The sequence below is a fragment of the Dermacentor albipictus genome, chromosome 3 (genome assembly GCF_038994185.2).
Source record: "Dermacentor albipictus isolate Rhodes 1998 colony chromosome 3, USDA_Dalb.pri_finalv2, whole genome shotgun sequence".
NCBI lineage: Eukaryota > Metazoa > Arthropoda > Arachnida > Ixodida > Ixodidae > Dermacentor > Dermacentor albipictus.
In genome coordinates, this window is record NC_091823.1 from 122,982,842 (window position 1) to 123,054,930 (window position 72,089).

The 72,089-nt window shown below is 45.9% G+C and overlaps 2 protein-coding genes and 1 non-coding gene across 3 annotated transcripts in view; all 3 read right to left on the minus strand.

Moving 5' to 3' along the window:
* Window positions 1-16,489: 16,489 nt before the first annotated feature.
* Window positions 16,490-40,848, minus strand: LOC135909455 (uncharacterized). Its single transcript, XM_065441437.2, has 8 exons — window positions 40,590-40,848; window positions 38,330-38,539; window positions 35,357-35,431; window positions 31,861-31,899; window positions 30,308-30,391; window positions 28,695-28,794; window positions 22,930-23,035; window positions 16,490-17,264 (listed from the first exon to the last, which is right to left on the minus strand). The coding sequence occupies exons 1-8, from the start codon at window positions 40,671-40,673 to the stop codon at window positions 17,051-17,053; spliced, it is 912 nt and encodes a 303-aa protein (XP_065297509.1). The 5' UTR covers window positions 40,674-40,848; the 3' UTR covers window positions 16,490-17,050.
* A 6,077-nt stretch (window positions 40,849-46,925) lies between these two features.
* Window positions 46,926-72,089, minus strand: part of LOC135909473 (uncharacterized) — a 27,552-nt gene continuing 2,388 nt past the window's right edge. The window contains exons 2-8 of the mRNA XM_065441467.2: window positions 70,737-70,949; window positions 64,688-64,762; window positions 62,008-62,046; window positions 61,409-61,492; window positions 53,356-53,455; window positions 49,295-49,394; window positions 46,926-47,954 (exon numbers count right to left, since the gene is read on the minus strand). Of these exons, the coding sequence (XP_065297539.1) occupies window positions 47,687-47,954; window positions 49,295-49,394; window positions 53,356-53,455; window positions 61,409-61,492; window positions 62,008-62,046; window positions 64,688-64,762; window positions 70,737-70,949 (879 nt within the window). The 3' untranslated portion in view covers window positions 46,926-47,686. The remainder of the gene's footprint in view (window positions 47,955-49,294; window positions 49,395-53,355; window positions 53,456-61,408; window positions 61,493-62,007; window positions 62,047-64,687; window positions 64,763-70,736; window positions 70,950-72,089) is intronic.
* On the minus strand, window positions 68,768-68,840 carry TRNAS-CGA (transfer RNA serine (anticodon CGA)). Its single transcript has one exon. It is a non-coding gene; the product is annotated as a tRNA-Ser (tRNA).

The following is a 72,089-nucleotide window of genomic DNA, read 5'->3' on the forward strand; positions in this document are numbered from 1 at the left end:
CACACGCGTTGCAAGCCGCTGTAGTCAAACGTCACGCGATGACCAGAAACTCGCAAATAATTGGGGACCGGGGTTGTGGTACTCATTTCCATACGAACGAAGCGTATGCCCGTGAGCACGCCACGTTGTCCGCTCATAAGACCAGCGTTGACAGATAGAACACTGCCGTATGGTGATAGTACCTGGACGAGGACTTCGATCGGAATGTAGGACGGCAAAAAGAGGCAGGTTACGTTGTTGACTTGCGGGGCGACGGGAACGACAGTACAACGCTCGCCACCTATGACAAGGCAGCCAGCATCGACGATTAGAGTCATGGAAGCCATGCTCTTGACGATGACTTGGAAGTTGAGGCCTCCCATGTGCTGAACGCAGTACACCTAGAGGGGCGAACTACTGAGGCCGTCGCGTCGACGATGGTCTCGGGACCATTCCCCGCAGGGACAACATCGAAGACGTGAGCCTTCGAGGAAGTCCACAACGCTGTAGGCGCCATAGCGTGAGGAGTGGATGTCCCCAACGTGGAATTCGCAGGGACGTCAGCACAAACTCTTGTTCCGGTCTTCTTCCATGTATATATGATATGGCAACGTTTCCGGCAGAGTGAGTGTCTTTGGAGCCAAGAGATACGCGCACGAGCCTGCGCGTTATCGCTCATAACCACTGCAGTCACTCTGGCAGTCTTTGTAGTTTTCTGACAAATACTTTTTTACTGCTTCATTACCGAGGAAATGAGAGCAGTCTTCGCTTTCAGCTTCGGTAGCAGCGAAAACCTTTTAGCTCAATGTCTCCTATGCAACGCCCTTAAAGAGCACAAACGCGATGTTGAAGGTCATATTAGGCAAGAATGCGCCTTTTGATAGCAAAAAAAAGAAAGGGAAAACGACAACGTCGACATCGACCCTCATTTGAAAAAAGAGTCGCAGTTCCACTCGAATGGTGAAGCACCGATTGCGATAGCAAATTAATATATAATTGTACGAAGTAAGTAGTTTTATCGGCCGTATAAACTTGTAAACATTCGCTTGCTAACTAAATTGACAATTGTAGAATGTGTAAGCGTGACTGAACAGGGCGTAGAAAGAAACAGACAAAGAGACAGCGCTGTCTTTATGTGTCTGCGTTTTCTACATCCTTGTTCAGTCGCGCTTACACATTCTATCACGGATTCAAACAAACTAGCCCGCCAACGTGTTTTAACTAAATTAACAAGCACGGTGTCACGCGCGCACAGGTAAACGTGAACACATCTCGTTCGATGAGCGCGGAAACTCGCTGTCAAAATGCTGCAGGGACGAATCGCGCCAGCAGCAAGCGAATTGACCTTCGTGCATCGGTCGCTTCAATGCGAACGAAACGCCAAAAGCGCAGCGCATACGAAGCTACGCGCACTCTGCAAACGTCGCAGATCGCTTTGAAGATGAGGCGCATGCGGGCGCCCACTTTGGCCATGTCGCAGATCGCTTTCAAGACACGCAAGCCCAGGCAACGCATCCCTAACGGCGTCCGCCATTCGCGTGTTCAACGCCGTGGTAGACGCCGCGGTTGTCTCCACTTTATACAGAGCGGCGGGCGAGCAGTACATCGAGGCACCCTAGCAGCAGCCGGAAAAGAAGGCTCCCCCCCCTCCCTCGCCTGACTCCACGGGCCTCGCGCGCGACAGGAGAGGGCACGCTTCCGGCCCGCGTTCCACGCTCGCACACGCGAGATGAAGCGGGTTCCGCGACTCACCCTCGCGCGCTTTCACTCGTACACACAGTATACGGCGCGCGGCGACGGTTTTATCGCCCTTGGACTTTATACAGAACCTCACGGCGACGGCAGAAATGCTCCTAGAGTGTCCATATTTATTTATTTAGACAGTACCTACATCGCCATAAATGCATTACTTAGGGGAGAACGAAACATAACCAGTAAACCGGGAATAGCTTTTGCACAGTTGTACTCACAAACAGAAGCGCTACAATAGCATTTAGAGAAAGACATACAGCTCAGGTGAAACAAACAGGTTTAAAGGACATATAACACTTACAGTTGTTTTACAAGAGCGCCGTCACAGCACAGAATAGAATAGTTCGTTATTTGACACATTTACTATATCATTTGATGAACTGTTCCGTTGTCTAATTGATTTGGGTAATAAAGAGTAGTAAAAATTGTTTGCTCTGCAGTTATAGGCCGATATATTTTTGTTATCACAGCGAGTCGATATGTTATCTGGTTCCAGAAGGTAGTTATAGCGATGGATACCTGTCTGACTTATACATTCGGTGCAATAGTTTGAGACACACTCTAGAGCCACCCTGGAGCGTATCCTATGGGAATGTACGGCTGTAATACAGAATAACGGTGATGCAGCCTCAGCGACAACCTCCGCACGAGCTGGGAATCTGCGTTGCTCAGCTCGGACCTGCAGCACTAACTCTGGGCCGTCTAGCGAGCCGCGGAAGCCGCCAAGGGCCAACAACCCTTGGACAAAACCTAGGCGGGGTCCAGGCCCATCCCACCGAATGTAAGGGCACTGAATAAAGTTATTTGAATGAATGAAGGAAGAGTTTGAGCCTTGGCTTCTGCCTACGTATATGTAGCAGATCCCACCCTAAAGTGGCTTTCATTTCTGAAACGTTAGAATATGGACTGTAATTTTTACAAACAAACCTTACTGCTTGGTTCTGTAGTTTTTCCAGCCTATTAAGGAGGTAATCTGTATAAGAATCCCATATTACACAGGCCTAATCAGTATTGTTCTGACACATAAGAAGTATAAAGTTTCTTTAACTCTGCGTGTTGCCTGTTTGAAATTTATGTGAATAAAACGCAGCATCCTACTAGCTTTCGCTATGACAATACCAATATGTTTATGCCAAGGGAGCTATTCGGTGAAATAGACTCCTAGATACTTGTATTACGGCTGTATGTCGATAAGCGTGCCATTGATGTTATATCGGTGCTGAGATTTAATTTTCTGGAAAAACGCTACTGAACTTTTGAATATTTAAATTCATGTTCCATTTTTTACACCTGTTCGCTAGCTAATCTACATAATTTTGCAAAGTATCTATATTATATTCAGTAGTAATTTCTCTGTAAATCCCACGGTCATCGGCAAATAGTTTTATGGGTGACGTAATTAGTTTGACAATGTCGTTTACGTATAGAATAAAAATAACAAGGACCCCAGTACACTTCCCTGAGGAACGCCCGAAGAAACAGTTATTGGTGAAGATGCGGCCTTGTTTAGGACGACAGATTGTGTTCTTCCGTTTAGGTAGTTTCGTATCCAATTTTGAACGTTTTCGTTTACATTGAATGCAGCAAGCTTTACATCTAAGTGCTTATGGGACACAGTATCGAAAGCTTTTTGAAAACCAATAGAAAGCGCGTCTACCTGACTATTGTTATCAATGGCTTTGGATAAAAAATGCTGAAATTCTATTAATTGTGTGTTGCAGGCAGGCACGTACCCAGGATTTTTTTTCGTGGGGGGCCCGCCACCTCAATCATCATCATCATCATCATCGTCGTCGTCGTCTTCATAAGCATCATCATCATCAGCCTGTTTTATGTCCACTGCAGGACGAAGGCCTCTCCCTGCTATCTCCAACTACCCCTGTCCTGCCGCCAACCGATTCCAACTAGCACCCGCGAATTTCCTAATTTCATCGCTCAATATACAGTTTTCTGCCGTCTTCTACTGCGCTTCCCTTCTCTTGGTACCCATTCTGTAACCCTAATAGTCCAACGGTTATCTAACCGGCGCATTACATGACCTGCCCAGCTACATTTTTTCCTCTTGATGTCAATTAGAATATCGTCTATACCCGTTCGCTCTCTGATCCAAACCGCTCTCTTTCTCTCTCTCTTAACGTTATGCCTAGCAGTCTTCTTTCGATCGCTCTTTGCGCGGTTCTTAACTTGATCTCATGTCTCTGCCCCATATGTCAGCACTGGCAAAATGCACTGAGTGCACACCTTACTTTTCAATAATAATGGTAAGCTTCCAGTCAGGAGCTGGCAATGTCTGCCGTATGCGATCCAACCTATTTTTATTCTTCTGTGAATTTCCTTCTCATGATCAGGTTTCCCTGTGATTAATTAACCTAGGTGAACGAACTCCTTCACAGTCTCTTGTGGCCGACTGGCTATCCTGATGTCTCGCTCCTTTGCCCGACTATTTATCATTATCTTCACCTTCTGCATATTAATATTCAACCCCACTCTTACGCTCTCTCAGTTATGGTCTACAATCATTTGTTGTAAGTCGTCTGCATTGTTGTTGAATAGAACAATGTCATCGGCAAACCGAAGGTTGCTGAGATATTTGCCGTCGATCTTTACTCCTAAGCCTTCCCAGTTTAATAGCTTGAATTCTTCTAAGCACGCAGTGAACAGCTTTGGAGAAACTGTGTCTCCCTGTCTAACCCCTTTCTCTATAGGTATCTCCCTGCATTTCATGTGTAGAATTAAGGTAGCTGTAGAACCTCTGTGTATATTCTTACGCGAAGGACGAGTCAGTAAGACGAGAAACTATTTACAGATTATATTTACAACAACGGTTGCAGCGCTGACCGGTTAGATTCACAGTGCGAGCCCAGTTCGTTGTTCCTCCTCTTTTCTGGAGTGATCGCGCCCACGCGCCTCGTTCAAACAAACAAGTACCACACGCATGTAGCAATATTTTCCAAGCTTTTTACATAAGCCTTCCGTACTCCTTGATTACGTAGTGCCTCTATGACTGCTGGTATCTCTACTGAATCAAATGCCTTTTCGTAATCTATATAAGCCACGTAGAGAGGCTTATTGTACTCTGCGGATTTCGCGATAACATGAGTGATGACATGGATGTGATCCATTGTAAAGTATCTCTTCCTGAAGCCAGCCTGTTCCCTTGGTTGACAAAATCCAGTGTTGCCCTTATTCTATTGGAGATTATTTTGGTAAATATTTTACATAATACTGGGAGCAAGCTAATGGTCCTATAATTTTTTCAATTCTGTAACGTTCCTTTTTTGTGGATTAGTATAATGTCTGCATTTTCCAGTTTTCTGGGACCTTTGCAGTCGATAGACACTTCGTATAAAGAGCCGCCAGTTTTCCAAGCATTATGTCTCCTCCATCTTTGATTAAATCGACTGTTATTCCACCTTCTCCTCCCGCTCTTCATCGTTTCATTTCTTGCAGGGCCCTTCTGACCTCATCGCTAGTTATAGGAGAGTTTCTGTATCCTGTTCATTACTGTTTTTAAGTGAGGTATCGTGTCTCTTCTGAGTACTGTATACAGGTCAGCTTAGAATTTTTCCGCTGCTTTTACTATATCTTCGAGATTGCTCATGATATTATCTTTTAGTGTATACATCATGGTTTGTCCCAAGCCAGGTTTCTTTCTTACTGATTTCAGGCTGCGTTAATTTTTTACAGTTTCGAATATCAGTTATTTTCGCCTTGCTGATCAGTTTTGACAGTTCCGCGAATTGCGTAACGCTGTGTGGCCGCCAGTCCTACACAACCGCGTAGAGCGCAGGACTCTGCGATTCTATATGTACTGCGCTCACCGCGAAAGGTTAGATAAACACACACACAAGCACAGCAGAGTAGCGGCTACGTGAGGCGGTTCGACCGATAACTGTAGAAGCGTCATTCAAAGCAAGTAATTGTTCTCCACTTCCGGCAGCGTTTTCTCTACTTCCTTCTTAAATAAAAAGATGTTGATCCATAAATATTCTCATAAACAACGGTTAACTTTTTTATTATTCGATTTTCCTTGCAGTTCGGCTGTTGCCTTGGCTCTCTCCCTTAGTAGATCGCTTAACTTCTCAACTCCTTGTGATTTTTGTTTCCAGTTGCCAATTTTGCTCGAAAAGTGCTATGCAATTAGGGAAAAACAGACGAGGTAACGGGTGACAGTCATCTTGCTTACGGTTTAAGGGTTATTACAGGGTTTCATGATGGACGCACTTTCACATTATTTTATTTCCCACCTTATCTAACCCATATCACGTGTATATGGTTGCGGGCATCTGCCAGCCTAGCGGCGAGCCGTAACTCAAGGAAATAATGAAGCAAAGGGAAAAGTTAAACGCAATTGGCGTTTTATCCGGCCGCAACTCGTTCCACGAGAATACAGACCAGCTCAGTAACAGCCGCATCCCTTTCCTGGTCCCAGGATCAGCCTAAACAAAGAAGGTTGAACTAGCAAAAGCAACAGCTATGCGCGTGACGTTTCAATAGATGGTGACAACTGAACGCATATCGAGTTAATCGCACGGGTGCGGAATCTATGAGAAAACTGTCCTTCACATTACAAGAGATGCCGATAACTACCGCAATCTAAAAGGAGTGAAAAAGGCAGCATAATGCTGACCGATTAATAGCTGCCAAGTCTCAACATTGATCTGGCGGCGCTTAAGGAATGTGTGAGGAGTGGTGGCGTGGGAGGGGAGGGGGGGGGTATGCCACCTGATTTCGGGGGGGGGGCCCGGGGGGGGCCCGGGCCCCCCCCTGGGTACGTGCCTGGTTGCAGGAATAAACTTTTCGGAATCCGTGCTGGGGAGGTGTAAAGATAGCGTTTGAGTCAAGAAATGCAGATGCGCTACTATATAATATTTGTTCGAATATCTTGCAACATACCGACCTTAGTGAAATCGGCCTATAGTTTTCTCTGAGTTTTCTATCGCCCGATTTAAAATCTGATGTCACACTTGCCATTTTCCAATTTTGGGGGATGAGGCCTGTTTCAAGGCAAAGCTTGCAGATCGTTAAATACGAAGCAATGATGTTACGGCACTCCTTAAGGACCACTGGGGATATTTCATCAGGTCCGATTGTTTTCTTTTCAAATAAAGGGCGTAATAAAGAATCGGCGCCACTAACATCAGATTCAATGTCTGGCATCATGTCGCCCTGATCTGCGTTGTTCAAAAGCGGAGTCTCCCCAGCAGATACCTGCGAAAACATGAATATGTCTTCTTTTCGGTTTTGTTTTACATATTTCCAAAACTATTTTGGGTTTTCTTTCAAGTCCTTGTTTAATTTAACAAAGAAGGTATCTTTTGCAAATTTAATTGCTGCTTTCAATAGATTTATCTCTTGCAAACGTTTCTGATTTGCCCGACTGGTTTTGGCAGAAAACTTTTTGTAGGTGCGTCTCGTTTTCCTTATAAGTTTACGTATGTCTACGTTAAAACAATATCATAAGAAGCCAACAAACACTGACACCAAGGACAACATAGGGGGAATTACTTATGCTTAATAAATGAAATAAATAAACGATAAATTACTGGAAATGAACATGGATGAAAAAAAAAACAACTTGCCGCAGGTGGAGAATGTGATCAATCACGAGAACGTGATTGATGCCTTCAGGTTGCATGTGTGGGTTTATTGACCTGTTGCCTTCATCCAAAAAAGATCACGTTCTCGTGACGCCTGCGGCAGAAAGGACGTTCCACGTCCGCCGCCAAAGTCTGTGAGTGGTGGCGCTGGCTAACACTCCCAGGATTCTACTAGGACACAAATTCCCAAGAAAGTAGGTGGGGAAACGGCGTCGAGGTAGCTCAATTGGTAGAGCATCGCGCGCGAAATGCGAAGGTTGTGGCATCGTTCCCTACCTGTGGCAAGTTATTTTTTCATCCACTTTCATTTCCATTAATTTAACGTTTCTTCTTTTTATTTATTGAGCAGAAGTAATTCCCCTATGTTGTCCTTGGTGTCAGTGTTTGTTGGCTTCTTATGGTATGACTAATAAAAATCGGGCCCGTCGATTTACCGCCTTTCTTCTCGTTTATTACGTTAAACCAAGGCGTTTGTTTTTTCTGTTGCGCAGGTACCTGCGTGGAACATGAATTTCGCCTATTTGAAGTATTTTGTCACGAAATGCTCACCGCAGCGTGCGTTTGACAGACACTGGAAAGTTGGAATGAAATTTTCAAGTTCGGTTCTAATAGCGGCGTAGTCTCCTCTGCCGTAGCTATACACTTTGTGGAATTTGCGCCATCCGTACTCGCTGTGTGTTAAGTTCTATGACAAATGCCCTGTGGTCACTAATACCTGAGCAAAGAGTAACTTTTGATACTAAGTTCGGTTCATTGCAAAGTACTAAGTCTAAAATTGCATTTTCTCGCGCAGGTTCCAGTGCGTACTGCTGCAATCCATTTAATCCGAGCAGTTCTTCGAACTCTGTAAATACGGGACCTATTACCAGCCACACATCCGGCATTCCAGTTGAAGTCCGGCAAATTGAAATCACCCCCTAGAAATATGCTATCAGGCATAAGAGATAGCATCTCAGGCAGCAGTCCGAATGAGTCACTGCTGTCGGATGGGTGGTAGAATGTTCCGTATACTACATTGTTTCCTTTGGGCAATTTCACAAGGCACCCAGCAGACTCAGAATTGTTTGCAAATAAAGATTGTGTACTTGACAATGCATTTGATATCAAAATAAATACTCCCCCGCCATGTCCATGCCTACCTTCCTGACAGATAGTAAAACCAGGCGGAAAGATTTCTACATTAGGTATAGTGTTCTCTAACTGTAATTCGGTGCCCATCACGATCTGAAGTTTAAACGTGGTTACGAAACACATGAAGCTATTGACTTTGTTTTTTATGCTGCGACAATTTGCAAGCAGGACAGAGAACCGTTGAGGCTGCGAGCAACGCGCTGGGTTATCCTTGGGGGGAGCAGAATTCGGAATGCGTCATTTTCCTCTATCCAGTCGCGCATGCGCCTGAGGTGAAAGCGGCATCCACATATAGCTATACAAACATTTGCCCATTGATGATCAATTTATCATAACTCAAACAAACACACTTTTCATTGTTTTCTATTTTTTCTTTCGCATAATTCCAAAGCTGACGTCTTTTTTCTTGTACGGCTCGGCTGAAATCTTCAGAGAAATCTGTACTCAGAGAAACTTCAGAGAATGCTGTACTAAGTTCCTTTGACTCTGTGAGCGTTTTTAAAGACGTTTTCTCTAGCCTTTCATTGTGAAAAGCATGCGATTATGGGCTGGTTTTTACCTTCTCTGAAAACATCTACGCGATGAGCACGCGTTCAACCGAAATATCAAGTTTCATCACATATTTGCATATTCCACTAATTAGTTTTTCAGACGCCTCTCACGTCTCGTTATGCTCCCTGTCAGGCAACCCGAAAAAGACAAAACTCTGTCCACGGCTTCTATTCTCAAAATCGTTCAGTTCAGCCATAAATATATCAATTTTTTCCACCCGAGCAATACGACTTTCTACATTCCTTGTCTTCTCTATTAAGCTCGTAATTCACTTTGTCTTCTAATTTCCGTTAACTTCGCGAGCAGTTTCCTTGCCTGTTTTTATTTCTAATAATCCCTTCAATATTTGTCATTTGGTCACGCTCCACTGCATTCATGGGGCCCTGGATTAGTTCTACGTCCCCAGACAGGAGCAGTAAGATTTGGGAAAGCGTCAGACAGCCGTCGTAGAGAGATGAGCACAGCATCAACGATGTTCAAAGCATTCAATCATTTGTCACTTAATTGCTAATAATATAATTGCTATCGCAATAAAATCTCATTACGGGTACGTCACCGTGTAGGTTTGATGTTGTGATACTCAAAGTGACCCAAGTTTAAATCAGAAAAGGTTCATGGATAAGCGGAAGATGCCCGTTGGCTCCTGGCACACATACCCAGAAGCACACGCCCTCATGATACATACTCAATGCAATATACGGAAAGAAAGAGCCTTAACCGAAGGGCCTGATTTTTATTAAGCATATCGTAAGAAGCCAACAAACACTGGCACCAACAAAGGGGAAAATACTTGAACTTGACTAAATGAATTAAAGAAATGATAAACTAATGGAAATGAAAGTGGATGAAAAAGCAACTTGCCGCAGGTAGGGAACGATTCCACGTCTTCGCATTGCGCGTGCGATGCTCTGCCAATTGAGCTACCGCGGCACCGTTTCCCAATCCACTTTCTTGTGTATTTATGTTTCCTACTAGAACCCTGGTAGTGTTAGCCAGCGCCACCACTCACAAACTTTGCCGGCGGATGGGGAACATCCTTTCTGCCGCAGGCGTCAAGAGTACGTGATCTTTTTGGGTGAAAGCAACTGGTCAATAAACCCAGACATGCTACCTGAAGGCATCAATATTGCCGGATTCGAGACCCTCGTTATGTAATAAACAAAAATGAAGGGGGCTTAACCGGAGGGCCTGATTTTTATTAAGCATATCATAAGAAGCCAACAAACATTTACACCAGGGAAAACATAGGGGAAATTAGTTGTACTTGACTAAATGAATTAAAGAAATGAAAAATCAATGGATACATGCATGCATGCATTTTCACGACGACACGGGTCACTGTAGATGCGGGACTGGGTAGGTTCCGCTGGTCAATCAAACTGTTTGACGCCGACTTGGAGCATTGAGTATGTTCCACTCAGTTTGAACTGGTCTTCAATGAACCTCTGACTCCAACTTGGGTAACTGGGGAAGTGGTGAAATTCAACATTGTTGGTACACGACATACTGCAAGTGAAGCTCGAAATACCTTGGCAGACGGAGGGTAGAACGCATGCGCTAACTTCAATGACTGATTTATCAGGAACAGGGCACTTCCATATACAGGGCGATAATTTTTTTTAATGTTTTCCGGAATTTTTAAATATCGCCTGTGACAGATAGCACAATTCTTGTCCTTGAGCCAGAATATTTGAAGAGGGAGACATTACTAGGACGAGAAATTAACAATAATTCACTACTTACGGTAATTACTTTACGGCACGTTTCGAAATTTACGAATTGAAGCCGGTGAGTTCGCAAGACTCTTGTAAGACTACATGCAACGAATCTCCAGGGTGCCATCAGTTTCGAGATATTATTCTCCAAAATGTGGGACGAAATATATGGGCGTTCCAGTTGCTTTTCTCCGTCAATGCATAAACGAGCGCTTTGTAAAGAAAGTAAGGGGAAGACCAGTGGATATTTACGGCGAATTTGATCGCATATCTCCAAACTGGTGTCATCCTGGTAATTCATTCGAAGTTGACACGCCTTGCTTACTCACCGGCTACCATTCGTAAATTGCAATATGTGCCGCAAAGTAAGTAAGAAGTTAATTACTGAATTTTTTTAAATATCTGAATGTGTCTTGATTCCCCGTGCAAGTAATTCTTGTTCTCCGAATAACCCTGCTCAAGCACTAGAATTACGTTAAACAGACGATTGTTAAACATTCCTGCAAACTTAAAAATCGCCACGCCATGCCACGCCACGCCACGCCATGCCCCCCTCCCCCCCCCCCCCCCCCACACACACACAAGTGACGCTTAAGGGGCTTGGGAGCCATGCGCGGACCAGTGACTAAAGAAAACTTTTCCTGACAGAGATATATGGATGGGATGCTCACACGAAGAGGTACTGGATTATTAACTTTTGCCGTTTAAGCTATCAGTCTAGTTAGAGCGTCTTTCATGCTTGTCAGAATTACCGGCGCAACTCTGAAATAGCGGAAAACTACACCTGCTGCAGTGCAAACACATCTCAAGAACTCTTCGCGTTATATTCTCCGAGCCTTTCGTTTAGGTAGCGACCTGTCGTCCTTACGTAGTATTTGCCGCAGGAGAGGGTGATTTGATATACGACGCTCTCTGTGGACGTCACATATCTAGTCTTGTTCCGTTTGTTGCACCCTTGCCTCTTGCCACCACGCGGGCTGCCGATCTTGCAGAGCATAAACAATTTGCAAGGGGCGGAAAACACTATTCTTGTATTTCCAAGTTCTGCTACCTTCTTCAAGCCCTGTGAAATTTTGTGCAAGTATTGTACAACGGTAATTTGTTCTAGGCCTCTGGAAGCGTTCACAGCATTAGCATGATCATGCTCATGCGGTTGTATTACAAAACATCCGGATATGGAAGATTGGATGTGCATAGGGTAACCTGCATCCGAGAGGCGATCAGACTGAACGGACAAGGCTGTTTAATACAGTGGCAGCAGGATTTCTTCAAGACATTGTCAATGGATAACCTAACCACATATCATTCTACGAGTTTCGAGTGTGTTGACTTGTCGGGTAGCAGTTGCTTGTTTCCTTGTGGTTTATAGGATGAACAGGTGCGATCGACCAGAAAACGAAGCACAGTGTATTAAAAACCTGAGCGACCCATCTCATGCTGGCAGTTCGTGCGTTACCACCACTAGCTGCAACCTGTTTGATTGTGAGGTCAGGAATGCACAAATCCAAGGAGCCGTTATCACGGTTAACTAAAAACAGGTAATCAACATACCTGAACACTTCTATTGCCTTACTACCTTCGAGGCGCTGCAAAAGGTCTCTTAAGTTTGGCTAGAAATAAGTCAGAGGTTGGGAGCGATACAGGATCAGATGCATACTCCTTTCTACATATGAGACTTTCTGTTGGTCAGACAGTTCGCTGCCTAAACGAAGGGCTCAGAGAACATAACCTTACAAATGGCCGAGAGGCCTGGCTAGCATTGCACGGCATGCAGCACGTGTAGGGGTCGTCCGCTATTTCAGCTTTGCGCCGTTCTGACTAAAAACAAAGAAGTTCTAACTAGACTGTGTGGGGATGCGGGACCCTCACGCGTCCCCTGATATGTTGTTTTCCCGCATAGGTTCCGTCTCCTGTAATTCGACTTCGCTGCGTGGCCTGGTGCCCGCGGCAGTCGGTGTGGTTGAAGCGCATTGCGAGAGATGGCGCAAGTGTGGCTCTGCTAACGCCACCTAACAGCGGGGTTACTTGGGCGCGGAAAGGAGAAGGCTCTTCCTCTTTGGTTCGGGTTCGGCGAGCAGCGCGGACGTTCCGCGCGTGCGCCGATCCATGCTTCTGCGAGACCATCTCGCGAGGCCTCGTTCAAATGCGCCACCATTCGCGTGACCGTATGCGCCAACGACGAGGCGTTGGTGTCCAGCACTGGGAGAAGATATTCGCTCGTTATCCGGTCGCGGTGAGTCGGACTTCCTAGATTTGCCGTGCGTCCATCGGCTTTGTTTTGTGGATAGCAACTCGGCTAGCAGGCATTGATCTACGAAAGGTGCAATAAATGCCCTTGTGATTGTTTGCACTACTGTGTTCTCGTTCCTTTGTCCCAAGAGCATGGGTGAGAACCCCACAACTGATAGTTGAATCTGCAAGAATTAATTTCGGACCTCTATGTGTGAGCATCCCTTTCTTATCAGAGAAAGAGCTATCTTTTTTCAACCTTCATTAGACCACGCACAGTTTCTTAGCCACTTGAATGTAACTTGTGTGCGTATATTAACTCGTGCCCTGTTTCTAAAAATTAATGTGTTGAGGTTAGCCCAGGTGTTGTGCCCTCAGCCCAACCCCGCTTCTTGCCTTTCACATGCAGTATTTGGGTGACTAGGCATGCGCCACTGGGAATATGCCGCTCTACAACGACGAAAAAGATTCCTTAAACTTATCCGATGCTGAGCGGAATCGGGCCCACGTCACAAGGATTACTCAAGGACAGCAAGCCGACGCATTAGCAGTCTGCGTCACAAATGCACTGGGTACGTCCCGTTTTTTTTTTTTCAATGAATGCCATTCATGTCAACAATTTAGCGAGTTGCGCCATGAATGCAATGGGTATGTGGCGCTCTTTCAGTGAATCTCTCTTCAACTTGCTTCACTGAGTACGTGCAGCTGGGTGTGCAGCAAGCGAGGGAACAATTCTCAGCGTTCGCAGACACCGGCGCGCCATGCCACTCGTCTCGGAGGCCACGTGTGGACTTCTCGGCAGCGCCACTAGATGGTGCAGCGCGTCCAAGAAGCGCGAGAGTGGAGCGTGGCATGGCGCGTTTCAGCGTTCGCATGCACCGGCGCGCCACGCCTTTCGGAAGCCACGCGCAGACATTGCGGCGGTGCCGCGAGATGGCGCCAAGTGTTCTTAGGGAAGCGCGAAAGAGGAGTCCCGCTGCAGTACACGCCTCATACATAGTCGTTTCGAAGGTGGCAATACGTTCTGTCGCTATATTGACTCAATGTTAACGCATTAGCGTCGACACTCATTGTGAGATGGGTTCTGTGATTACGTTTCCTCTTTGGCCAGCATGAATAATCTTTCCCGGTTTCATGCGTTAAAAACGTACTGAACCTCCCGTGCCAACCTGACTGTATGAATAATCTGCAGCTTTTAGGTTAACATTTTCGCTTGGTATTTCTGAGTTTGTAATGATTCCTAGACCCTGTGTTTCTTAAGAGAAACCTGCGCCTCTGCGAATAGAAAATCGCCAAAGCTTGCATCCGCATTCAGTACTTCCATACTCTGGTGACGCCCTGAAGGGCTAGGCTCAACTGCGCTTTCAGAGATCGCGCAGGCGACACCTTTAGCTTCGCAGCCAGGCGCTTCAAAATGCTGCTCACTCGAGGCAATTTACAGTAACTGACTGTTTTGTTTTCGTCTGTGTCCTGTGTATTGGAGAGTGTGTGCTTTAACAAAGTTGGAAGTTGAACAAAGTAGATCCCTTGACACTTCTGCGGGCAGCTTCACGGAATCGAAAAACTCCTGATCCAACGAACGTAGCGTGAACCCAGAAAACGTTGCAAAGCATCCCCAGTAAGTGTCTGGGATGTCGGCATCAGCACATTCGTACATCCTAAGAATGTCCTACACTAATCCTGAAAGGGTCCTAATCAGGGCCATTTGCCCGTCCCAAGTAGATACTGAGAACACAAGAGGTACACAATCGGGAAACCATTTTAGGATGACGTCAGGATGTGTTTCAAGGCACCATACTGTTTGACACTGTAATTATATTGCAGTTAATTAATTACAAATTGGGTTAATATATGCATGACGCAGCTTGGATATGAGAACCGATATTGTAGGGCTTCATTTTGATATTTCTGTGCTTCCACGGGCTCTGAAATCTCGCACATTTTGCGCCTTTGTTTCTTGCCACCATTACAAAGCCGTTCAGTATCAAACGAAGTACCTCAGGTGCATTACCACCTATGGACTTACAATAGCATATACAGTGAAAGCTCGTTAATTCGAACTTCAATAATTCGAATTGATGGATAATTCGAACTGTACGATTTGGTCCGGCCAAGCTCCACAGAAGTCTATGTATAAAGAAGTCCGTTAATTCGAACGCGAGAAGGTTCCCTCACGGATAATTCGAACTACGCTCGCCTGGCACACGGCCAGAGAAACGCGCCTACTGCCTACACTCAAGGCTGTATTGCCTCCGAAACGGAGAGAATGGCGAGAGAAGGCAAAATCGGAGAAAATCTAACCGACGCGGGGTCAGCCAGAAGGCAGCGGCGGCTGCCGCCTCTCCGTGCTACGTAACCTCCGAGACTTCTTGCCCGTTGCGAATCTCGGAGGCTTTGCAAATCTTGTACAGCTGCTAATGCTGTGCGGAGATGGCACGGCAAGCGTCAAAACACAGCGAATCAGGTACGTCGCAGCTGCGCTTGCAATCAAGAACCAACGAATCAGGGCCTTCGCCACCTTCACATGTTCAGCGTGTTTGTCTCGGCAGTCTTCGTCGGTTGTGCACCTCTGTTTTCAGCTTAGGAGGTATCGGCCGTCGCGATTCATTGTGATGGTGTTAAGCCTCAGCTAACGTTCGTTTCGGTGGACATCGGTGGTGTGGCACAGTCGGACCCAGAGCTTCGACTTGAAGATGGCGTGTACCCGCGGCACACCCCATCACTTTCTAACACGGCAAATTTCTGACACGCCCTACTGCTTCCAAATCGCAGTGTACTGTTGCTCTCCTTCACTTTCGTTAGTTCGAACTTTCGTTAATTCGAACTGAAGCGGCTTCCCCTTGCGGTTCGAATTAACGAGCTTTTACTGTACTTCGAGATCTGCTTTCGTTACTTCAAGAGAACCATCGGTGGAAGGTGCGCTTTGGACACAATGACTAATAATAATAATAATAATAATAATAATAATAATAATAATAATAATAATAATAATAATAATAATAATAATAATAATAAAACCTACAAATAAACGCTTTCTTGCAGTGTACCATTAGTATTTCGTTTTCGGTTGCACTCAATTTCGTTCGGGCAAGCATGATGCTCCCAAATAAGCACACCTGGATGCAACTTCCTGAGACTAAGATGCTGAGGATGTTGCTCAGATATGAGGTTCGCGATAAATGCCGCTGCAGATGTGTTTAAAATTCATGGTGGGCATGGTGCTGTGGACGTCCTTAGTACGTCCCATAAAAAGCTAGGACGTTCGGATCTTTCTGGAACATCCACGGAATGTTTTGTTCTCTAGGAAGTTTTGTCTGTCCTTCGCAGTATAAATAAAGTTCTCATTCAACAAATATTACATATCTGTTGTCTGTTTCTACGGAAAAAAGTTCCCCGAATTGGAACCGTAGTCAGTACATCATATAATGCGTTGGTCCCTGGAAGTACATGCAGGATAAATTTTGTTCGTTAGAGCGCGAAAATTGCAATGCTGGGTTTCACAGAAAAAATGGCGCTCAAACGAGTCAGTAGTATGGTTATACACACAGGCTTTCAAGGGCATTTTATTTCTCGGCATGGTGTTAAAAGCTTAAGAATAAATAAACCGCTTGCTTTACCAGCGCATATTCGTGTTAACTTCATGACAATTTTAAATAAGATATCTTTTAAACAAAAGTTATGTCACATTAACATTGACCTATAAATCACTGAGTGCCACATATATGTTCGCAGCGCTGACACTACGGCTGACACGAGCGAACGGGACTAACCTACGCAGACACGATCGAGGCAGACCCTTTTAAGTACGAATTACTACGGCTGCCCCTTACCGCAACACGCTGCAAGCATGCTGCAGTGGCTTGTGCCGACTATGACGGAATATGCTGAAATGCATCCACGTTTCGCATCCTTAGCAATGAAACACTAACTGTATTAGTACAGACGATCACCGTGCGGCAGAGACGCATCTTGATGGCATGCCTCAAGGAGCCACGAGTGAAAAGTTAGGTGTGTCGCACTGCCCCGCCTTATTCGAGTCTCACAAAACCAGCACGCGTCGCGTGCTCTCGCACAGGCGGAGGTTCCGGCCTTCTACTCCACGTTCGCGTAGTGGCCGAAGTCGGGCAGCCCCAGTCCTTCGCCCTGCGACTCTTGCTGCAAGGCGGCCCTGGCGGCGGCTCTGCTGGAGGCGTCGGGCGGTGCCTCGGTGATGACGATCTCGATCGGAGGGCGTATCCTGGCCGGCGGTGACTTGGCGGCGCCGAACCGGAGTTTCATGCGCGGCGTGCTGGTGGGAGTAGTCTGCCTGCGAGGGGAAGGTGCCGGTTTGGTGGCCAAGGAAGGTTTTCCGCGGCGAGATTAAGAACTTTCAAAGAAAGAAACAAGAAGCTCGAGTGCGTGCGTTGCGTGCGGTTACGCACTTCTGTTGAAGATGCAGCATGCAGCGGAGCACAGGCAGACGCCTTCCATCCTGTGTGGGTTGACCCGGTACTCAAGAAGGCATCGACAGAAAGCGTTCTGGTACTTTCCGCGTCAATGTACTACAGGTGAATTCCAAGCGGTGGATAAGACCGAGCGGGAAGCCACAACGAATCTTAGATTCCCTTATGGAATATTTCCAAGTGGCACAGCCACGAAGGTACTTCTTACTGTACCACTCCCAACAGGAACCAATCCCCTTTCCATTCCGTCCCAGACAATCAATACCAAGACTGATGGTTGCACCCGCACGTAGTATATGTAATATTTTGACCGCCATCACCATCGCTCAAAAACGTGGACATTACGACCTATTGTGAAACATACCGTAGAATTCACGCACTCGAGTGGTTCGGCATCAAATTAGTTCATTTTAAAACGCCCTGAAATATTTTTTTCCTCACGGAGTAGTAGTCTCTTGGACTTCTCCTGTGTCGTCAGGAGGCATTGGAATTCGGACTACGAAGGTATGGTTATGTACCTTATGTACCCACGTTAGGTTAAGCTTGGAAAGAAAAAAACAAGCACCTTATTAGCAGCAGTAAATAGGACAAAACAACACTGAATGTAAATGTTACTTATTTTGCGGTTTTGCCCTTACGCGCGTCTGGGCAAACGCGAAATCGTCGCACGTGGAAGCTGCGTCGATTCGGCGTCTGTTCCGAGCAACCAAAAGCGCAGTCAAACGCTGGCGGACTACTTGTCGCGGTAACACATGTGCAGAAGCTCCGCCCCCGTAGGTTTCCCTTCATTGCCACAGAAAGTTGTCCGCGAGTGTAGAATACTTCGAGGAAAGCGTTACGGGAGCTGCAGGAATGGATGCTCCTTAGTATATGCCGGAGAATGTGGGTATTAAATGGGACGTACGCGTAAACCTCCGCAAGAATGCCAGCAACCCAAGGATGAGCGGCTGCCGCGACAGCAGCGAGGAGAGCGTGAAAGCCAAGACGGCCTTTTAAAGCACGTGGATGCACGTTTATAGCGGCCTTTTGGAATACACTTGATCGAACTTTCACACAGAACGATCCCTTTGAAGACCCACCACGGCCTCTCAGTGCAAGGTTATGACGTTGCGCTGCTGAGCACAAGGTCATGAGTTCGATGGTTCGATCCAGGGTACATATTCTGCGACGATCCTTTTCGGCAATATCGCCTCGGCCGACAGGCGCGCGCTGATTGGCTCGTTGAGCAAAACCAGATGAGCTTATTGGCTGGCTTGAGCAATACGTCACGCGAAAGTGATGGCACAGCCGAAAGTGATCGCCGCAGAATACGTCCCCAGGTCGCGGTGACCGCATTACTATGAGAGTGGAATACCAAAACTCTCGTGTACCGATTATTGGGCGTACCTCCACGTACCCTGCGTGGTCTGAATTAATTCGGAGTCCCACACTACGGCCTGCGTCATAATCAGTTGGTGGTTTTCGTGAGTGAAAACCCAGAATTTAATTTCCAGTAATCTGAAGAGAACGCGAGCAGTGAAAACGTCGAAAAGCGATCGCAGACATCTTATCATGGGAGCAGCTTCCTGGTATGTTGTTCCATTGATCGTGCCAAACCAGTGCCTTCAGTTCGTTCAGTTTTGTTATTCCAAGCACATTTTAACAGACGATAGTTAATGACACAAAGAAGCGAAACGCCCCTTCGTTGCTCATTCGAGGCGCCTCGGCAAGGCAAGCTCTGCTGATTGGCTTTTGTTTATGGCTAATCCTGAAACGGTGTAATACAGTAACTGCTGTGTACGGAGCACGAACAGAGCAGAGCTCTTGTTTCAGCCGGGAACAGAGTGCCGGATCACACATTAAGAGTTTTCATGTACCAGACTACCGCTATCTGATGGTTCTCCATCTTCCTATGTCAAGCTGCTATGAGATGAGGTATCCATACATTCGTCCGTCCGTCCGTCCAATTCACTTCTTAAACAAACTACCGCTTTTAAAGGAGGACGATCTGCTGGTTGTGTTCCGTCCTTTCATCCGATCGTACATCCGTCCGTCCTTCCGTCTGTCCGTTCATCCTCTTAAACACACCCAGTGACTCAAGTTGTCTACTAGCATGAGCCACTAGCAATGTATCGTCGTCGGGGTTATTCGACTTAGAACTGAGGTGAAACAGCGCGAAAAAGACGAGGACACAAGGAAACAAATACCACAGACAAGCGCTGACTGCCAACTGGAAGTTTGACGTTTGAAATGACGGGTTATTCGACCACCGTCATTTCAGCTTCCCCATCTGACTCTCGGCAAGCCATCGTCACCGCGTTTTTACGCCGATCCAAAGGGCCAATTTGTCCAATAGCTTGAGTCATTCGGTATGCGCTTGTGGTCGTTGCATTGTTATCATTACAGCTAACAGACTGAGCGACCATCTGTGGTACGGACTCTGAGACGGTTAGTGGATATTGAGCAAAAAACTTACGTCGTCGGGATATCCACAGTGGACTTTCTCTTCTTAATTTTTCCTTCCAATTTTCCGTTCCCCCAGCGCAGGGTAGCCAACCGGGATCGGTCATGGTTAACTTCCATACCTTTCATTTATCATTTTCTCTCTCCATACTCTAGTCATGCCATCGCAGTCATACAGTCGTAATGCATTCGCTGTCATACCTTCATCGCGAGGCTGTCGTAGTCGTTCAATCGTCGTCACTGCAGTCGTCATTTGATTCTCGGCATGCCGTCATCAGACCATCGTCGTCACGCCATCGTGCACGTCATCATACAATTGCTTTCATACCATTGTCATACCATCGATGCCATTGCCTCGTCGTCATACAGTTGCCGAGCATTTGTTGTCGTACCATCATAGAGATACCTCGTGGTCGTTCCATCGTTGTCATTGTAACTTGGTCATTGGGCTCTCGCCATGCCATCGTCACACTGTCGTCGTCATAGCATTGTCGTTTTACCATCGTCATCACTTCAGAAACGTCATGCCACTGTCATCACACTACTTTCATCGTTCTGTCAACGTCATTCCTTTGTTATTTTATTGTAATCATGCTGTCTTGATCAACCGTGATTATGGCTTCGTTGTCATGAGAATGTAGTCATTGCGCCGTCAAAGGAAACTCGGTGTCAGGCATCCGTTGTGCCATTTGATCGTATCATCGTAGTCATTACAGCTTCGTCATCCTGTTTTCACACCGCCGTCGTTATAACATCGTCATGATAAACTCGTCGTCATCCCATCGTCCTCATGGTGCCGTCGTCCCACTTCCGTCGCTATACCATCATCATCATTTCTGAAATGTCACCTCATTGTCGGCATGCCAGCGTTGTCATACCGCTTTTGTCGTTTCATTGACGTCATTCCTTCTTTGTCATTCTATCGTCGTCCCTGCATCGTCGTACAGTCGCCCTCGTGCGGTCATGCTCATGGGCGACCTTGGCAAGCGAGTGCCATAGCGAAGTTGGCCGTTACCGGAAACAGTGTAGGTCACATGCAGCCGTGGCAAGGAAAGTCTCAAAATGACCACCATACATTTTAGCTAAACGTGGCCTTAGCAATACAGTATGCCACAACATTGCTTGAATAGTAATCGCATTACCATCGACAGCGTCATGAGATGGGTTGTGCCGTAATTTTTATATAGCCGTTTGTGCCAGCCCAGTAGCACAAGTTACCAACTTGGGCCACCAGGAGTGTGCTTATGGACGTGATGCCTTCGGGGTCATTCCATAGTCATTTTATCTTTGTGATATGACTCTCGTCATGTTGTCATTGTCGCACAATTGTCCAATAGTTCGGGCCACTAGGAGTGTGCTCGAGCATATGACGCAGTCGTGGTCAATCCACCGTCGTTACTCCAGCTTCATCATCCGACTCTCGTCACGCAATCGTCATGAAGGCTTCGTTATACATTCATCGTGATGCCATCGTCCGCACACACTCGTCGCCATCCCGTTCTCACAGTGTAGTCGTGCCACGTCGTGATTGTGTCGTCATGCATACGTTGTCATACCTTCATCTTGAAGCTGTCGCCGTCGCTTCTTAGTCATTCTCACTACGTCAAACGACTGACGTCCTGCCGTCGTCTTCATGCCGTCGTCGTCACAAAGTCGTCGTCAGTGACGTGTTCGTAACGCTGTCGTTTTACCATCGTCGTCATACCACCTTCGCCGTTCCATCGATGCCAATTCTTTGTCATTCTATCGCTCTCCACGTTGTGGTGCCATGGTCTTCGAACAGTCACTATCATGCATCCGTTGCCAGACCATCGTCGTTATGCCTTCGTAGTCGTGCTATTGCCATCACTCCATCTTCGTCATCGGACTCTCATCATGCCGTCGTCGTAACGTCATCACCGTCATACAGGCTTCATGATACAGTCACTGTCACGCAATTGTCACCATAACTCGTCATTCTTCCATGTCCTCATACTCTTGTCATGCTGTCGCCATCATGCAACTGCCGTCAATGCGTCGTCTGTCTGTATTGGTTGTCATACCGCCGTTGGGATGCAATCGCGGTCGTCGTTCTAACTGGACATTCGACTCTCGTCATGCCTTCGTCGTACAGACGTCATTCCATTGGCATGTCGTCGTAGTCATCACAATGTCGTTTTAGTATCGTTATCACATCTGTATAACGTCATCTCATCGTCGTTATGCCGTCATCGTCATACCACCCTCGTCGATCCATCGATGTCGTTCCTTCTTCATTCATCGTATGATCACGCGGTCATCACTCAATCGTTATTAGGCCTGCGTTGTCCTGCCATTGTCGTGTCGTCAAACAGACGTTATCGTGCGTCCGCGAGATACCGTCGTTATCGTGCTATCGTCTTCATTCCAGATTCCTCATCCGGTTATCGTCGTACCATCATACTATTGTCCTCATGTCGTCGTTGCCGTCGTTGTTATACCATCGCTACTGTTTAGGAACCGTCATCTCGTTGTTGTCATGTCATTGTCATACCTATTTTGTCTTCCCATCGACATCATCATTCAATTGTTGCTGAGTCGGCGTCGTAAGGTGGTTTTCATGCCGCCATGCTCATGAGTTACCTTAGCAAGTGAGTGTCACTGAAAGAGGGACGATACCGGTGTGTGTAGCATATAGCAGAAGCTACGGAAGTCTCAGAATGACCCCTAGAAATGATAAATAAACGTGACCTTAGAAATACGGCACGTTACATTGCCTGAATGCTAATCGCAATATCATCGATAGTAATTATGGGGTTTTACGCGCCAACACCACTGTCTGATTATGAAGCACGTAGTAGTAGGGGACTGCGGAAATTTTGATTACCTGGGGTTCTTTATAAAACGTGCACCTATATATAAGTACACGGGTGCTTTCATATTTCGCCCCCACGGAAATCCGGCCGCCGTGGCCGGGATATATAATCCATAGTCATCGTGAGATGAGTTGTGCCGAAACTTCTTATTTTTCTTTATAGTAACCGCACGTTTGAACAAAAAATAACACAACATAACAAAGAAAAAAAACAACAGCAACAAAAGCAAACAAGAGAACAGTTATAGACTCACACTTTCTTCGCAGGCCCAGACCGGTCAAACAGTGAGCCTGAGTAGTCAAGGTTGCCGCCCCAGGACTGACTTTTTCTTGGAGCCCATGAGCCGATGAATTGGTCCACTGCATAACAATAGAACAAGCCGATCTCGTTGTCGCGAGCTTAAACCGTTGAATGGTACTGTTTTGAAGTGAGCATATTTGTTGGACCAAGTCATGGTGTCAATGGCAAAGACACGCAGAAAGTCCTCTGGGATTTGTCTAAGTATGCGTATGCATTGTGCCACTTGCTCATCGCCATGCAGCACGGAGTCATGATCGACGTTATGAAATCTGATCCGACCAGTGTCAAGTTTCAACCCTTATCAGCCGTTACCAACCTTATCGCACTAGATCCGACCCTTATCAACCCATATTGATTATCAACCTTATTGGACTCTATGCGGCCCCTATCAAGCCTTATCAGTCGGTATCAAACTTAACGCAATCGATCCGATCTTTATCAACCCTTACCTGTCCTTATCGGCCATGATCCGATCCTTGTCAACTTTTTTCGCTCTTTATCAACCTTATCGGATTTGATCCGATCCTTACCAGCCGTTATCAATGCTTACGAAGATTATTAACATTATCAGAATTGTTTCGACCATTATAAGCCCTTATGCCTCTTTAGCACCTTATCCATACGCGTCGAACCATTATCAACCATGATGATCCCCATATAACCCCTCATCCTCCCTTATCATTAAGTCAGTTACTACTTATCTGTGTGTGTTGCGCGACGTGAAATGCATGAACCTTCATAGATCGGTGGTATATTGGTCTGTGAAGAAACGTCTCAACGGAAGGCACGTCCCGCGACCACTGAAACGTAACGGGGATGTGGCGTGTTTGGCATTGAATTTTCGCAAAATTGAACTTTCCTGATGCCTACAATGCACTAAGTCGGCTCTACATGTGGTTCTAGAGATAGCTTTTGTTCCACCATCACCAAATATTTCAACAAAGGCTTCATAGAAACAATGTTCGTCTTACGTGACGGACAGGTTTATTCGTTTGGTAGGCATGGAAATAAGCGCTTAAGAATTTTAAAAAGTGCAGATCCAACGTGCATGTCGGAATCCGCGTGAAGCGGTTAATTGAATGATATACAAATAAATGGGATGCGTAGAATTGTTCATTTTCATCTTAAGCAGTATGTGATCTCTTGCAATGTTTATGCTAATGCACTACACTGTTCTACGCTATACCGTAATGGAGACAGCAAATCAGGTGGATGCACAGTGCGAGACATCGACGCACTGATGCCCCGAAGACGAAGTCGAGTAGGATGCTTGCCAAAGGAAGGACGACATATATCTCAACATATTTGAGGCTTCTGTCACAGTGGTACGTGACCATTCTAAAAAAATTGGCGAAGAACCGGCATGTACTCCGCAGTGCATACAAAGTGGCAACTACTCAATGAGTCAATATTGGGAACAGCCGGCGTCCCGTGAGGGCGAGATAATGGATAGAGGGAACAGGTCTCGGGGGTGATAGAAAATGGGGTCGAGAGTTGAGATTACACAACACGAAGGACAATAAGTGAACTGTTGGCGCTGGGTAGGGTGCTAGTGTTGAATTCTGGAAAATGCCAATGTCAAGTAACTTAGACATCTGACGATGACAATGACGATGATGCCTTCGACTTGAGAATTTTAAATGCTTTAGGCTTTACAGCAAGTCAGAAAAGTTATTGTGTTGTATGAAGCGCAATTGCTATGCCTACTACGTGTGCTATGCGCCGCGTAGCAGCATAACTTTTGCGTAAAGTTGATGAACAGACATTCCGCAATGTAGCTACGCAGAAATCACTTCTTTTAGCAAAGCTGTTAATGAGACTTGAATCCGTCAAAATATGTGCAGAGAAAACCCGTCGGAAAACGTGTGTGCACACCTAGTGGTCGTGGCCTGTCTTGGTTATCCGAGCAACATTAGAATCAGTATGAGTACGGAGACCATTTTGGTTGGTATGAAAAATTCTAAAGGTGTTGGTCAAATTGCTTTTCATGAGAGATTTCAAGAATGTTGCTAATTCGCAAGAAGAACAAAAAATGAAATGTAAGGCTAACCGAAGTAAGAGTGGGAGGGAGGTAAATATTTGAAAGCATAATTGGGGAAGCGCTTATAGATTTTCAAGAAGGCGGGGCAGATACCTATGAATCTATGCTTGACATCGAAAATGTCAAGTCTGTGGGCTATTCAGTAGCTGCTTAAGTAATTAAATCACCGCGGGGCCCGCTAAAATGCTTTGAAACTGGCGCAAGTAATTGGAACACGAATGAAAAGTACGACCACGAGCAAAGGAATTGAAGATTTCAAATTAAATCTTTGCATAGGCACACTTGAGTCCCTGTACGGGCTGATGTCATTGCAGATCGCCTAACAAAGTTTCTATTAAGCACGTTGATCAGAGCGCGCTGGTGCCTCAGCGGTGGCGGAGGAAGAGGCCACGTGAGCAGCACGTGTCGCGAGAACGAAATAATGTCAAGAGGGTGCAGTGAAATGCTGTGGCATGCAGCGCCTTAACAGGAAAAGTTTCATTAGCATTCCATTAGTATTCGATCGATGATTCTGAATAAGTATCGTAGGTCTGCTAAGAGAGTTTTCGTTTACTGTGCTGTTACCTTACCGTAGAACATAAGAACTAAATTTTTGCGCTAGTTGGCATTGATTAGCCGCGGTGTGATTTGGGTGTGTTATGCTTTGACACCCGAGACACCACGACGTAGCAGAACTTGGTGCTTCGTCATATTCGTGTTATCTTATTCAGGTTTGCGAAACGAAGCAGGCGACCTGCACCATGAGCCAAGACGGGCCGATGCAGCTTCGCCGAGACGGGGAACTGTAAGTCCGAAACTGTGATGAAGCTCGAGAAATGACAGTTGGGGCAAGTTGGTGCGATTTCAATTTGAGGAACACAGCGTAGAGGGACGCGTACGATGCAGATGCTGGTCCCGCCCAGCGCCTGGCCCGTCACTTCTATCTGGGTATTATACGTCTTTGTTCGCTTCGCATTGCTTAACATTAAGGTTGGGAAAATTCTCTAATAATTTGTCCGACACGTTTAACAATGACATATACCTCGCAAGCAGAAACTATTGAGCATCTTTTATCTTTCCCCCTTTCCCAATGGAGTGACAGGTCAAGCTCACAGTTCAGATTAATTTCCGCGACTTCCACTAAGACCCATCATCTTCCTCCAGAAATATAAGTTCACGTACTAAGGCGCATCAGCAGACTAATGGACATATTGGCAGGTTCTCGACTGAAGGAAAAACTTCGAGCACTCGGCTTAAAGGAACAGACAACCGCTCAAAAGATTTCGTGATACTTCGGTGGAAATGAAAATAATGATTCGTAGTAATAGAATCGAACATGCTGTTAGTGTTTTAAATAAAAATTACTATTTTAATTTGGCTGAAAAAGTCGCGAAAAATCGGTGTGTCACGACACTTAACTGTCTACCTTTGGCAATAGCGTTACAGGCCCACCGCATGACCGTACAATAATGTACTGCTGCTATTAGGTGCACCATATACGTATTTCTTGAAACTGGATCCTTCATATTTTAGTCATTTACGCTTTATTTTACGCTTATTGCGATCTAAGAAAAGTTCACGTGTACTAGAGGCGCTACCTTCACCGCAACGAGTGCAACCGCAGAATCCGTCGCAGAATTGCGGCGTCTCTCATTCAACAGCATTGCGCAATATGATATTTTGCACACTGTCTTGTATATCTCCAAGTTCTGATCACGCATGCGAGCTAAAATTTTTCTCTACAGTTCACCACGGTTTTCAAGAGAAGATATGCTTCCGAAATCAAAAGCGCGCACGTGGCTTCGGCGACACGTACCACGCGTAAAAGCGACGTCTCGCTTTCGAAAGCCTGGCTTGGCTTGATTGTAAAGATCTTGACTTGCGTATGACCAAATCAGTTGGACAGAAAACTACGGAAGCACTTAGCTATTATAGTTCAGTTCAGGAAGCATGAACCGCAGAACCACAGGTTTGATGATTGATAAAAAGACCACGGCTAGGGCCACGCCTCTCTGCTTCCAACCAATGTCGGCGCACAATTGCAATCGCACTCACGTATCAGTCTTCCCAGCGAATGCTGCGTAAACATGGTCACGAATACAGATACGCAAATTCTGCTAAAAAAATTAAGTCACTTTAGCATACGTCAAAGAGGGTGACAAAGAAAGCCTGTGCGCTCAAGAGACGTCCATTAAATTACTTGAAATTATCATTGGAATGCGTTGTTACTTATTACTTGTTTTCTCCCACTAAAGGTCGTGGGTTCGAGTGCCTTGAAGCTACCTTAATTAACTATGCCTTAATCAACTTCGCACCTACTAACACCAAATGTCGTGGATTCGACTACCACCAAAGGGTAAAGATTAAAACTAAATTAGGGGTTTTACGTGCTGAAACCACGATTTAATTATGAGGCACGCCGTAGTGGGGGACTCCGGAAATTCGAACCACCTGAGGTTCTTTAACGTGCACCTAAATCTAAGTACACAGGTGTTTTTGCATTTCGCCCCCATCGAAATGCGGCCGCCGTGGCCGGGATTCGATCCCTCGACCTCGTGCTCAGCAGCCCAATACCACAGCCACTAAGCAACTACGCAGGGTTCCCACCGAAGGTCGTGGGTTTGGGTGCTGTATTTAACTCTATATTAATTAACTGGGCTTTTTTTGGCATGATTAGCGGCATCGATGTGGCAGCGATTTGGAAGAAGACGACGAACGGGCGAGTAGTGGCACGAGAGCTCCGATTTTCTGTAACTCGCAACGTGACCTCGAAACGGAGATCTAAGGCTTTCGCCATAAAAGAAACGGTTCACGACGTTTACTGCGTTACCGCTTCGGGATTGGTCATTCTGACCGGCATAGCTTTCCGCTGCCGCAGTGAAAATAGCTACCATTGAAATTGGCTGTCGACCTGCCTTGGTTTCTCGGTGGCTATGGTGTTGTTGCTACTGAGCACGAGGTCACGGGATTGAATCCCAGCCACGGAGGCCGCATTTCGATGGGGGCGAAATGCGAAAACACCGGTGTACTTAGATTTAGGTACACGTTAAAGAACCCCAGGTGGTCAACATTTCAGGAGTCCTTCACTATGGCGTGCCTCATAATCAGAAAGTGGTTTTGGAACGTTAAACCTCATGATTTCATTTTAAATTGGCTGTCGGTCCCTTTAAGGTGTGCAAGTTGCACCCCGCTAGTACATGTTACGGCGATGCTACTCGGTAGACGGCCGGGCCCGAAAGGTGCTCAAAGCGAATCCCGCCATCACTGACAAAATTTTAGTTAGGGATTTTACATATTAGGGATCAAGAGAAGCGAAGCAATGATGAACAAAAAGCGTAGAACAGCCATATTCCTGTCCAGGACGCCCAGCTTGATTTGATTATGTTTGATAAAAGACATATTTTCTTGCCGCAAGTTAAAACACACACAAGAAAGAAGACACAAAGACAACACGGGCGGCCTGTCTTTTAGCAAGCACCAACAAGGCCAACAAGCAATTCTGTTGCAACAGATTATGTTTGAACTTGTAAGCACGATAATGGACTCTGGAATACCGGATCCGTTTATATACCGTATTATCCGAGCTGCTATGGGACTAGTCTAGAGTAAACGTAACAGACGCTGCTGTGTCAGATGAGAGTTCTATCGCGTTACGTTACATTATAAAAATACGATTATAAAAGAACAGAACCACATACCTGTTTTCATCCTGTACTCCTCGAGATTGTTCGCCCGATCAAGCTTGGCTTGAACTTCGGCTTGCGACTGGTCGACACGGTTTATAACGATGGTGATGCACTGCGACGCATTGAGGCAGTACAGATATATAGACCTTCTACATGAAGTACAATATTCCGTCTGGGAGGCTGCATGCGTGCAGGGGCAACAATGCATACCTTCAAATTAGGAAAAAAATGAGGGTGCGCATTTTTAAGATGACAAATGTTGTAATGCACTTCAATTTAACACAAATTCAAATGACTAAAAATGTTGGAGTTATTTGTGGTGGACACTGAATTGTAAAGCCAATCAAGTAAATCCTGAAATAACGACGTGCCTTATTCAACTCGCTGACGTGGTTCCGGATGCCGGATCTACACACTCAACTGCGGAAAACGAAGCTCACTGTAGAAAACTGCAGGCAACAAATAAGACAGTTCACAAGGTTTTACACGTGGTAGACGTAACATGGCACGCAAAGTACTCGGGTTTTTTATTGATGCCGGGGCTGTAAAGAGTTGTGAATCATTAAAGTTATTTAGCGCGATTCGAAACAGCGTTAACGCAGGGAGCAGCTCCGCAAATATCATATTTATCTTGCAGAGTTGTTCTACTAGCTGGCATACAGCCAGCCAGTCTGACGACAATCCGCATTCGAAAAATAACCACAGGCGCACACCCTGACAAAAAAATTCTTGGTTCATGGTAGTTTCTTAATTTACTAAAATTTGTTAGTATTGTTTCATCAGTCGCTTCTCACGGCATGGATAAATGTAAAACCGCACAGGAGCATACATAGAAAAAGTAATTGCACGAATAATTTTAACTAAGAATTCCTTGGCTTCGTGGGGTGCGTCACCGCGATCGCTGCAAAAAAGCATTCACGCGTAGTGTGCGACTGTTAGAAGAGGATTATTCTTCACCTAGCAGTAGTCTAGGCGTCCTCCTTGAAAAGAATTGCAGAGTGTAGGCCTTTGGGCTGGTTGGTTCATGGCTTGAGCAGTAACAGCGCAAAGGAACAGGACGTAAGAAAGGGACAGGCAATGGCGCTGATGCCTGTCCATTGTCTGTTTCTTACATCTTGTTCTTCTGCGCTGTTTCTACTCAAGCCTTCTTGAGTCAAGGTCGAGTCCGATAACCAATGTTCCTACAACTTTTACTTTTCAAACCGACAACTCGGGTCTCCGTAGTGGGGGGACTCATTCATTCTAACAACCAGGGGCTCTACAAACTGCAGCTAAAGGACGGTACACGAGGAATTTTGCATTCTGCCTGCATTAAGATGTGGCTGCCGCTGATTTGCCTTGAGCCCGGGACCTCCCAGTCTGCAGTAGAACGTTGTGGCCACCGAGCCACCACAAAGCGCACTCACTGCGTATTGGTCCGCATTGGTCGATATTGAATATACTTGATACTTGGCTTGAAATGGTAAAGGGTCAACAGGGATCGACACACAGCCCGTTCAGTACGCGCTACCTTGTCGAGTAGCAGAGTACCCGACTCATTTGATTCTGCAACCTCAGCTATAACCGTAGTATTGCAATGCGTGCAAGAGTATGCCCATTAGCACAAGTGCATGCTGTCGCCTCACCTGGGCCACTGCAGATGCCAGAAGCAGGCTGCCTATGGCGGGAATGAATCTTCCACAGACGAAGATGACGTTCTTCAAACAATCCTTGGTGGGAGAAGGGACAAAAATACAGAAGTGAGGCAACATGTCTACGCTAAAACTAAAGCTAAACTTAAGCTAAAGCTAAAACAGGAACACGAACTTTGTAAGCATAGAAAGCAGTCATTTTACCATTTAGATTTACTGCGAAGTGTTGCTTAGTTGTGGCACTGCTTCCGGAGTACTCGGACATTCTACTGTACAATGTACTGACATTGTCACTGTACTCCGCATGACAGCTATCAACCGCGAATACGATGGGCTTAAACTGCGCATCTCCTCCTGCATTTGAAAAGGGGTTTTCCGGCGTCACATAAATTTTTTCGACCGACTTTCCGTATAACGCTACGCATTAGCAGTTCTGAATAACATAAAGAATAGAAAAAGAAATGGCTAATGACGTGAGGTCGGTACTGAAAACTAATATAATAATAATATTTGGGGTTTTACGTGCCAAAACCACTTTCTGATTATGAGGCACGCCGTAGTGGAGGACTCCGGAAATTTCGACCACCTGGGGTTTTTTAACGTGCACCTAAATCTAAGTACACGGGTGTTTTCGCATTTCGCCCCCATCGAAATGCGGCCGCCGTGGCCGGGATTCGATCCCGCGACCTCGTGCTCAGCAGTCCAACACCATAGCCACTGAGCAACCACGGCGGGTTGGTACTGAAACTAGGTTTTTTTTTTTTTTTTTGGTACTGAAAACTAGGTTGCACGAAAAAAAAAAGAAAGTACACCCCACACGGCTAACAATGCACTCCTGGCAATGACTATAGAGGAGGCCGTGGTCCAAGAATAATTCTCTAAAGAAAGCGTAGGACTCCCTATTGCTCTAAACTTGCTACACAGCTCTCGCCTTTGCTGGGCATAAAGCGGTCATGTTAATGTGAGATGTCCTCATCTGGTTCACCCCAAGCACACATGATTCAGGGCGCCTTATTCTATGCAGGAAATGGTTGGCGAAAGCCGCATCTATAACCGACAGTCACATTAAGAGACTAGGTCACGCCTAGGAAAAGTCGGTTAGGTGTGACCTAGCGTAGTGCAACCCCGTGTGGCCTAGCCGAAATCGCCTACGTGTGGCCGACTTTCCTGGCCACCTATCTCTTTTTTGACGAACTAAAAAGCTGGAAAATGGGCACTTGTAATCCAGGTACAATATATATAGCGCTGCAATGCCCGAGAAAAATCTAACTGAATACGTTTCCGTAAAACAGAGGGGTTCCTATAGAAAGAAACAGATCGCCGAACAAAATGGTGTTCTCGAAGAAGACAACGTTTCGGCTTTCTCACTGAAGCCTTGATCACTGAACGTTTAGTTCAAGCTTTTAGTTTAAACAACGCTAGGTAGAAGTCCAAACGCTTTGGACAGCATCATGTTGGTCGGCATTCTGTTTATTCTAATATGTATATACTTCCAGGCCTGCTGAGATTATCGATTTCAAACAGCTAGAATACGCAGAAAGACTCACCTTGCAGTTCGTTCGTCCTGGTGGAATGTCGTTCTTTACCTGAAAGTTTATGAAGAACGATTAAGGATTTTGGAAGAAAGTGCACGAACTTCTCGATGCTTTATCAATGTTACGGCGGCCGTATGTATTTTTTGAACAAGTAGTCGTTTTCGTCACTTTGTGGTCGTCGCAAAATTGTTCGTACTAAGAAGCTTTACGGGAAAAGGAAATTGTCGCAAGTAAAACTACACAGGCACCGAACAGTCTGTTACCAGGCTCAGACACTAAACAGTGAAGTAAGCGGGGGAATCAGAAAGTTGTCCCTATTCTTTATTAGCCAGAATAAGGTGCAAACAGGTAATTACAAATATACGCACTACTGTACGTACCTTACACTGTTTTTCCACACAGCCTCACACCGGTTCACACATTTGTCCCCTCGCAGCACTAAATCTGAGGTGCCCCTGTGTCAGGAGTCAGTGACGCGTGCGGTCTCCCTGAATGCTCATTGTCGCGCAAGTCGTCACGACTTTTTGCGAACTCGCCAGACCGCCACCTCCCGCTTCTCAAAGCGAGACAGCTTTTCCCACACGTGGGCTACACTTCCCTGTGGATTTCGCTGGGCGTTCGCCCATTTCTCCACAGAAAACGAATCACATTTCGTTGCTCGTACGGCATGGACGCGTGAAGCACAACCGCCATCTCTCAGCAACTGACAGCAGCGCCATGCCACAGAGCTACCGGATGATAAGGCTAGACCAGTTAAAGCAGGGAATAATATTAATACTTCGAATTCACAGCCGTAATTTGACTGAAAAATAGGGGCAAAGACTGATTTGCCCTCGTGCTGAATTAACGAGAAGAAAAAAAACGAGGCTATCGTATTGTAGCCTTGTCCACAATAAAAAAATGCGAGTGTTTGCTGCCCATTTATGCCTGAACAGAGCAGTGTCACTAGCAGACTGGTGGCAGGTTGTGGTAAGTGCGATTCAAGCTTCTCAAAGTTCGGGCGTTTATCTAGATTTTAGACAGACGTGACAGCTGATTACATTCAGTGGCGATTATTACGCGCTTCTGGCCGATTTCATGTCCCCAGCGATATGTTGCTCGACGATAGCGCTTAAGGTGTGTTTATTCTCTGCAACACATTTATACTGATTCTACTTTTCTTTACTGCGATAGCAGTTATATGGACCCCCCAGGCGCATTTTTGCCGTCGCCGTCGCTGTGATGTTCCACACAAAGTCCAAGGGCGATAAAACCGTCGCCGCGCGCCGTGTGCTGTATTTGCAAGTGAAAGCGTGCGAGAGGAGCCGACGATGGCGGCTGAATCTCGCGTGCGAAAAAGGAGGAACCGCGCCCGTCTTCTGTCGCATGCAAGCCACCGGGCAAAGGGGAGGGAGGATGAGCGGCGTTGAACTCCGGCAGCAACTGCATATTGTGCGGCCGCGCGCCCTGTATTGAAAGCGATCTGCATTGGGGCCAGAGTCTAGGCGCCCACGGCTCATGCCTTTGTGCGTGCTGTGTTCTCGCCGCTCAGTTTGCATTAAAGCGATAGACATCACGAAGGTCACTTCACTCACGGTTGCTGCCGCGCTTCGTCACGCCAGCGTTTTGACAGCGAGTGATGCATATTCATGTTTGCCTGTGCGCGCTGACACCATGCCTGTTAATTTGTTTAGTAAGCGAACGTTCGCAAACTTATACGGCCAGTAAAACTACTATCCTTAATTCGTATGGCTTTCTACTAATTTGCTGTCTCAATATATGCTTCGCGTTTCAGACGAAACTGCGTATTTTCTTTGAAGCACTCTGTTTCGCCTATGTAAACTTGGCTGCAATTCGAACAAGGAAGGCTGTACACGACATAGAGAAATCTTCGAGCAGCATGACCAACCTCCGAAGTGACCACCACCATGGCCTAACCTGTCGTGTACCAGAGTTGAAATGCTTTTAGTTTAGATTTTATCCTTTTGGCTTTGGGTGTTGTTGGTGCCTTATAGCATCCTTATCTTTTGCAGTGGCCAACTTCGACCACCCGAGGTCTTTGAATTTACGACTTCAGAAAGTAATTGTTCAAGAAGTTGTGAACTTATAGCACTTAACCTGAATCAACTGCACGGCGGAATGGTATGCTGTCGTTTCCTTCTTCCTGTCATTCCTAGTCACCGCTTTCAGCAAGCAGAACTTAACAACAAAAAATAAATAAAACGAGTGAAGTGGGGCAGAAACATTTACGCCTACGTTCCGTTCTATACTATAGAAGACATCAAAATAAATAATGATGTGCATAATGATGCACAACCAGATGGTATTATTGAACTAACTTCATTATTTTATGTAAACTGTGCTATACTGGGCAACTGCTTCTATTCATGCAAGTAGCTTGCTGACCGGTCACAAGGGTATTGAATTGAGCTACACGGTTCTTAGCTTAAAGCGAGTTCAAGCTATAAACCAACTAACAAGCCGACCACGTCCTTGTCTCCCTTCTTTATTTTAGGTGTAGTTCAGCTGCTAAAGCTGGCTTGAAGCTTATCAGTCAGTTCATGAGACGGAAAGCGGAGTCGGTGCGAATTTCATGTTGACGTCAACTTCGCATTGTACACAATTTGTGCCATCTGATGTATTCAGTCCAAATCGTTAATTTGCTTTTTCATCGGCAAGTTAAGGCACATTGAATTTCCCAGTCAGGGAGTGAGTGGGCGTTATTGAAGTTTCCCGGTGGTTTCAGGTGCGAGAAGTATTGCTGAGTGACCTTCAACTTAAGCAGTTTTTATTGTTATTCCGCATGCCGAAAAAAGTAGGGAATGCCTAAACGGAGCTTTCTCCATGTCCTTATTCGTCTCAAAATAATGTGCTCCGTTCTGCTTTTTTGATTCACCGCACGCAATTTTTCACTATCTGCGAAACATGCATGGGTCACATTCGTTAAGTCACAATGCTAAAACATTACCTTAGACTGCACAATTTTGCAGTCATTTCAACCAAAACATAGTGACAGTAGTGACAGTTTATAGTGACAGTAATATGCCGTGACGAATGGGATGAAAAGGACGCACTCCTTGGCCCACTCCACTGCTGGTCCTCTTCTTATCAAACCTCGAACTTTCGACTGCGTCACGCTGCACCACTTGAACTCGAGGAGGAGATTACATAAGCCTGCGAGCTGAAAGCCAGCACTCATCCCATCCCACTCTCTTATCCCGCATTATTTTGCTACCCAGGCCCTTTACGGCAGCTCGCTATGCCGAGATCGTTGAGCTAGATAGCGTGATCTATAAGCTCACCTTATTTTTTGCCAAAGTCTAAGTATTTAGACAATCCGAGCTGGAAGCTACTCTCAAACCGGAGCCACGAATGTGCTTGGGGTTCTGGCGTCTCTGCTTAACTAATAAGCACTGGTGCAGTCATCAGTCTTCCATAAGAGCTTCGCGCATTTCTCGCGCCGCTGAGTACTTGAATTTCCTACGTTTCTCGGATCTCGCACATTGAAAGACTATCTTCTCTCACTTACCCATATCATTAAGGTGAAGCCTGCAGAAGCAACTCCGACTTGGGCCAAAATGAGAATGCCTGTAACGACGTCCAGCTGAAAAAGAAAGTGATTTGCGTTAAAAAGTGAGGAATCCCGCCGCATTGAAACGACCGATTGAACTTTATGCCATCTCGGGCGCCACCCTAGGTCGCAACATGACGGCAAGTATTTTTTTCACACCAGCACCTTATTAACAGCTTGGACGAAGTTAACTGGATGAAGGAATTTCGGAGATCTTCGATATTTTTCAATAAGAAAGTGTCTTGTGGAGCAGACACGCGGGGTGTCTTCCGGTTCTGCCCAGCATTGTAGGATGTTCACGGTGACAGTAGGGCCTATAGAATTGAAGTGATATGGAACCGTCAGAAAGGTGTCTGTTCAAAATGACGCTACTTCGCATCAACAGTGGGAAACTCAGGAAAGCGCATATCATTGGTGTATTCTAAGAATACACGCGTGCGAACCTATGAAAAACATAACGTCACTTAGCGCATAAGAAAGCGTGGCTACGTTTTTCTATGAGCAGATGACCTTCCCATTGAGTTTCCAGTCCTATTCAGCCGCCATCTTGTTTGGACAGCAAAGCAACCTGCATCGCTTTTTACACCAATGCTGTCTTCGGGAAGCCGTTCTCGTTCTCGTAAGAACTGTAACGAGACTTGAGATGCCCGCCGTCGGCTTAGCTGTATATTTAGCTGTCTACGGCGAGTACCGGAACGCAGCCATGAGCGAATGGAGGAAACGCCGCTTTCGGTGCTTACAGGCTTCTAAAAATCCGAGTTTGGCTGCGATAATGCAGACTGCTCGTACTAATGCCACATTCTTGTTTTATATAACGCGGGGAAAATAATCTCTTTTTCGATTGAAAGAAAGCAGTAGAGGAACGATAGCTCTTTCTGATAGGCGCTCAGGAAAGGAAGGCTTGGAAATGCCTGGAGGACTTCGGGCGCAGTCACTGGCAGGTGTCTGCCCTAAATAGGGCGGGGAAGGCCGCGAAAGCATTTCTTAACGAGTTCTTACAAGAAAACGAATCACTGCTCAAATCACTGGCAGGTCGCGGTGAAAATATATTGTGGCAACACACGGATAATTGTGTGTTGCTTGCCTATTTGTGCCATCTTTCTCATGCCATTCTGCTTTCCCAATTAGCTCGCGTTCAATATGTGCCGCGTAATCAGTAGTACAAATCACTCACATACACCATTTCAACATTATGGAGGAACAATGGAATTTTATGGAGTACTAATAAACTTGAGGTATGCACGGCGGTACAGTTCAGGCGGATGTTTTTGAATTTCGGCCGTGATGGGAAGAGGGCATATAAATACGCACCTAATTTCGCACGAGGCGGGCCATATTACATCACTGCTTGTTGTTCATACTTATTAGCGTGCAATAGGACGCGAAACAAAGTGAAGGGAAAGGACGGGAAACAGCGTCACTCAAAAGTGTGGCAACTCCGAGGGACGCTCTTTTCTGTCACGGTCTCACTTCACTTTATTTTGCGTCATAATTGGACCGTAATAAGGACATGTTCGTATAGTGGTTTCTCCCGTTGCTTCTCTAGCGAGTTCTCGTGATGTTCCTTGCAATGAAATCATCAACAGTGGCGGAACAATGAGAGCCTCAGACTGGAGCCAGTGTTTCGACAACTGGACTTGTCTTCGTCAGAGGCCCTGGCGAAGAAGATTCCTCCTGTCGAAGCGTCGGCTCTCAAATATCAAACAAGCTTTTCTTTCTTGACTCCAATTGATCACGTCTTCACGTTTCCGTCAACCACGGTCATGTCCGCACTGAAGTTGGCTTTCGTCCTTCCTCACTGTGCCCTTCTTCCTACAAATATCAACTGCGAAAGAGCAATCACTCTTACATTGTAGTATATGTGCCGCCTTCTTTTATCCTCTTTCTTTGTTGGTTCGAAATAATTCTTTTTTCTTGAACTGTCTCTACCACGTTAGGTATGGATAGCGCCACCGCCCCAAGCTACTCTATTTTAGGGCAGGGTTCCGACAAAATTCTCGAGAATAGCGTACCTTAGGCACAAATCGTGGAGCCCTGTTTCTACGGACATATGGTGATTGAGTATAGCTCTATGACTCCCCAGACGACTGTCGTAACTTAGCTTCCTGTTTGTCAATTTTCATGCCACCGGATACCTGCCATAGGTGTCACGGTCCCTACTGGCGCAATAGCTGTAATTTCGTCATTGTGCTCGAATCAGGCATTTCTTATTTTATGTGCAATATAATTATCTTTCGGTTCGGCCAGTGATAGAGAGAAAATGATTTTGATCACACTGACCAGCAACGGATTTGTTGCCCCAGAACATTCCGGGGGACATTCCAGGCCATATGCAACCATACTCATGTTTCTGAAGTAAAATGAAAGTTGGTGCCTGAACGGAAAACGACATCGTTGTCGTCATGTAAACTTAGTAGCTGTCGTGTAGTCGCCGTTGTATTCCTTGAGCCAGAGATCAGATTTTGACGACCAACCAATGAGCTCGTCGTGATCGTTGTGCTTGAGTTACATGATTTTCTGGACAAAAGTTCGCCCAACAAAGTGTTAGTTTTCGTGACTCAGTATCGTGACCATTGTATGGTCTTCCACCGTCAATATAACTTGTCCATATTACTTTACACATTCCACAATTCACAACAGTCTTGAATGTGGGCAGAGATTACCTTCACGTTCTTAGAAGCTTTCACGTGCGCAGAAAATTGTCGTTAATTGGTTGAAAGGTAAGCATGATAAAGCACAATAATTAAAGGAGCAGGAACCTCCGACGGCACAAACAGGAAGATTAGAAAAATCTGCGAACTACCCATCATTACCATGGTAACTGAGGAATCGCAGCATCGTATAACTATCTAGCTATTTTAGTGGGATGCTGCACTGCACAAACTGCACAGTGACGGCAGCAGAGTGACACGCGCGCAGAAACTTGCTCACCGCCAGATGAGGCCTCCTCGCCAAAAGCGCGTCCACACAACCAAGAACAGCTGCCAAGGCACACGCTGAACCAAGTACCACAGTGGCGACGGCTAGCGCCGCGAGGTGTCGCTGGTGTCCGTGGAGCCCCCAACGCTGGCTTTCCACGCTCAGGACGTTCAGCCGGGTCAGCGAGGCATTGCCGAGTATGGCGACAACCAGCCCACTGCACTGCATAGCACACGTGACACAAGGGCGAAGGCGCGGCTTGAAGGATACATTGTGCCGCCATTCTTATTCGTCATGTAGGTGGAAACCTCGGGGCACGTTTTATCGTTGAAAGCTGGCCAGTATGCACTCATGGTTCGACCGCGGCGTTGAAGGCAGGTGTAAGATGTAATCTGAATTTAAATGTACAGCAAAGGTAGCAGTAATAAATCTTATGAATAAACTATAGAATGTGCTTTAGCAGAGCGTACCACGACCCCAGGAAGCCTTTTGAGCTTGCGGTTTGTAATGCCTCACGACGCAGCTGTTGCTAATTTCGTTATAATGAAGAAAGTTTCTCGAAGATATCAGTTGGCATTGGTGCGTAGATTTTAATGATGGAGGCAGACGACAGCTTTTTTTCACGGTAGTGCTTCTACGAGAACTAAGTAGTAAAGAACCTGCATGGTTTTCCAAGCAGGCTTAACCCTCCGTTGACTTGGCATATTTATTCCTTCTTCATTGGAAACACGAAAAAAAAATACAGCTGAAGTCTGCACAGAGCACCTACGATCACGAAAAAAACAGTTCAGTCTCCACACAGACACACGCGCGTGCACTCGCCTTAAGTGACAGAGATAAGGCATAAGCGCAAGGCAGTGAGGTTAACCTGGCTGAGCCGGTTGACTACCCTGCTCCGGGAAAGGGGAGAGAACGATGCAAAAGGAGAGATGTTCACAGTGCGCACGCACGCACACGAAGTGAAGCGTTCGCCTCTCAGTTCGTCACAAGCCGTCGTAGGAGCTGTTGCATCCCAAGAAACGTAGCAGCGTTTGGCGGCTTGGCCCACCCCAGGCACATGAGGCCATGGTCCCAGTTTTTTTTTCCATAGACGGCCTGTCATCTAATCCCGCTACACACGCCCTAAAGCAAAGCCTCCAGTCCTTGTATGGCGGACAATCTCCACAGCAACCAATGGCGCGTATAGCATGCCGTTTGTATCACATGGGCAATAAGGATATTCGTTGTTGGAAGCTCGAAAGTTGGGGAAAGTGTGGCCAGGTGGAAGTTAATGCTCGTGGAGAAGGTAATGCGGCAGTGGAAGGTATTTCTTTCGCGTCTGGAAACCGCCGCAGGGGCTTTAGCGCAAGTGGGCGGATTATATGATGAACGAACAAGTCTGCTTGGCATGTCTGGCGGTAAACGACTCGGCAAATGCATTTTGAACAGCTCTAGAGGCAGCTGCTCAGCTAGCACGTAGTTGGCAATATGTGTTCCTTTTTTATTTTTTAGTCAATAGCATTATCGAGAAACGGCAGCGATTACTACTCCGTTCGCTTTTGCCATCCAGATGCACGCACGCGTATGCCCTTGCAATTCTTGACGGCGTATCAGCGGTCTTGGAGCGGCGAGAGGCACTACGTAAAGGAACAGCGCAGCAAATGGCTTCGTACTGGAAATCGCCTTGCTCGCCCTTCATGCGTTCAAGTTCATGCTTCGCGCAGTATGCTTACTTCAGGACAGTAAAATAGGTACGCAGCACCTGCATCACATTCATAGTCTGAAAGCCGCAGTCACAATACTAAAAGATCTCGACCGACATTTCATGCGACGAATCTTTGCTCCCAACATTTCACGTAACTTCGCGCCTTCGAAAACTTTCGCGCGCCGAACGGCAATAAAGATAGGAGCACCGCACCAGCTGCGCACAGAAAAGGCGATTGCGTAAGCAATGCCTAACTGTCCACGTAATGCATGCGACTATTGCCGCCTCACGAAATGCAGCGGTAGTACATATCGTGCGGCTTCATTTTTTTCACAAAGGTCTCGAGATTATCTACATAAACCTTACGCCATATATCACCGCACTGCCGTAGCCTATTTCCTCTTCACGGGGAACTATTTTAAATTCATTTTGCTATTACGCAATCCGCCCTAGACGCCTAATCTATTGCACGGCACATTTTCACAAGCAGCGTCGCCTAGTGCAGTTTACGTAACAGCAAATAATAAGAGACGTACACTTACATTCTTTCCGCGACAGCAATCACAAAACTGGGTGAATCACACTTACGAGACACATGATGTAAGCCGACAGCTTCAGGTACCGGCACCTCTTCATGGTGCATTCGGAGAAGGCTCTTGCTAGTGCTGGCATGATAGTCGTTTCCTGTAATGACTGGGCTCACGGAAGCTATCTTCTTCCCATCGCCAGATAAAACAAAAAAAGGCCTGAGGAGCCTCGATGTTTGGAAACTGCTGGGCGTGCCCAATTCCGCTAGCACCGTGGCGGACAGCTGCTCTGCTGAATTCGCCGCCTGGTGACAGCGTCGGACAGTAGACAGGAAATGCTAGCCCGTGCGGCTTAAAGGTTTTCGCAAGTTCCGGGGACCAAGTTTAGTGTGCGACTCGATGCAATGTGGCAGTTCGTGATTCCGTTGGAAGTTACTCGTATACATGCGAGCCGAGATGGGCAGCATTAGCTTTGCTATAGATTTGCGCAAATCGGACTGAGCGACCGTCTGCGCTGAGAATTTTCACTACGTCAACGACATCGACCGTTTCTATCGTTCTCTTAATTTTGCCACCTCCTTTGCACTTTCCTTAGCAGAGGGTACCCATGCAACTGGGCTGTCTTGGTTAACCTCCCTGCCTTTCTTTTATCTAGCATGCATGCAGTTCATATGAGCGGAGTTTATGTTGAGACTGCTTGGTCGCCCACGAAGATCGGTAAGCTTTACCAGCTTTACAAAGGGCAGGTAGGAAAATGTGCATGGTGAAAGACCAAGTAGCAGGGCTTGTGTGTCAATCACGGTGGCAGAATATGTGGCACTGAATATTCACAGGGGATTGTCGCACTATGTGCTGTTTTTGGCGTTGCCCAGCATGTCACTACGGGGGCGGGCAGCACCGCGTAGATGGGAAGCGCCATATAGAAGCTTCAAAAGAGAAAACGCCGCGTTTAATAGGAGAGCAGAAGCTGTACTCAGAGTACGTTAGTTACTGTAACGTGGAGGCCTGCACGGCATCATCGGTGTCTGTGCAACCGCAAACAGTTGCAAACGATACAGCTTTCATTTTAGCACACAAGTCCGTAGACGAAACACATCGTGCCGCGAACGAAAATTGAAAAAAAAAGAAGTACTTGACAGGTTTCTTTAAAACAGATTGGTGCTTAGACAGGAAAGCAGAACATGTAATGAAATTGTGAGTGATATAACAGCCGTGGACCGACAGGTGTTCAGAGTTGCAGGTGAGCCGTTTGCTACAGTGAATGGTGGAACCCTACTTGGCTTTTGTTAGGCTGCTACTTCAGCTTGGAATCCACATATAGAGTCCTCTTGTAAAAAGCTTACAGCAAGATTGAGGAATCAACGTGGCAGATCATATGTGCTAGTTCGTATTCATAGGTCGTGCTGTATTGAATCATCGGTGATAAACGTACGACTGCTAAATATACCGACCCAGAATAATCCGAGGACACCTAAGCACTGCTTAGGAGTTGTGAATGCGAAAGCATTGCTGTCCAATTGAACGTCGCGGAGAGGTCCTTCGAGTTATGAACTCCTCACGGGCAAGCGAGTGCGTTGAGACGCTTGGCGGGTAAGGCACCCGGCGTCTGGGCGTGGGGTCGTAGGTTCGAAACCCACAACCTCCAACGTTTTCCTTTTCGAATTTATTCTGCTTTTTATACGTTAATCTCTCTACAGTGATTTACCGAGGCGAAGTTAGAACGCAGGCAAGAGTTTGCGCGGATAAGACAGGCTTGCGAGAGCGAAAGTGACGTGGCGCCGCGGCGATACCCTCTCCCCTCACGCAACACCTGGCGTGCCCAGTCAACACCTCCTAGAGGGTGTTGGCCCAGTAGGTGTTCCCTTTCGCCCGCTCTGCTATGTCGAGGCGCAGTCATGACGTGGCGTCGTAGCCAATGGGAATTTAGGTGCCCTTTTGCCGCCGCAGACGCCGGCTTTTTCGCTCAATGGGCCAATTGGTGCGTTCGCATCAATACGACAAAAACAGTAATTTCGGTTTATTACGAACTCAAGTTATGTTGTACTCCCCAGAACGCCTATGACAAATGCCACATGATGTCATTTTGCCGGCCATTAAATTCCAAAACTACGAAGAGCCTCTCGAAACACATAACAGACCGTAACCTGTTGTTTAATTTTTCTACAGTCTGATTATTTTCCGGAAGCGCTAGTGGCAAACATGTATACAGGATATTCCAACTGGCATGGGCCAAGCTATTTATAAGGATGCGAGACACGACGATGGGACCGACAATATTCCGTCAGTAGTCGTTCTGCTTAAGCTGCCTGGGGTAACATTTGTTATCGTTGATTAACCCAGCAGCCAAAATAATATTTACTGCTCTTACTGAGTACTCATACATTGTCAAATTACGCTCCGAACTAAAAAGAAAATGCTAAAATGCTAAAATATGTGTTCGTACCAACAAGCGCGGATAGCCACTATTCTTACGACCATGTTCAATTGTTCCACTCATCTGTCATTTTCGTAGGTATATTTTTTTGCGTTTAGATGTGGGCAAATTTACGGAACAAATGCAGAGAGACCACCCTCCCACATGTGTCGCATGGACGGCATCAGCGCTCTCGAAAGGGGTTTTTAACTACTCATTACATGAAATGTCTGTTTTTGGGAGGGCGCAGAAGTGATAAGACCTTGGTGCAACCGTTGGCTGCCAAAGAGCCAACGCCTACGTGACGCTGTGAGCTAGTGCACTGCGCACCGGCTTAGCGCAGCGACAAGAAGTACTATTTCTCGAAGCAGCAGCCGAATGTTACGTCGACGCCTTGTCCCTATTAGGCTGTTGCCAAGCCAGACAATTTAACAGAGTTAGTTGTTGGAAACCTTTTTCGAGGGCTCTGCGGTAGAGCACGCGAAGCACGCGGGTACGCGTGCTTCGAGCGTCGGTGAACGCGGAGCGCAACGGGAGATGTAAGACGGCGATAGCGAAGACAGCGCGAGGAGGAAAGGAGAGAAGGAGGGTGCAGGGGGAACCATGAGGCGGAAAGCAGAGGAGGAGGTTATGGCGAAAGAGTGAGAAGAGAAGCGCTGTGGCGCGCAAGACGGACTTTGCGGAGGTGATGGCTGCGAGACGGCGCCACAGTGTAGCGCGTCGTCCGTATGAAAACAAAGGGCTGCATGAGCGGAATTCTGTCTGCGGCGGCTGCTCAGAATCGCGCCCGCGCGTCACCCACGTGCTGCCTCTCGTGTTCTCTCGATTAGCGAGGTAGTCGCGCCAAACTTCGCTCCGTTTGCAACGTGCCGAACGAGACCGATCGTCCGGGCCAGGGCTGCGCTCAAATTTCGCAGTAGGAAGTATCGTAATCATCGGTGTATCTTAAGGCGAAAGCCTTAGATGGTTCATTGGTCGAAAAATCCGACGACCGTCCGTCGTTAAGGCACCGAAATTCAAGCGCGTGCGCTAGTAAGCCATCAATTTCTTTACGAATGAAGATTTATGAATCAGTGGCCACACTGAGTATGAAAATAATCAGTGTGGCCACAAAGGTTCTTGCGTGTGATTTTCCGGCTTTTGTTCATATTTGCCGAGCAATGTACACACGCGTTATGACGTTTTGAGGAGTATAAGTACGCCCGCGAGAACGGGAAATAAACCTGTTTTTGAGAGTTAACGCTGTGTGTATGTCTAATTTGCCTTTGCGTGTGCCTTTCATTCCGCCTGCGCTACAAGAAAATAGAAGGCACGACATATACAAGTCCACGTAGCTACCCCTCGTCAATTAAAGCGCTAAAATAAACAAATCCATTCACTGAACCGGCGTATGCTCTTAATGGTCTCCATAGACTTGCGACGACCGTTCTAACGTGCCATTCATTGACAACGCAGAACCAGTGGCGATGTCGAGGCGACGGAAAAAAGAGAAGAAAAAGCAAGTAAAGAGAAAACAAGTAATAAGAGCTAAAAACGCACTCGAATGAGAATGCCAAAGTGATTTAATGAATCTCGTGAATGCTCAGGCTATCACCTTGATCCTATAATTTAGCGTATGCTATAGTTACTCTCAACATTTAAATGCGCAAGCATTTATATACTTACCCAACGAGAAAACCATCCGTCCGTCCGCTCGTAAGACGATCGCTTTGAAGATAGAGCCCGTAGCAGCGAGCGAATTTATCTTCGTGCTGCTTGTCGCTTCAACGCGAAAGAAGCGGTGAGAACACAGCGCTCATGGAGATCTGGGCTCACACCGCACTCTGCTCGTTTCGCAGATCATTTACAAAACGACAGAAAGCTGAGCTAGTTGGTAAGGATTCATTATGCACGAAAAGGTGAGGCGTCCAGACAAGACACAAGAGAAGTGGACATTACGAACGCCAGCACGAACAAGAAGTGTTTTCCCTTCTCTTGTGTCCTGTCTGCACGCCTCACCTTTTCTTGCATAGTGAATTGTTTACAAAATACGGGCCCGCGCTTCTGTCTTCAACGCTAAGTAAGAGGCGAGGACACAGCGCGCCACGCTATCAGCAGTCGGTACTCTCTGTCGGCATCGCACATCGCTTCCAAGATACGGCCCGCGCCGCCGTGGCAGACGTAGCCGGAGCACGGTTGACCACTCTTCATAACGATCCGACGCGGATGGATAAGGCGCTAAAGAGGGATAACGGCTTATAATGATCGGAACGTAATAGAATGCGAAATAGAAGCTCGTCCTAACAGAATGCGAAAGTATTCACCCAGCGAGTACCCGTAGGAAACGTCCACCATCTAGAAGCGCTGGGAGTTAAAACGGAAAGAAGATTTAACCGTTCGCAATCGAGGTAAGCAAGATACGTTTAAAATGTTCGTGGAGGAAAAGCAGGAAAGACATTGATACTACAGGATACGTTACAAACCTTTCTACATGTACAAGGCAGATATAGAGGTTTTAAGGAAGAGTGAAAATATTAAGGCAGACAGAAAAAATGATGGACTGATAAATATCTATACATTACTTGATTAGCTCAAGCAGGCTAGTTAACTGTTAAGGCTTTTTGGTGAGATTGTCGATACGGATTATTGATTACCGATACCGAATATCGATACCGATAATTGTTCCGATTAGTCGTCGTGGCCTTCTCGTCCTTGTCTTTTCGCGCTTTTATGCGTTCATCACTTGTTAGCGCCCCGTTTCGAAGGGGATGCCAATAAATCATCATGATCAGCAGCAATGGCGTAGCTCGGCGGAGAGATCAAAGCCCTTCGCTACATTCCGAAGATCCAGGGGCTTTATCCAAAGCGGCACAGTGGCGTAAACATGCAAAAAAAAGGACATAACAATTGCTTCTTTCAGAAACTGTGCGTTTGTCACCTTCTATCCGCTAACGGACGGACGGAAATAACTTTAATGAAAAAAAGACCTGCGAGGTTGCCAGCCTGCGCTCAGGCCACCCGGGAATTATGCGCGGTGAGGCATAACCTTGCCACCGCTGCCCGGTCCCGCTGGATAGCCCATATTTGGTCGTGTAGTTCCGAGCTAGTGAGAGCGCTTATCCATCGCTCCTCGAGAAGGTCCGGTTCTATGTTGTCCTCTACACATATTGATCTGATCTTTGTTTGTGTGTGAAAACTTTTATTGTAATGAGGTTCGGAGGCTCGACGACTTAAGCCAAGGCTGCGGGCAGCTCCCACGTTGGCACTGTCAGGCCAAGCCCTTTAGCGACATCATGGGCCCTCTGGATTGCCCTTAGTTGGTCCTGAAACAATGGGCTTTGAATCCTTTTCTCCCACTGTGTCCATTCTTCAACAAGGTTGGGGAAAGTCGAGGGGCATCCTGCCAGCATATGTCTGATTCCAATGATGTCATTACAATCGTTGCAGTCCATCTTAATTTCCCCCTCTGGATATATTTTATTAATGTGGTACGGTGTGGGATATGTACCTGTTTGCAATGAGCGCAGTGAGACTGCCTGAGCCCTGTTCAGTTTTGAATGTGGCAATGGCAATTGCCTGCGTCCTAAATTTGGTAATGTCATTGTATGTTATAAAATGATCTCTAGAGTCCCTGGCTTGATGGTGAACGGCTCTTTGTGCACTTCCATAAGATGTGTGCCATGCTAAATTATCCCACTGTGTAAATCTTCAGTCAATACTATCACAATGCGGCTTCGACCAGTGCACTCAACCACGCATCAGCGATGCGTGGCTTACCGTGGTCAGTATTCGTAGGAAATGACGAAAAACAAAGGCAATACCTCAGATAAATTGTATTTTATATATATATATATATATATATATATATATATATATTATATACTGAGGTAAATCACTGACGTTAGTAAGAATATTGTAATGTTGCGAATAGAAGCCCTCGTTAGTGATACTAGCGGACGTAATTGAAAACAGTGAACCTTAATGCGACATTAAAGAGAGGACAAGTGAAAGTTCTGTCGTCTTTATTTAATACTCCAGCCGTGCCACTGAAAACAGGCAGCACGCACGCAGAGACATGAAACATTCCCTATGTAACTTTATCACCTGTTGAAAGTAAGTAAATATGCGCATTTTGTGTGTTAAGGTTCTAATTCAGATGCTGAAAGCATCTGTATTCACCAGCATTCGTGTCGCTTAGTAGTTGCTGTGCCGAATGGAGACCAAAAGTCGAACGGAGGCACTGATTTGTTGCGTTGTCCTAGCAGGTGCATATACATTACAGACGCATGCCACGTGAGCAATACTTCTGGCGTAAAGGATCGCTTACTGGCATTTGAGTTAGAAAACACCAACATGAGGCGATCAAGGCTGGTTAAGCCTTAATCATTTCCCTCAAACACCAACAGGTGAACGCTTCTTCTCTCGTATACCTCCGGTATCGAGAGCAATTAAGCCAGAATGTCTTCCCACAGCATTGGTTAATACACGTAATAATCTAGGCATCCACATCGCAGAGTTAATGCCAATGCATTCGGAACAAAGATACGGGCTCCCAACGTCTCCTGACTCTTCTGGTTCTAAGAGTACCAGCAGCGTTACGCGCATTTTTCATCGCAACTTCGGCTAGTTTTTTCTCTTTTTCGGCGAGACGCCAATCAAAACTAGCCCAAGAGCAAGGAGGCTCTAACGGACGCAGCAAGGCTTCACAATTCCTTGTGGGGCACTTTACCTTACTAGGGTAGCCTATTTCTTGCCTTAACTGATATTTACAGCACTGGCGGAGCGCTAGGAACAGTCGCCAATGCTGGAAAAACGATGACGCTCGGGCTACACTCTTCCTCGTTGTCGTAGTATCCGCTAAACTCGGCGTGCTCCAATCTCGGCTCTCCGCCAGACGATCTCTGCTGGAAGGTCACAGTGATGGTAGCCTCGCTGAACACGTCTCGGGGCACTTCGGTGCTGGCTATCTGAACCGTTGCTTTAGTCGTGACCGGCAGAGACTCCATTCGCGTCGTGCTCGACACGGTGGATTCCCTGCGAATGAACACGCGAACACCCGCTTGGAACTGGGAAGTTGAAAGTAAAAAAAAATATGAAATAAATCCTGACGTTTCACTTGCCGAAACCACTGTCCGATTATGGGACACGCCGTATTGGGGGACTGCGCATTTATTTTCGACCTTCTGAGATTATTTAACGAGCGCCTAAATCCAAATGCGAGCCCCGTGGACACGCGATTTTCGAGCGCAAAAGCGCGACGCCATAGCCACAGGGCTACCGCGACGCGTGAATTTTAAACTATAACATAGAAGTCTATACAATAGAAGTTAAAGATTCAGTAACAAAACAAAGAAAACGTGGCATATTCAAAACATTATACTGTATAAAGAATATGCCCGTCTATGCGCACAGGCATCGCGTATACAAAAAAAATAAACACTGAATCCTAAAGCTCCCAAATATGGAGAAGTATTTTTCATATGCATTTACTTATCCCGACAACAATTTCGCGGTTGTTATGTAGCTCCAGTGAGACGTAAGGTTTGATCTGGCGTAGTTCGTAAAACAGGGTCGCAGTGGAAAACAGATGCAGAAATACAAACGATCGTAAGAAAGAACTTTATCGGACGAGCATTTTGCTTAGAGCCAAGGACGAAACTGCTCGTGAAGGCGTCGATGTTTCATTGTCGAAAACAAAGGTGAGTGTACGAGACACCGATAGGCTACTAAAATCATGTTTGCATGTTTGCGATTTTGGCTGCCGACAATCGCTGCCAGCCCGAATGAGACTTCTGCTGATAGAAGAGCCTCATAAGGCACATGCGTGGTTTTAATTTGCATCTTATCTCTGTTTCGTTCCTTACGTCTATAAGGGATACGTTCCTTCGATTAAGAACATAGACGTATCACTTTGTGCATATTACGCAATATGTATTCTTGGGCGGCGCACATACAAACGAAACACGAAAAAGAATACAGGACAAGTGCTGGTCCTCCTGCATTGTATAATATGTCTCCAACAACAGTCACGACAAAGCGCTTGCGCCTGTCTTGCTGTACAGCTGTAGTTTCCCCTTTTTTAATGCTAACAGTGCTAACAAAATGAAACACATCAAGCTTTATCGACAGCTTTTTCGGAAAGTCATGGACAGTATCACCGAGCACACGCACCAGGATGGCGGCTACGATGACGTCTGTGCGAACTACATATATATATATATATCTTGCGAAAGAACAGGCGATATACAGACGCTTGTAAGGCGACAAATTACGCGGCGGCTCGGGCGTTATGTGACACAGTTGTCTTCCTTGGTATCATTCAGCAGTTGAGCTGTGCTCGCGCGCGTGGCGGCAAAAACAGTCCTTATGCTCACCCGTTTCCTTGCGACTGAGGCCGGCCAAACAGCGAGTTCGAGCAGTTGAAGTTGCTGTTCCCGGAATTACTTTTGCTCATGGCCCCGGTAATTTGGTTCACTGAAAGGTGGTAAAGAAGAAACAGCTTTTAGTAGTTGTTTGCCCCGATGGAATGAATCGACTGTCGTTTTGAGTTCAAAGGTGAATACTTGAGCCTGGACACCCTTCAGATGATGCCATTACTATTACAATAAATGTAAACGCCAACAAGGCGCAAACCACTGGAAACGCTTCCTTAGTTTCCTAGGTTCACCTGCATTTGCAATAGTGACCTAATCAAAACTGTATAATGAAAATTCGTGACCAAAACCAGGTTCTTGTGCTGAACCGGAAGCACGAAGGTGCCCTAATAACACGTAATTTGACATATAAACTCGCGTGCAGCAGTTATAGTTGTAATGTATCAAATAGCTTGTTATTTAGAAAGGGTCGCGAATTAGGAGCAACCGCACAGGGAAACGCGCGGAGTGAGACAGGATATGGTCGCACTACTTGTTGAGCGTCCACAGCGCTGCCTGCTATGTATACAACTGAGTATAGCTGCTTAACGGGTATGTAAACGCGATGTTTCATGCGTGGTATAGAATATGGACCCGGGACTACCAAACTGCGACGTAGACGCATGCTTACAAGATGACGCAATTGCGTAAAAAATGAACTTTTTGAGTTTTACGATCCATATTTGTATATCTACAGCCAGAGCGCTATGAGGGGCGTTGTAGCTGAAGGAACCGGAATAGACAACCTCGTAAAGAACTCGTTCAGAGGCAGTTTTCGCATGGCGTTTACGCGAGACTGTAGTTGCGGACGGGAGTCGATCCCGCGCCTTTGTGCTCAGCACAAGAATGAACGACGCCTATGAGGGCTCACAATCACAGGTGCCACAGCGTACTCTTTAATTTAGCCTGACCGTGTGGCTACCCAGGCAGCCTACCAGCAATAGTCCAAGCACGGTCCGATTCTGGCAGAAATTGGTACCAATCCTCAACCAACGCTGGCACATTGGCAAAGTGCAACCCAAACCAATGCTGGCCGAGAGTTAAAGCCAAGATTGGACGAATGTTATGCCAATGCAGCAGCCATTGCGTTGCTGATGTAGTACCAGCGCTGAGCCATATCGTTGCCATTATTAATGTCAGATTTGAGCCAATTCCTTTGCATGACGAATGCTGTAAATACGCCGGTCTAGTGTACGCAGCTATTACTACGGTGAACCTTTTGCTAGCGGCATTTTTGATGGCAATCGCCCCCATTAGCGGCGAGAACTTGGAGTGGCGCCCTCTCGTGAGTGACGTCACGGCCAGGACGCCGCCCGCTGCGGCTCGCTTGGCTGCCGCGCGCACTCGTTCCCTTCGTGTATGCTTGGGGTACGGGTGCTTCCAATCGTACTTATTTAAGAATATGTCGGCTTCTTTGCCGCTACCATGCCTGAACCACAGTTCCTACTTCAAACGCGCGTGTGTAGAGAAAATTTGGGGCTTGGATATCGCAAGCTATGCAGCGTTGAAGGGGTCTACTGGTTTTGCAATGCATAAATGCGCGTGACTGTCCATAAATTCTGCGTAAGAAGAATGCCTGCAAATTTAACACGCGAAGTTCTGTATGATGCTTCGCTAAACACTTAATATTCGCTTCGTACTAGCTATGACAGACATTGCATTTTACATGGACGAAAAGCCTTGGCAATTGGTGTCAACATGTTACCCGTGTTAAAAAGACATTGCCCGGCGATCATGATTCTTATTATTCTGGTGTGTTATTCTAGTTGAATGTGGCCAGTTTATTAATGAGCAAAAGAAAGAGTTAGGCGCGCATTTCGTATGAGAAAGTTTGTTGCTACTTTCACTGCTCTCTGAAACAGACCTCCATAAGACTAACTGCTCATGGCTGCTAACTCGACGCCGCGTCAAGTAGAGCATTTACATAGTTCATTCACAAATACCATAATATCAATCCCCTGAAAGAAATGTTTCATGGTTAAGATCGAGAGTCAATCGAAAGACCGAGTGTGTGTGTGTGTGTGTGTGTGTGTGTGTGTGTGTGTGTGTGTGTGTGTGTGTGTGTGTGTGTGTGTGTGTGTGCGCGTGTGTGTGCACACACACACACACACACACGCACACGCACACGCACGCACCGTTGTAGTCCAAGCGGGGCATCCCCTTTATGGGAATGATGTTACACATTCAATACGCTGCATGTCTGCAACGCAGATGTTAATCGTTCTCTAAGACCATTTCAAGTTCCGTAAACAAAGCATTCAGTTAAAAGGTTTTGTTTGAAGCAAATCTGGCATTATAATAAATTATCCCACCTGGCTAGTTAGCTCTCGTCAAACTCAGAATTCTGTAAGTCCGTGTATATAATCTAAAACGCGGACAGAACGCCGGTATTGGTACTCGTTAAAATCAAACCTCGGCAAAACATGAACAATTTTATCGATAACAATTTATCGGTGCTGGAGCGGTGGCGACAGTACCGGCCACGCCGGGAAAGGCGCCCTCCATCTCCGTCTCCCAACGCCCTTCCATCGCAGGAACCCGGCCATCCCACAGCCTCCGCGGACCAAGAAGCGCTCCAGACGCCACACAGGTGCCCTGACTGCAACATGGCCACGCGGCCATCCGCAGCCCATCTGTTTTGGGAGTGCCAGCGACACGCTCAGCAGCGGGACCAGCACCTGAGGGCGGTGCGAGTGTCGTCCTACGAGGAGTGGATTAGACCGGCAACTGGCTCCATGGATTCCGACAGGGTCATTCTGAACTCGCGCTTGGCTTTCGCCAGGGACGCACAGCTTCTAGGACGTCTCTGAATACGCCTCCCCCCTCCTCTTCCTATTCCCCATTATAGGCCTTCGCGCCATCCCTTAAATACATTTTGTCATCATCATCATCGATGCGACGGTTAACAAATTCAGCACAGGGAGCGAGAAAATGGATTATCCTGTGCTGTTTCCCAGGCAGCATTGTATCTAGACAGAGCCAAAAAATATCCGCAGAACTCGGTAAGACATTACGATATTCTAACGTGAAATTGAAAAAAGAAAGAAAAACATACGAAGCACTTAGTAACGTTTGTACGGACATCTAAGCACTGAAATATCCCCAAGAAGGCTGCAACTGACGAACCCGCACAAGTGCACGCGATCAACATAGCATGGGACTCCATATGTATCAAGGCTCATTACGCCGTGTGTTGAGGTGAATGGCAGCCTTTGATTTAAGAGGAACATAATTCATCAAAATCAAACTGGTTCCTTCACCTTTGCAGCTTGGTAGCAAACGCCACAAAATACGTTCTGCATAAATGCTCTGGGGGGCGTGCTCCACCACTGGAAAAGCTGGCGCTGCCGTCGGCGTGACGCTCACGTTTGTGTTAGCACAAAACAATGAATGTACGCTGGATTAAGAAAAAGAAGCAGCGGGAAAGTGCTCGCTAAGAAGACCGATAAACATACAGTGTGATGCAACTAGAGAAATAATGATATTGAAATGTCCAAGAATTCAGAGGAAACGAAAAAGAACATTGAACCGTCGCGGCGGCCCATCACAAGTCGCGGTAGGTGTCGAAGCCCCTAGTTATAACACAGTTACTTTTGAACAGCTTCTGACAGATGGTAAGTGCCGCCGTCAACGTTGCTGGTAGTTCTCAATGCACTTATGACTTTCCCGATGAGGAAGTTCAACGCCATCGATTCAAATGTCCGTGATACCATTGCCGATAACACAAGTTGATAATTGATGAGCGATTTCATGGCATTTGGCCAAATTCCCATAAGTCTAAAAGATAACTTCCGTTCACGGTCAACATGCCTGCGCCATTTAATATTAACCACGCATTGACAAAAATTATGGGGCGCGCATGTTGGGGTATCTCGCCTTTTAGTAGCAAGGATTGCGAAAAATAAGCACAAGTTTCATTAGAATAATGCAGAGAGAACGGTAATTCGACAAGACAGATCAAGTTACGGCGCAATTTATTGCTTAAACAGGGAAAAAAAGAAAAAAAAAAGCAATTAACATACCTGTGTTCATTTCCTCCTTCTCGGTATTGCTGGTTCCTTCATGATTGACATGATTTTCGACTCCTGAGCTCTCTACCCGGTTTATTACAATGCACACGCTCTGAAAGGAAATGGTTGTATACACATATTTAAAATATTTACACACAAAGATTATACATAAAGGGTGTCTCACGGAACTTGAGCCAAGACTTTAAATATGAAAGGAACGTGGAAGCGAATGGATCCGAACGCATACTATTCGCGATGTCCTAAAGTAACTCAGGCAATTTTTTGTTTTCCCCATAGCTCAATGATTATATAAGTTTAATTACCCAACTTTGTCTTATATTCCCATGTCTTTTAAGCGGATTTGTACAGCATCTTCAGAAACCATTGATGAAGTCGTTTCCTGTACTATACGTGCCACATAGTGTTTCCAGGTTGCAAAGAAAGCCCGCAAAATGGTTTCGAAGTGGTGTCGTGCTGCACTCAAGCGTACGTCTGTGAACAAGCTCGGCTGCACCGTGCCTGGCTACGGGGAAGCGGCAGGGCGTTATGATGGTTGTAGGCAGCTCGGCCGGCGGCTCCCGTCCGATGACGGCGCAAGTGCATTCTGCTGGCTGAGAATTGCAGAGGAGATAAAGAATGCCCTGCCGCTTTCCTGTGGGGGTAGGCCAACTTGAAATTTCGTGTTGAGCTAAGTAGGAATCTGGGGATAGGTCAGCCTGAAATTTGGACGTGGGCCGACTTCAAATTCCGGAGTGGGCGAACTTAAATTTCGTGTTAAGCCAAGTAGAAATCTGGGGGTAGGTCAACCTGAAATTTGGGCGTGGGCCGACTTGAAATTGGGGGTGGGCCGACTTGAAATTGGAGGTCCGCCGACTTGAAATTCGGGAGAATGTTTACGCACACTTAGACAACTCCATTGGAGTTTCTGCATTATTTTTCAGTCCTTGAATTTGCTTTGAATTGGGTTGCCACGTACGCATGAGTAGGTGACGATCACTATTTGGTTTTCTGACGGATACAGGCAATGTGCAGGAGGTGTTCACACGATCGCGCGCGCTTCCTCGCACTGAAACTGCGCAGAGCCGTCCTATCCAGTTTAGCGACCACAGCAAAAAAGCTACTTACACAATGAGAAGATAAACGCGCGGACGGACGATGCACTCGCGACTAATTCATTATAAGAAGGCACGCTGATTATAATACCTGCGGTGCACATGCACCGCAGGCAAGAAAACGAAGCCTAAACATAGAGGGACGTGCCGCAACCAATACTAGAACAGATGCGCTAGAATAAATCTTAATCTGTGGTAGAACAAAATGTCAGGAGTACAGTACTTGCCTCAAAGCTCCTTTTAGATCAGCGTGCTCCATTCACGCGGCTTTAAGAAGAAAAAAAAACTTGCTCATAAACATTACATTCAGCATCCTCGATGCTGCTATCACCATTAAAAAAAATTTGTACACCACTGTAATGTGCAACTGATCCAAAATAATGTGCCTTCATCGAATACTGCGGCCCGGCCGCGGGAGCCAAGGAGAAACAGTGTGCCGTGCGCAGTGCGCGTGGTTGGCGCGCTAGGGAAATTGAGGAGGAAAGCGCCGCGGGAAGGAGAGTGCCGCTACTTACAAATCATCGAAGGGTTTGAGCTGCTGGAAGAAAAGGCTACTCCATTTTGCGCCCGAGTAACCCCGCCGTTATGTGGCGTTAGCACCTAGGGTGCCTCGATGTCCTCCTCCGCAACCGCTGCAGATTTTGGGGAGGGGGAAATCGAGGCACGCTAGCTGCTAACGCCACTTAACGGCGGGGTTACTCGGGCGCAAAAGGGAGCAGACCCTTCTTCACTGGCTTGGCGTCGCCAGAGGGCGCGGACTTGTCGAGCGCCTGTCGGAACGCTCTGTGGAGCAGTCTTGCGAGGCTTTGGAGCAGGGCACCGGAACGGACGAACTCGGTCCTTCGAACGCGACACCGTTCGCGTGACTGTACACGCGACCGATTAGGCGCGTGTACAGACTCGACACTATAGTGTCGAGTCTGGAGGCGAACATATTCGCTCAATATCCTGTCGCGGAGAGTCGGACTTCATCGACTCGTCCGCACCCATCGGCATGTGCTATTGATAGTAATTCGGCTAAGGGGCATTGGTGTACGAAAGGTGCGATAAATGCACTCGTGATTGTCTGCACTACTGTATTGTCGTTCCTTTTTCTCGAGGTCACGCTTGAGACCGCCCACAACATATCAAAAATTCATGATAATGAATGTGCGACCATTGTGGCGGATAAACAAACATTCCGTGATAAGATGAAAATAAATAACATTGTGCGCATAGCCCTCAATTCTAAAGCATTTGGCTCTGCGCTATACTAAAGCTTCGCGTCACATAGTTTCGAACATGTGCATTGGATGTGCATTTTGTTTTGTGAATCGCCTCTTGGCGATGTTTATCCCTACATAATGAATATGTCATATTGCTGTCATAAGATTTACCTCAACTTTGTTGATTATTGGATTCAAAAACTACACGAGTCGCCCTGATCTATTTGTTATGAGAGTGTTTACTGAGGAGGAGGAAATAACTTTATTGTGTGCCCTGCGAGTTGGCGGGGAGGACCAAAGGCCCCGCCTAGGTGACGGCCAGGAGTTCTTGGGTTCTGGCGGCATCCTCGGCCCGCTGGACGGCCCATAGTTGATCCTCGAGGGCGGGGCTGAGCAGCGCGGCTTCCCAGCGCGTGCGAAGGCTGCTGCTAGAGGCCGCGTTTTCTTTATTCTTACGTATGCCTCGGCATTCCCATAATATATGCTCCTGAGTGGCTCTGGATTCACATGTTTTGCATTTGTCAGTTGGATGCACATCCGGATATATGATGTGCGAGAGCGCAGGATTCGGATACGTCCTAGTTTTTACCTGCCGCCATGCGGCAGACTGCTTTTTTGTCAATTTTGCGTGTTTTTTGTGTCAATAGTGTTTTGTGTTGTCATTATATGTGGTCATTCTGTCTTCTCATTCCCACTCATTTACCGCACCGTCACGTCCGGAGGGTGTCGGGCGTCACTTGCGACTGCGGCTCGGTCCGAAAGCCCTCGAGCCGCGTCGTGTGCCGCCTCGTTGTTGCCGTCCTCCGCGAGGGTCTCAGCGGATGTCCATGTCATGCATAATTTTGTTTTGCAATCTTGGCTTCCGGCAAGAAGAATGCATAGTGCCTCCGGGGAGATTCGGCCGTTGGCAAAGTTTCTTACTGCCGTAAGAAAGTTTCTTACTGCCACGGCTACGTTAGTCTGATGCTACTGCGGGCGCTATGGCTACTTCTCACGCTGTCTCGTCACTTGCGGTGCGTATCGTCGCGCACGTCTTGCACCATTTCTCCCTATCGATTACAGCTACCGTAAACCGCCGTCTGCGACTGTATCGAGCCGCGTCTACGAACACTGTGTCCTTGTCGCTGCCGAATTTCTTCTGTATTTCCTTCGCTCTGTTCTCTCGTCTTTCCTTATAGTGTTCTTGGTGCATGTTCTTTGGTATGGGAGGTATTACCATTGTTTCCATCGTCTCTCTCGGGATGTCCACCTTGACACCGTGCTGTGTGTGGTAACCTATCTCTAACCTCTCTAGGATGTGTCCGCCTGCTCTAGTCTTAGAAAGGCGTTCATATTGTGCCGTACATTGCGCTTCAATGAGCTCGTCTATCGTGTTGTGTAGGCCTAATTGCAGCAACTTGTCCGTGTTTGTGCTGATCGGTAGTCCTATGGCTAGTTTGTATATTTTCCGAATGAGACATTCTAATTTGACCTTTTGCGCAACCTGCCATTTTAAGTACGGCGCTGCGTATACTATTCTACTTATTACGAAGGCCTGTATTAACCTGATCGTGTTTTCCTCTTTCATCCCGCTACGTTTGTTATCTTTCTGATTAGCCCCATGATTTGCGCTACAGATTCCTCCAGTCTTCAAAGGGTTTCTCTGTTGTTGCCCTTGGCTTCAATGAGGAGCCCCAATACCCTGATCCTATCGACCTTGGGTATGGGTTTCCCATCGGCCGTCTTTAACAGTATTTCTTCTCTATGGGTGAGATTTTCCCTGTAGTTGCCTGGTTTGCGACCTCTGCGAGTCGGTCTGTATAGCAACAGCTCCGATTTCTCTGCCGAGCATGTTAGCCCTGTCCCCTCTAGATATTTTTCGATCGCTTCGACCGCTGTTTGAAGCGTTTGTTCTATTTGCCCGTCTCTTCCGTTTCTCACCAATAGCGTGATATCGCCAGCGTATAGGTATGATTGAGACCCTCTATTTCTTGTAGCTTGGCTGGCAGCCCGATTAGCGCCAGATTGAATAGCATCGGTGGTAAGACCGAGCCCTGTAGCGTACCTTCGCTGCCTATCTCGATTTCCTCCAAAACTAGGTCCGCTATCGTGATCTTTGCCTTTCTGCCCGTTAGAAAATTGCGTACATAATCGTACGTCTGTTTTTCCAGTCCCAGTTCTCCTACTCTATCTAGTATCGTTGCATGTGTTACGTTATCGAAGGCCTTCTTTAGGTCGAACCCGAGAATTGCCTTTGTCGATCTGCCCGAATTGTGTATGATCTAATGCTTTAGTCGTAACAGAGCGTCCTGCGCCGAGAGATTTCTCCTGAATCCTATCATTGTGGGTGGGAGCGCGTCCCAGTCTTCGAGGTAGGTGGTTATCCTCGCTAGGACCACGTGCTCCATGAGTTTCGCCACGCAAGAAGTGAGAGATATGGGTCTCAAGTTCTCAATTTGGAGTCGCTTGCCCGGTTTAGGTATTAACACGATTTGTGCCGTCTTTCATTGCTGCGGCATCTGCCCTGCCTCCCAGCATTCGTTAATATATTCGGTTAACTGGTTAACTGGTTAATCGGTTAACTCATCGTCCAAGTTCCTTACAGTTTTATTCGCTACCCCGTCTAGTCCGGGTGCCCAATTGGTATTGAGTTTTGTAGAGCTGCCCTGACCTCTGACTCGCCAATTTTGTTGTCTAATTCGTCATTTACCTGCCCTGTGTAGTCAGGCTGTATGACGGGCAGCGCTTGCGAGATGTATCTTTTCCCGATTTCCTTGAGGAAGTCCTGCTCTGTACCTTGGTACGTTTGTATTAGCCGATTTATATTTTGCCTATGTGCCGACTTGGTCCCGTCCGGGTCTAACAAATATCGAAGGATGTTCCACGTTCTAGCCATTCCTATCTGACTGTCCATGTTGTTGCATTTTTCCTCCCGCTGTTGTCTGCATAGCTGCTGGGCGAACAATTTCTATGTCCCTGTTCAATTTGGCCATCTTTCTACGAAGCGTCCGGTTGTGTTATTTTTCCATGTCCGTTGCAACCCTGCCTTAGCTTCCCACATGTGTAGAAGCTTACTGTCTACGTTCTCTAAATGCGCTTACGGCGGGACCGTTTTCGTAGCTGCCGCCACATCTCCCTTTAGTTTTTCGGTCCATTCCTCAATACCTTGTGTAGTGTCGTAGGCCTCCTCCCTTATTTTCTTGAATTTTTCCCAGTCGACAATCTTAAGTGGTCTACCCTTTTTTTTGCGCGGTCCTGCCCTTACCGTTATGTCTAGTATATTGTGATCGCTCCCAAAGTCGTGTTGTGTATTTGTCCACTGCGTGTCCCGTATGTTCTTGGTGAATGTTAAATCTGGCTTAGTATCAGCGCAAACGCTGGTACCTATTCTTGTGCGAACCGATGGGTCGGCCACGAGGGTCAGGCCTTCCTGTTGCGCGTCTAGCCATAGGTTCCTGTATTTTTGACTTTGGATTTTGTAACCCCATGCCGCGTGTTGGGCGTTAAAATCGCCTTCGATCACTACCGCTCGGTTATCCGCTATGGCTAGGGTTTTTTAATAGAGCGATCGAAATTTATGGTGTCTGCACTTTGGACTGCTATAAATATTTAATACAAAATGACTGTCCTTCGTTTTCCGCATGAGTACGAGTTCTAGAAGAATGTGATCGATTGACTTAACCTCCATGTCGCGTTGAATTACCGAGTGATTTCGCTTTACCAACGTCGTTAGCGCCTTCGTCTCCCCTTTGGCAGTACTAACGGACTTGTATCCCGACAATTTTGCCAGCCCGTGCGTTTCATGCATCATTATAATATCCGTTTTTTTTGTCTTTGAGGTGTTGTTGCAAAATGTATCGTTTTCGATCGTATCCTCTACTATTCCATTGCCAAATCGTGTATCTAATTCCTCTCTCCATGGCGGCGTTACAGGTTCTCCAATCCCTCGGCGGGTACAGGGGGCCTAGTGTACGGCTTAATGGCCGTTTCAACCGCGTCCCTTCCCTACTTGCTTGCGGTCCCCATATTGCTAGTTTCGCTTCGAAGTCAGCCATCATTTGTTGCACTTGCTGTAGTATCGCCTTTTCTAGCGCCTCTCTCTTTGCCTCTAGCCTCCCTTCCAGTTGTTCTAGTTTAGTTTCAAATTTGCTTTCGTTCTGTTTGATGCTGGTTTCGATTTTATGTTCACATTCGTCCTGTCTTCCTTGGAGCGTCGTGGATGGCTTGGGTTTCTTTACTCCGGTTTCAATCGGAGCATTCTGTTCAATGAATTTAAAAAAATTATGCGGATTCCACGCACTGTGGAAATCGATGTACGAGAAAATTTCTGTGCTGTTTGCTTTGGTTGACGATAACTAGCAGTGATTTAGACAGCAAATGTTTTATTTTTTCAACGTTTAATCTAATACGAGAGTGGTTAGCTTGTGTTGAGCGTTACGTTGCGTGCCCCACTACTGTTTGTTTGAGTCGTGCACAGAACACACAGGGAGACGTGTTTGTTTGACATTGTTCATAACTTCTGAGAGGGTTGAGCATTGTCCTTGCCTCAGATGGCACATCGCATGGTGGCAGAAGTGCTAAAACGTTAATTGAATTATGGGGCTGTACGTGCCAAAGCCACAATCGGATTATGAGGCATGTCGTGGTGGCGGACTCCGAATTAATATTGACACCCTGGTGTTTTTTAACGTGCGCCTAAATCTAACTGCAGAAGCGGTTTGGTACCGAGAAAACAACCCGCACCTCGGCCCTTCCAGCGATTTTCTTGATGTGTTGTGAAATCTTATGAATGTACAGTATGACCGGGGTCTTCGTAATCGTAAATTCTTCGTAATGATTGTAATCGTAAATAGTTGTGTGTAAATCGTAAAGTACGAATTACACACAACCTGCAGGCAAGATCGCGTCGGATTGTAATTTGAATATACGAGAAAACATAATTATGTTACGGAAAAACTCAAACGAACCCCTTTTCAGTGTTTCTAACGTTCATATACCGGCCACGGCGTTCGCCATTTGCGCATCCCGGTGCGTGAATATCTCGAAGTCCACAAAGCGGCGCGCCCGTCTCCTTGAAACACTTCCAGATGGCACTCGCCTCTGCCACATCGCGGCCAACGCAAGAGGCCGCGTTTCTACCAGAAAGCCCACCTTCGTGCATAGCATTCGCCGCGAGTGTTTCCCGGTAAACATTATGGTTACATACACTCCAGTTGCCGGGAAGCGTGAGAAGCAGTCACGGATCTTCGAATGCTAACGCATTCCACTCTTAAAGGCGAAACTTAAGCGTCCTCCAAATTTTTGAAGGCACACAAGAATCACCTCACGCGTGAAATATTTGAGGCCCACGCAATCTACCGAAGAGACAAATGCGTCAGCATCCCATCAATCGATCTGACGGATAAGGAGCTTGACTACCTTGCACCGACTAACCACGTATGCATTCGCGTCAGCATATATGCTCTGTGTACTTTCAAATAAATCATGCGTTAATAGTGTGTGCTCGTGTTTGTTTCCTTTCTTGTCCCGTTCTCGCGCAGTTCCCCCGAAAGTTTATGTGCCCCAACAAGCTCAGCTAAAAACCTTTCTTTGTTTTACATACGTCGTGGGAGCTAGACACTGCGAGTTTCTAGGAACCTTATTGCGCTTAGTCCACAACTATATCCTTGGAAAAGCCGGACAGAATCGATCTAAATATAGAGCACTTGCGATCTGCTAAACTGATAAAAGTAGGAATTCTCCGTGCAAATGGCACAATGGTCGCCTCACCTTGGCCACTGCGGACACCAAGAACAGGAAGCCTATTATTTGAAGCAGTTTGCCGGTCACAATGACGGCGTTCCTCAGGTCTTCCTATCAAGTGCAAAAAAATTAATAAATAAAACTTCGTGCAGCATAAGTAGAACGGAGTCATTGCTATCAAGTCTAGCGAATGTGAGATGAACGAAAAATTTAGTTTTGTTTGGAAACTCCACCAATCTCTTGGCCCAGTGGTGTAGAAGTTAATATTTTGGCAAAGCAGAAATGTCTGATGCAAAGCGGGAGCTATTGCAATAAATGCCAAAGAGGCTGAAAGCAGAATAATAAAGCTTTATGAAATGCGCGAAAGTACACTTGAGTTGGAGAGTTCAAAGAAGTCACACTGAAAGCATTAAGATTTGGTATTGTAGGTGCAGAATCTTAAGCACTGTACAGCTCAACTTGAGGCAAAAATAGAGGCCAGATGCGCGCAGCGTTGTCTGAACTAGTACAGCACGCTTGAAAATGAAAAGTATCTCATGATCACTTCGTGTGAACCGGACGTATCCCTCAGAAGAGATAAGAAAACAGTGCTTCGAATTGTGGCGGAAACATGCTAGGCTGCTTACCTCGCAGTCGGCTCTTTTGGGCGGAATGTCGGAGCGGACCTGAAAAGTGAGACAAAGAAAAATCATGCCGAGCAGCATGTCATTGCATTCTTGCGAGGGACGTTTTCGTTTTGGGCGAAAAATAAAAAGTTACCTTCCTCGGATTCATGTATATCGTCGTGGGTCTCGGACAATCATCTTGTACAAAATTAAACCAGAAATGATCTTCTAGAACCTTTTCCTCTAACCTAAAGCAAGACGCACGCGGCAGTTCGAGACAATGTTTTTTTTTTTAGTTGTTCAGAAAATTGACACTATTTTGTACGACACTGTTGTGTCATCATCGACGAAGAACCAACGTGTAATCAATGTAAGTCAACGAGATAACTGATAACGCTGAAATTCGGGATGAAGATTGAACAGATCCGGCCACTAGATAGTCCTAAACTTTCATGTTTAATTTTATTATAAGGTAAATCATTTTTAGGTGTACACAGGCGGTTCTAACTTGCACAATCTGAACGAAAGTTACTTTGTCCGCTTACATGTTTATGCTATTATATCTATGTGGTCGTGCCACTTGATCAAACAGTAGGGTATGCAGGTTTGTAAGGAAGCCGTTGGCGATAATAAGGGCCCATAAAAGGCTGCTATGCTTATGTCTGTGCAGGCTATAGAATGAGGGGTTCAAGAGCAAATTGCGGATATGACTGCTTCACGCGGCTTGTTTTCACGCCACTTTACAATCAATGCAGAAGGAAAGAGTGGATATAGAGCTTACAAAAAGGTTTTTGCTCGCACTTTTTTTTGAGGGTCTCAAAAAGTGACACTAGGAAGAATGCTGACAGATTTCAAAATTAGCCCTTTACAAGTATATATGTGTATAGCCCAAAGTTAGACGAAAACCCGTCAGGCGAGGGTGGTGAATTGATGCACGCGAACCGGCACTCGCCTAAGGTTCAAAAGGAAATGAAAAATAACTAAACATAAATAAACATAATCTCCCCGAGATATACACGCTCACTCTGTGCCATCTATCACATAAATAAGCGGCCACTCTTGCGCTCATCATCATTGTGAACAAGGGACCTGCAGCGGTCACAAAACACTATTATGTGTTTTATTTCCTTTTCAACCTTGCGAGTGCCGGTTTAATTGAGAAAATATATTTTTCTAAAAAGAGTCCGGATTTCTTGATGAAAATATCTGCTCAAAGAAGCCTCAGTAAGCGTAGCACACGAAAAAGATGGTAGTAGTGGTGATGTCTACCAGGTGCTTAGAAAAGGCGGCAACCTCAATTTCTGTAGATTGATGAAACACTTTCGAGCGAAGTAGAAAGATTTGACTCTGCCCTCGTATTTTTATCAATCAATAACCGCTGCCTATAATTGTGAATATTGTTACCGGTGACGAGAAGAGATACACGCGAATTTAAGGGATCGACTTCGGAAGTTGCATAGAATGCCTTCCGAAGAACCTTTCGTTCAGATTCCCTGGGCTCAAATATACGTATGGGTAGAGCAGAAAAGTATTGCTTTTTAGGCAAACGCTCAACAAAATTTGAATGAAATTTGTTACATAAGATGATGTATTCAAGTGTTAAAAGAAAGATTATTTCGCTTAGGTTTATAACATTGTATTCCTGAAACTGAGCAAAATCGGGAAGTCTTGAAAATTTTATAGAAGGACCATGACGTCATAATACTCACTAAGCACAAACAGAATGTTGACCCCAATGGTTTCATTAAGGTGCACATAGAACAAATGTATGGATATAATTGCGTTTCCCGGCAAAGCTTTCCGGCCAAAGAACACGCCATCATGGGAAATTAACGCTCTGAAACGAATAATAAAGAAAAAAGCTGACGAACAGTCTCAACAATTGTCTAAGCGTAGAGTAGAAAAGTTTTCTCTATACATGTGAGAAAAGTTTTCAAGCAGAAACGTTAAGCTGTTTGCTTACAAGAATGAAAAAATGTATTGCAGTGATCGAAAAACTGAAAATTTGCCATGACGCGAGTTCGTAAATTTCTCGCGGCCGTCCATGAAGCACCTAAACTCTAATCTACACGTATTCCAGTTCTGAAGTGCAGTTTATCGCGCCACGTGTCCTCTTCGTACGCTCAGCATTTTTCAAAAGGTGTACGTCCCTCGGCAAGTGCAAACAAATAAAAAAAAACAGCCACCAATTAACACAAGTCTGAAATTTGCGTACAGCTTTTAAAATACGTGAAGCTTGAAAATTGAGTTTTAAAGGTCGCTGAATTTTTTTGGAATTATATCTTGATATTTGCGGTAGTCCTGAAGCGTAACTCTTTTTTGAATATATCACGAAAGCCAAAAGCTCAATTAAGACAAACTCAGCAATCTCCTGCAAAGCGCCTGAATCCACTATGATTTCATAATTCTGCCCAAGCATGACCTTTGGCCGTGCCAAATATCACCATCAACGTTTAGCGCGCTAGCTACAGCGATCCTTTAAGTGAATTTTCTTGCTGATCTGAGGGGACAGTCTCCGTCACGTGTGGTTGCAATGCGAGCTTGGCTGTCGTAAAGCACTTCGCGTTGTCATGGAAATTAAATTGGCTGTGCAGGGTTTTGTGCTAACCGCCGGCTCACACCGCCTACTTCGTCGACAAATAGTAACGTCGCGAAATGATAGTTGTGAATGCATCTGAAATGCTGTATAGCCTTGACGTACCCATGTCTTGAGCATGAAGCTTGCCAAAGCAACTCCGACTTCAGCCAGGGTTAGGACTGCGAAGATGATGTCCAACTGCAGGAAGAGATGTCACGGGGAGGGGTCAATGATGCAAAAAAAGAGAGGCGTGCTTGAAATCGCTAAGTGCGCGACCTGCTTAGGTAAACCAAGTGTCTAGAGGTTTCACGTAGGCTTTTCCAGGGAAATAAAGGTTTTAATCATCATCGTTATCATCATCATCATCATCATTACCATAGTCTATTTGTGCCTACTGCTAGGATGAAGGCGTCTGCCAGTGATTTCCAATTTCCGCTGCCTGGCACCAGCTGACCTGCGAATGCTTGCGAATGTTCCAATTTAATCATATCAACGAATTTTCTGACCGTCCTCGACTGCGCTTCTCTTGGCAAGTAGACCACCAGTTGTCGACCGTACGCGTTAGACTACCGAACTGCCCCATTTTTCTTTCTCTTATCGTCAACTGGAATTTCGGCTGCTCCCGTTTGCTCTTTAGCCCACCCCACTGTCTCCCTGTTCTTAGCGTTATGCCTGGCATTTTTCGTTTCATTGGTCATTGCGTGGTCCCTAACTTCTCAGGCTTCTTTGTTACTTCCGGTAGAATTGACTGTTTGCACACTTCTTTTTTTTTCGAGAATTGCGGTAAACTCACATTCATGACTTCGGAATGCCTGCCGTACGCGCTCCAACCCATTTTTAACTTTTCATATAAATTTTCTTCTAACAATTATGGTGCACTGCGAGTAATTGGCCTAGATAAACGTATTCTTGCGTGTACTCTAGAGGCCGACTGCCAATCACGAATTATTGCTCTCGAAAATAAACGTATTGCAATACAATTCCGAAGGTTTCTCAACCCATTCTGGCCGAGAGTAGATTTCCGGTAACCAAATTGAGATGCCATACAGAACCTCAGATCGAGAATCAGTCTCGTTGCCGAATTACCAACACGCACGCAATCAAACTTATTAAAATCTACTGCACTGGTGAGCCGAATTCATTAGTGTTGTTAACGCGTTGTCGCTTCATGACCCGCAGCTAAACTTTAGGAAGCGGATGGGCAAGGTTGCTTTCCAATCGAAATAGTTACGGCCCTTCACTAGCGCCCGATCCTCGAGCTGTATAGTTTCGTTAGGATGGGATTTCAACCTTCCTGATATCGACTGGCCAACCATGAGTTATCGCTCTCCTTGTTCAGAAATTGTTTTTGATATTATGCTTAGTTTCGACTTGTCACAAGTTGTCAACGAGCCCACACGTGTTCAAGGCAATGCATCCAACATTCTTGACCTCATCTTTCTGAGCAACCACTTTTCGATCAATAAAACTAACTTAGCAGTGCTAGATGGAATATCAGATCACAAATTAACATTATGCACTACTCCCATTCGGGCCGCAACAAATCTTTCTATTTTCCAAACTAGTTATCCAGACTTTGTAAAAGCTGACGACTCAAGCATAGTTAATTACTTAATTTTGGAGTATCAGTCATTTGAAGAACTCGCTAATTCTTCAGACACTGATATAGACACAATATGGGAAAGAGTTAAAGCCATTGTATCCCACTGCATCAATAACTATGTTCCAATAAGAACCAAACGAATTAATAGAAATAACCCATGGATAACACGTGATGTCATTCATGCGAAGCGCAAAGTGAAGCGACTAAGACAATTGCTCAAAACAAAAAAAGGCCCTCAACATAAACGTAAACTCACGTGTGCTGTCAATGAAATGAAAGCAAAGATTAGTACAGCGAAAGCACTTCTTTTCAGTTACGCTTCCTAACTTTTTAAAACATTCCCCTGGAAAGTTTTGGAAGTATCTTAGCCCCAAAAAACAAAGCAACACTCTCAATTCTCAGGAACAAAATTTAAGTTTTGCAAATTCATTAAACACATACTTCCAGTCTGTGTTCACTGCTGACGATGGTCGCATTCCGGAGGTGAATCACTACATCCAGAGATCGCTAGGCATGCCAACGATAACTGAGTCAGGAGTCCTGAACTTATTACTATCAATAGACACAAAAAAAGGAAACGGCCCGGACAATATTCCCAACACTTTTTTTCAAAGATATGCCGAAGTCAACGCGAAATATCTACATCTAATATTTAACAAATCCTTATCAACATGTAGCCTGGGAAAGGAATGGAAAATAGCAAAAGTAATCCCCGTTCATAAAGCAGGAAGAAAAAGTGATGTTGGTAATTACAGACCAATATCGCTAACGTCCACTTTTGGGAAATTATTAGAGCATATCATCTTAAAACATATCACGAGCTATCTATAGAGGAAGCAGAAATATTATCGCCTATCCAGCATGGCTTCCGGCGGGGACTTTCAACAATAACCCAATTACTTGAAGTAACACATGACTTATCCCAAAGCATTGATAATCAAAAACAAGTTGACTTAATAGCATTAGATTTTTCGAAGGCGTTTGATAGAGTAACCCATCGAAAACTAATCAGCAAACTGAAAACAACTTTAGGCGATGGTTCTATTGTCAATTGGATTGAAGATTACCTAACCAACCGGTTTCAGTATGTTGTTGTTAACAATGAAATTTCTTCCATTGTACCAGTTACATCGGGGGTGCCTCAAGGGTGCGTCCTTGCTCCCACTTTATTCCTTATTTTTATTAATGATTTGCCCTCTAACATCCGCGTTAAAATGAAGCTTTTTGCCGACGACTGCATTCTTTATAATGACATTAACTCTATGAATGGCCACGTTGATTTAAACAGCGCCCTTCACGATGTAGTGAAGTGGTGTAAAAAGTGGCAGATGGAGCTGAACATTAAAAAACTGCCTTTTTATCTATAACCCGCAAGAAACATAGGTCGGACTTCGAATACACTATCAATAATATACCACTCACCCGAGTTTATGAGCTTAAATATCTTGGCTTGATCATTTCACATGACCTAAGATGGGAATCTCATATTAACAGTATCATACCATGTGCTTTAAAACGGCTATTCTTCCTCAGAAGAAGTCTTCGAGCTGCGCCACCGGAAATTAAACTGCTATCATACAACGCATTTATTCGCCCAGTTCTCGAATATGGTAACACAATTTGGTTTCCTTGTACACAACAGCTTATTAACAAACTAGAAGGAGTGCAGCGAAAGGCAATTAGATTCATCTTTAACAAATACAAGAATAGTGACTCACCTACTCAACTGCTAAAACAAGCCGGTATTCCTACTCTGTGAAACCGCGCCAAGCTAGCAAGACTAAAATTATTGTTCCAATTGATACACAATGCATTACGAATAAATAGTTCATTGTATATATCCCTAGCTGACACTAGACCTTCCCGCCATAAGCATTCATTAACACTTAAAGAATATGCATTTCGCACTGACTGTTTTAGATATTCGTTCTTTCCTCTTGCAATAAGAGAATGGAATAGCCTGGACCCCTTCATAACGACTAACACATCGTTGCCGAAATTTATAACCCTTGTAGAAGAGCTTTTGTGCAATAATTAGATTATGTTAGCCGGAAATAACACCACTCAAGTCATTGTATGAAATGAAATCTGTATGAGCATTGTATTTGCCTATGTAATGTCACCCCCTTTTGCCAAATGAAATGTACCCTTGTTTTATTTCCTACCATATGTGTATATCTGCTTCGTGTCGATTTCAAATATTGTTGAAATCATGTAAGCCTGTTTTTATCGCTATTTGTGAGTGTATAATATATGCCCAACCTGTAAAAATCCCGCTGGGATTGACAGTATCTGAAATAAATAAATAAATAAATAAATAAATAAATAAATAAATAAATAAATAAATAAATAAATAAATAAATGTAATAACAGCGTCTGCTAGAATCTGCCTGAGTGAAGATGTGCTTTCCAAGCAAGACCTCATCGCACGACTCATAAGGGAGTGTTCCTGAAGCAGAGTGACTAGTTGTGTTGAGTCATATGACAAGAAGCCAACAAACACTCACATTAAGAACAACACAGGGGGAATTACTTGTGCTTAATAAATGAAATAAAGAAACGATAAATTAACGGAAATTAAAGTGTATGAAAAAACAACTTGCCGCAGGTGGGAACCGAACCCACAACCTTCGCATTTCGCGTGCGATGCTCTACCAATTGAGCTACCGCGGCGCCGTTTCTTCAGCCACTTTCTTGGGTATTTATGTGTCGTAGTAGAACCCTGGGAGTGTTAGCCAGCGCCACCGCTCATAGACCTTGGCGGTGGACGTGGACGTGGTTCAGCCATCATTTGAGTTATGGGAAATACACGGACAGGCCTAAACCTCATCCTTCTGCCTTCAAATGGCTTCGTGGCTTTTTAGGCTCGTGACTTTCAACAAAGTACTGCCTAATAAACAAAATTATCACTAATAAAATTACCCAATGGCAGGATTCCAACACGGGACCCCTAGCACATAAGCCAGATATTGAAATCATTACGCCACGAACGCATGCATCGACAGGGGACGCGAAACGCCTTTACGAATTCATCGCGCGCAAGCCATTGTCTTCGGACACTCGGCGCGTTTCGATTTGGCCAGCTCGACAAGCTGAATCGTCGCAATTAGTGACGATTGTGCGTGTTCGCAGCTTCTGCTCTTCGAAGAGTATAGATTTCTAAGAAGCATAAGAAGCTTCATAAACAAAGCCACAAGAACGTCTGAATGCGCAAGCACGAAGATCCGACAAGTTCATGTACGTCTCTTATGGAGGAAGGAAAAATGTAGGCGGGAGCGTTATGTGACGCAGCCAGCCCGGTTGGCAAGCGAACCCTCTGAAGCCACAGTGGTGGTCCAACACGTGGACTCTTGCATCGGGATCATGGAGCAAGAATCGGCATTTGCTGAGATGTTTGGCTCCCAGTATAGCTATGCCACTAGTTTTTATCCGGTGCGCGTTTGTGCGGCTGTCCTGCCGTGACTCTACCTGCAGAGAGGGAACACTCAAACCAACAGCGCACTTTGAAGTGCGATCACGTGTTTGGCCGACAGGTTTGGCCGACAGGTTTGGCCGACAGGTTTGGCCGACAGGTTTGGCCGACAGGTTTGGCCGACAGGTTTGGCGTCAATCGCGTTGCGGTATGCTTCCTCCTGTCTTTTTCATTCCTTGACACCCAGTAAAAAAAGGTGAATAATAATTGGTTTACAGATGGGAATACTCTATGCCGCAGTATCTCGTGGTGATTTCAGCCATGTGTGACGGCAGATGTATAGTTTCTTCGTCGCGAGGCCCGAAAGTGAAATAGGCAGGAAACACATCTTAATGTCGTTACGGCTGACTAGTTATTAGGCGACAACACTGCAGTTTGTGACATCGTAGAAAAACAGATGCGAGAAGGAAATTCTGGTCGCGGAAAAGATTGTGCTACCGGTATAAAGTTTCTACGGAAAAAAAAATCTTATCAAACAGCTGCAGTTTTTCAACGAGAGAGAGGGAGAGAGAGAAAGAGAGAGAGATCGAATCGAAAAAAGGTATGTACAAAAATTAGGAATAGTAAATCCGGCTTTCTCTTGGTAAGATAGTAGACCTCCATATGTCCGTACTTTTCAGAACAGAATCATGAGTGTTCTCAGCCAGTAGTAAATAAAGCTTCGGCGTTAATATAGAGCCTGGATGATGATGGTGAACTGGCATGGCAAATCTTCATTCTGCTATACAGTATGAGCAGTGGACTGTTTTTGAACCCTCTGAGTTTCTGTAGGTTCCACGCTGTTAAAGTACGCGCTTCGCCAAGACACACTGAGGCATATTCAGGGACACAAACACATTGAGTGCTAACATTACTTATGTGTGACTTTAAAAAAGTGCTAGCTAGAATTTAACCGTGAGAACTCATTTACTATAAGAAACGTTGTTCAAGTAAACAACATAACTATACGTAAAAATATGTCGAGAGAGGACAAAAGAAAAGTCCACGCACAGCAAATGTTGGTACGCCGGTCAAACTGAGCTAGCACCAAACTGCGGCGCAATGTTAACGAAACGAAACTATGACGGGGGGGGGGTGCCTTTGTGGGAAACACTTACCGTTATGTGGGCACTCAAATCCAGCAGCAAATTCAAGATACCAAGAACGCCGGCCAAGGTGCACATGAAACCCAGCACTACGGTTGTGGCGGCCAGTCCCACCAGGTATTCGCGTCGCCCTTCCAGTTCCCAGTCCTGTCTTACCACGATGCCAAGCCCTTGAAGTCGTTCTCGAAGGCAGTACCCGAGCACGGCCACCAACAAACCGCTTCCCTGCGTTCGTAATGAAGAACGCACGCTTTGAAAAAAAGGAAACGCCTGTCATCATTATCAGCCCAAGTCTGCCACGTGAAATGAAGTTTCTCCAAGAGATCATCACCTTCTGCCGCTGCCTCGAGTCTGCCTAATTTAATGACTCCATTTAACTGCCCTACCAACCTGCCATGCATAACGGTTTCATGCTTGTAGACAAAGAGGGCTTTGTCGCTCATAGGGTGGAAAAACAGTGCAGAAAACTTGCGGGTGCACAAGCAAAGCAAACATGGCCGACAAACATTGGTTCTACCATTCAAGATTGCACCGCCCTGAACTGTAATATACAGGCGGAAACGTTCAAAAGTATGCCCCGAATAACAGGCCTTTTCTTCGAACATGGAGCACATCAGTTCTCATAATTGTGCTCCCGCAGAACCGTGCCAGTGTCGCATTCAATGAGCTCGGCTACCCTTTCTTTACCTGTGCCAAAACTGACGGTAGCTGCGTCACGTATCCTTGCCGTGACGTTCCGTAGCTGGAAGCGCTCACATAAGCGATAGTGACTTGCCTGTTTCAGTGATGCTCTCCATGTTACGGAATGTCGTACAGAAGGCGATGCGCCACTGGTTTCCAGGTAGGCAAAAAGAAAGAAAAATCCGCGGAGGTACCCGACGAGGAAGCGCTGCTCGCGCGCATAATGGGAAAAAGGTCTTCGCTATCGGTTTGCAATGAGGTAACCCACGGTGCAAGGAATAAAGAACCTGGGCCCGTATTTACAAAAAGTTCTTTCTCTAGAAGTGTATGTAAGAGCAGATGGTAGTCAAACCTGAAGTTAAGCGTACTGCTAGCGAAGGCGGCCGGCTAAAGGCAAACAACACTGAAGAAAAAGAAAATTACACGGTCTCTTAAGATCTCTCGTAAGAGGTTAACAGCGAAAGCGTACTCTTCATCCTCTTATCATTCGCCTATTTCTGTTTGCCTCTTCTCTTTCTCTTCTTACAAGTCATTTCAGTCATTATTAATAATTACTGGTCATTACTAAACATTTTTAGCCATTTCTAATGAATTGTAGTCGTCACCAGTTGTCGTTAGACATATCGGTAATTTCGTAGTCATTACTAGTCATTTCAAGCAATTTCATTCATTATTAGTCACCAC

Excerpts from the sequence above, each read along its gene's own strand:
- LOC135909455 (XM_065441437.2), bottom strand. The coding sequence starts at position 40,673 with ATGCCAGCACTAGCAAGAGCCTTCTCCGAATGCACCATGAAGAGGTGC. Across the intron at positions 31,900-35,356 it reads GCTTCACCTTAATGATATGG|GTAAAGAACGACATTCCACC; the intron begins GTAAGTGAGAGA and ends ATAAACTTTCAG. Across the intron at positions 28,795-30,307 it reads TGGCATCTGCAGTGGCCCAG|TGCATCACCATCGTTATAAA; the intron begins GTGAGGCGACAG and ends AATGCGTCGCAG.